Source organism: Carassius auratus, unplaced genomic scaffold, assembly GCF_003368295.1.
Source record: "Carassius auratus strain Wakin unplaced genomic scaffold, ASM336829v1 scaf_tig00215652, whole genome shotgun sequence".
Lineage (NCBI taxonomy): Eukaryota > Metazoa > Chordata > Actinopteri > Cypriniformes > Cyprinidae > Carassius > Carassius auratus.
In genome coordinates, this window is record NW_020528182.1 from 159,075 (window position 1) to 231,163 (window position 72,089).

At 36.2% G+C, this 72,089-nt stretch overlaps 1 protein-coding gene and 1 long non-coding RNA gene across 4 annotated transcripts in view; both read left to right on the plus strand.

Annotated features, from left to right (window-relative positions):
* Positions 1-893: 893 nt before the first annotated feature.
* On the plus strand, positions 894-53,448 carry LOC113095292 (AP-3 complex subunit beta-1-like). The gene is made up of 27 exons (XM_026260868.1): positions 894-1,257; positions 7,569-7,644; positions 8,000-8,074; positions 9,970-10,065; positions 10,934-11,094; positions 11,177-11,243; positions 15,840-16,022; positions 16,353-16,502; positions 18,184-18,281; positions 18,370-18,424; positions 19,226-19,297; positions 19,405-19,467; positions 19,640-19,772; positions 20,266-20,375; positions 20,470-20,646; positions 20,715-20,901; positions 23,784-23,914; positions 24,074-24,221; positions 24,299-24,458; positions 26,613-26,796; positions 26,896-26,938; positions 29,850-29,953; positions 37,279-37,507; positions 39,407-39,491; positions 42,114-42,211; positions 45,531-45,669; positions 52,854-53,448. The coding sequence occupies exons 1-27, from the start codon at positions 1,106-1,108 to the stop codon at positions 53,008-53,010; spliced, it is 3,333 nt and encodes a 1,110-aa protein (XP_026116653.1). The 5' UTR covers positions 894-1,105; the 3' UTR covers positions 53,011-53,448.
* Positions 53,449-71,301: 17,853 nt separating this feature from the next.
* LOC113095288 (uncharacterized) overlaps positions 71,302-72,089 on the plus strand; it is a 3,359-nt gene continuing 2,571 nt past the window's right edge. The window contains exons 1-4 of one of the 3 annotated variants that reach the window (XR_003288296.1): positions 71,302-71,551; positions 71,644-71,712; positions 71,838-71,872; positions 72,052-72,089. The exon at positions 72,052-72,089 is cut by the window's right edge and continues 34 nt beyond it. This is a non-coding gene — a long non-coding RNA (uncharacterized LOC113095288). The remainder of the gene's footprint in view (positions 71,552-71,643; positions 71,713-71,837; positions 71,873-72,051) is intronic. The other 2 variants (XR_003288294.1, XR_003288295.1) reach the window with 2 other exon arrangements.

Below are 72,089 nucleotides of genomic sequence, written 5' to 3' on the forward strand. Positions count from 1 at the left end.
TAAGTGTGTATTTAGAATTATTCAATTACATTAATATCATTATTTGTAAACGAATAATAATTGTGTTATTTGATATGGAGTACTTCATGTAAAATATTTTTTTTTATAAAAACAACGAAGAGTTACATTTAACTTTTGCTTTGTTTAAAAATTATTTAAAGAATAATGTAGTAAATGTTTGTTATATAATTTGTTATAAAAATGTAAAATGTTTAATAAATGTTTAATAAAACGGGATAAAAATACGATAGATTAATTAATTAAATTTTAAATTAATTTAATTAAATTAAAAAGTTGAATAAAATATTTTGAAGGGAAAATATAGTCATAGAACAAGAAAAAAGTGTGTGTGTGTGTGTGTGTGTGTAATTGAATATTAACAAGAACAGACTATAGTTTACAAACCAGAGTACAACCATTCATATCAGGGATAATACAAATATATATATATATATATATACAAAAGAGAGAGTGGGAAAAAGGCATTTTACATGAAATTGTATCTATTAAACAACTGTAGTTTTTATTGCTTTCAAGTTTCTGCTTTTGGATATTGTCTCTAAATATATTTTAATATCTATTTTAAATTCTTCAAAATTTTTATTTCACTTGATTTTTTTATTTTATTAAATATAAACAAATATAAATATAGAAATCAAATATAAACAGAACACTTCTGTCACCATCAAATGAAAAACATTTTAACATAACATCAACTTCTTCAAGGTTAACAGACATCATAGTCTTTCTTTGTAAGTAAACACTGAGTTCTTTCCAAAACATTTGGGTCTTGAGACACTCCCAAAATAAATGATTAAGTGTCCCAGGGGAAATTTTTCTTCCATATTCACTTTGAAACGCGCTGTCCCGTCACCGTGTGTGTGTGTGTGTGTTTGATCTTCGTCACGCTGCTGTCATGTGACGGTCACGTGACTCCAGCTCACTTCCGACTCTGCGTGGAAGAGGAAAAAAAGTTGCACGTCAGAAGTAAAAAAAGTTTTTTTCTTTCGATCCATTCAGCGGAAAGTAGATCGTTTAAGCACATCTGCGTTTATCGGAGGATAAATAAGGTCGCGTGCTGTTGTGATCCGTGTGAATCGAGTAAATGCTCGGGATGTCCGCCAACAGTGTGTCGTATAACGATCAGGGCTCGGTGGAGTCCGGTGTGGACGCGGCGCAGGAGAACAGCAGCATCCCCGGGAGCATCAGCAGCAGCAGCGGGGCCGCCTTCAGCCTCTTCAGCGCCGACTACAAGAAGTAAGACACCCGGAACATACGCTCACATGATCTCCATTAACATGCGTTTCAGTTTCCACAGCGGTTACTGTCAGAAAAGTGTATTCTAGCCTAGGAAGAAGATGTGTTTGTGTATGTTTGGGTGTCAGGTGATGCCCTGCTCTGTGTGATACTGTAGTATAAGTTGATGGGACACGCCTCCTTTTTATGAACTGCTGATTTGGGCTGTTAAACGATAGGTTGGAACTATTATACTTCATTTGCAAGATCAACTGCCTGTGTAATATTTGCATGGAGAGAAGATGAGCCTCAGAGTTCTTCTTGAAGACCAGTGTGAGTCTGTGAGAGAGTTTTGGGTTCGTTCACAGATCTGTCATTGTATATTTCGGGTCAGTGTAGTGTTGACACACAATTTTTCATCTTAAAATGCATATAAAATTGTATGTCTTGAGAACTTATATATGCGCTTTTCTGTCTTTTTGATTGTTTCAAAAGTTGTCGAAAAGATATTGTCTGACAATTTTATTTTTAAGAGTTCTGTTGAATTTGCAAACATGCCTTGTGTGAGAGTTTTGCTTTGTTTTTTCTACAAACCATTTATTATTATTATTAATTTAAAAGCATATTTCTCTAGAAGTTATATATATATATATATATATATTTTTTTTTTTTTAAATAAAAGCCTATATAAATGCACCCACATATTATATTTGGTATACAAATTAAATATTTCCAGTAAAAGTATGTTTATGAGTTTAAGGAGTTGCATTATTTAAATATAGCACATGCATTTATCAGAGGATAAATAAAGTTATAGTTAGATAAGTAGATACACACACAATTTTGTATGAAAATTAAATTTGATTTACATTTGAAATATTTCATGAATAGCTGGAGATATAAAATAACATGTATTTAATTAATATTTAATAGTTAATTTAATATAATATCTAACCATTTTCTTTCTCTATATACAGATATAATGTATATGCACTTATATTGGCTTCTTTAGAATGTTTTTGATTTAGAATATTTTATACATGCAAAAAATAAATTTAAAGGAAAAAATTGATGCAAAAAAGAAAATGCAAAGCTAAATTATATATAACAATATAATATATTACATTTAATTTCTAGCATATAAAAAATATATATTGCAAAAAAAATAAATAATAATAATTCCCATAATTCTTATGGTTCAGTTTTTTTTCTCTTTCTTTTTTTATCTTGTGTTGTGTTGCATTCTAATGGCGATGCTTGTTCAGCCCTCTCTCTCCTCCAGGGGTCAGTATGACTGTAATATCAGAGACATATCTGTCCTTTTGATGCAGATATCACATCAGTGTTAGTGAAACCAGACCTGGGTCACGCTGGCTTCTAAATAACATGATTATTTAAGGTGTTTCATAAGGACTGATCCTCACGTTGTATTGTCTCCAGTGTTTGTCTTCTCCAAACTCTTTGTGAAAGCTGCCGACTGCTCTGACGTCAAACCCTCATGTCCCCGTCCTCTGGGATCTTAATCCCATTTTGCTTTAAGGGATCTGTTCCAACAATTACAGTCCTGAATGACAGGAAGTCTCTTGCTCCTTCCTACATTAATGAGCCTGTTAATTGTTTAATCTAATGGGACGTAAGAGAATCATGTCATTTATTATGCGGTTAAAGACTTCTCTGCTGGTTGTTATTTATTTATTAACTGCTACTAGAGTGTATGGATTCCTTTCTGTTGTTAAGAGAGTATTGTTTGAATATTGTTTCATCTCTGATTCTTGATTTTAATTTGCTGCTTGGTGTGTGTGTGTGGCTTTAACAGAAGAGTAGTTAATGTTATTTAGGCCTAACTGAATTTTCACTCTCACATGACTGCAAGCAGAAGACTGAACTCATGAGGAAGGAGAGAGATGCATTAAAAATGAGAAGCAGGGATAACAACACTGTTGGGATAGAGTTACTCACCTTTATGTCTTGTGCCAAACTTGTACGACTTTCTTTCTTCTGTGGAAGCAACCACTGGATATATTAGATAAAAAAATATATGTTATAGTTATTTACACAGGTCTTTTTCATATTGTAACCTACATTGTAAATGTAGAACTAGATCAACATCAGTCCTTTTTTTTCATGAGAACCAGATCGAAGCAATGCTTTGTTTGCTTCTGTTCTCTTGTTCATCTCATTGATTCATTTGTGTCATTTGCAGCTCAAGTTAAGAGCTCACTGGAGGGTGATATAAGCTATATTTACATTTTTTCAGCAAATAACAATTACAGTTGTGGTCCATTCCTCATTCAAAGCTTTTATATGACTGCAGAAGTGATGCAATATGAGTTAATCATTTAGATTATATATGATTTCAGAAGACTTATATACATTTAGGCTATGAGTCATATGGACTACTTTTTATTCAAAAACCTGGTATAAACTTGATTAATCCCTTTTGTTGATAAGAACATAAGATAATTTGTTAACTTCTCCAGTTTTCAGGTTATTTCAGTGATTGTGCAGCAGTTTTGGAGTCAACAGCTCACTAGAAGAGAAGTTTATCAGTAAATCATGGCTTCATTTCGATCGGTTTCTCTTCGAAAGCTATCAAATGCTTCGACAGCACCCTAAATATATTGCACAAGTTGTATGGCCTACTTTTGCAGCTTTAAAGCCAGTGTTCACTATGAACTGTGAAAAGAGCCGAAAGTGTTGTTTTTTAGGGCTGCACAATGTGTCGTTTAAGCATCGATGTAACGATAAAAACTTCCTATTCATCGGGAAGAAGGAGGCGGGAACCGGCGCACAATCAAAAACATAATTTTAATATTCAAAGTAAATACAAAACGGCGCACCAGCCCCTCACGGCCGACTGGTGCGCATAAATAAAAGCCAAAACATAAAATAATGTCCCAGGCCTGGTCCTCTCTCGTCCTTCACTATAGTCGCTCCAGTTTTATATCCTTCCATCTCCTACGTGGGACTCGATACTGGCGGTGGGGCGCAGGTGTAGCTCATCTCCAATCACTACACCTGGCCTCACTCCTCGTTCCCACGCCTCTCGGTCCTGCCCCACTCGTCACAATCGATATCGCGATTTACGAATCCACGATAGTCGCATCGCAGGATGTGCGATGTAGGCTTTCGTACTTGATCCCTTATTCATTAACTGTATGGGCCAGCTGCTCCCTGGCCCTTGATGAATGTGAATTCGCGAAGAGCGCGCATGAGAGAGAGAGAGAGAGAGAGAGAGAGAGAGAGAGAGAGAGAGAGAGAGAGAGAGAGAGACGCAGCCGCACACTCACCGTCTTCAAACAACACGAGCACTGTCTTGCTCTCTCTCCCTCGCGCATATTAATCAGTTGATACGATGGTGTCGATGTTTAAATCATTTAAAATGAGAATGTAAGTGTGCTCACCCCATTTTTGTTTTTAAGAAAAAAATTTATTAGATTTCATATCGCAATATATATCGCAGAAAAATAAAATATCGCAATGTAATTTTTTCCCAATATCTTGCAGCCCTATTGTTTTGTGTTCCCCAGAATGAACAACAGTTGAGTGATTCTTGTTCAGTCCAACAGTTTCAATCCGGCATTAAAATGCATTAGCCTGGCTGTGTTTGCCAAATATTCTTCCCGTTCCTTCCTCCCGTTTACTATTTGGGTTTGAATTTTGCTTGAGACTTGTTTTTTTTTTGTTGCGTTGGTTGGCAGGAGGAAGTTTCATGTTATCAGGATAAGCAGAGCTGCTGAACACAGTTCTCCAGAGGTGATGAAAGCCTCGGTCTGAAGATAAGAGCCTTCACGCTTCCTCTAAAGGGAGGTGACCACAGCCATGAAGAATGACCATGTCTGGAGTAGATATGAGTCTCCTCAGCACTTTAGATGTTGCTCTTTTGACCCCAGTAGACTTCCTTTCCATTTTACCCACTTCCTTTAATCGTTCGCAATCAGCACTCAAAGGGACTCTTCGGATCGTCAAAGCATCTCTCAAGCTAATCGATAAGTGAGACGTTTCTTTAGCCAACTGACCGGATCTCAGCAGAACGTTGAAGGAAATGAAGAGAATTCAGCCTCTAGGTCATGATAAGAGTGAACCATTGTACCGTGGCTGGTCTCTCAGCGCTCGTGGATCTAATTGGTGTGTGATGGTCACACTGGACGGCTGTGCGACTGCTGCACATTAACCTGATGATCGAGTCTGGAGGATAGTGCTGTATTGTCCCTCTCTTGTCTTCTCAACAGCATCGGTGGAAAGAAAGAAACCAGTAGACGTTGGCTTTCATACCCGGTTTAATTTTCTCTTGGCTTCAGCTTCTTCGAGTTTGTCTTTTCGGTTCCGGTTTGGAGAAATGGACGATCTCATAGTCATGTTTGTGTAGATAAACAAGACTTGAGGAACTTCTTTTGATGAATGGCTTGATGCAAGGCTTTGTGTGGATCATCTCGACCTTCTCTACTGCTGTGGTTTCTAGTAATTCTGTACATGTTTAAGATGAACGGAGGATTGGGCAGCTTGCGTTTAGAGGCCGCTGGAGTGATGCGAAACGCTCTCGTCTCGGCCGAGAACCTTCAGCTCACACTGAAATCAGACTTCAGCTCAGAGGAACAGGCTCTGACCAACAAGCACAGCAGCAGTAATGAGAAGAAACCAAGCAGAGGGTAGGAGAAATGCTCAAGTAAAGGCAAAAAAAAAAAAAAAAATGTAGACAATGCATTTGTTTGGGAGATGGAAAAATGATGCATGGGTCAGTCGTCTTACTCATTCAAACATTCACATGATATGATGGTATGAGCATCCTTATATTCCAGTTCTGTTCCTTTGCTTCAATAATAGTTCATCTATATCTCTGTGACATAATGAACTATCTTCAAGTTGGCTGAAGAATGTGGCTCTCACATGATACCAATGTAAATGACAGCACTGTGCAGGACAGAGTCATCTAATGTGTCTTTGACTGTCTTCCATTAGCTTGAATTAAGATGCTTTTTCCTGAATTCTGTGTTTTTGGAGCTGCAGCAAAGGGATATTTATATTTATAAAGTATTTCCTTGAATTAGCTACTGAGATGTTAAGACGATAATAAAGAAATAAAATATAGATTTGTATGTTCACAGTTATTTACTGTCGGTTAATGTAGAGTTTATTATAATATTTATATCATATAATAATATATTTTTTTACATTTTTATAGAATTTAGTTATAATATGAATGCAAATATAAAACTTGAATTACGTATAAATATACCGTTTATTATAATATAATGTTTAAATCTAAAATAGATTCTAAAATAAAATTATAAAAAGGTGTGTGTGTGTGTGTTTGTGACCCTGGGCCACAAAACCAGAGTAACTGGGGAATATTTGTAGCAATAGCCAAAAAACAAAACAAAAAACATTGTATGGGTCAAATTTATAGATTTTTCTTTTATGCCAAAAATCATTAGGATATTAAAGTAAAGATCATGTTCTATAAAAATATTTTGTACATTTCCTAATGTATATATATTAAAACTTAATTTTTAATATGCATGGCTAAGAATTCATTTGGACAACTTTAAAGGAAATTTTATCTGTATTTAGATTTTTTGCACCCTCAGATTCCAGATTATCAAATAGCTGTATATTGGCCAAATGTTATATATAAAATATATATATATGACATGAACTTGGACCACAAAACCAGTCTAAAGGAAATTATATATATATGTATGTATGTATGTAAATATATATGACATGAATATCTCTCTCTCTCTCTCTCTCTCTCTCTCTCTCTCTCTCTCTCTCTATATATATATATATATATATAGAGAGAGAGAGAGAGAGAGAGAGAGAGAGAGAGAGAGAGAGAGAGAGAGAGAGAGAGAGAGAGAGAGAGAGAGAGAGAGAGAGAGAGAGAGAGAGATAATACATATATTAATTGATTTTTATATATTTTATATAATTTTAAATTTATTTATAATATAAATGCAAATATACAATTACATAATATAAATATATAGTTCATATACAAATCTTCAATTATGCATAAATATGTCATTCATAATAAAATAATGTTCATTCTAAAAAAAAAATATTAAAAGTTAATTATAAATATGCATGTATATATGTGTGTGTATATGTATATATGTGTGTGTGTGTATGTGGATAATACAGATATTATTTTATTACAATTTTTATTTCATTTACCATAAAAGAACTGAAGCTGTTAACGAAGAGTGAATAATGGTAAATCACTGACATGAAATTGGAGTGAATTGATAGCCCTACTTTCATTTGAAGTAAAACGATACGGTTAGTATGATGAATTTGCTGTAATGCTGAATCCTTTGATTTCTCTGCAGGAATGAAGATCTGAAAGAGATGCTGGAAAGCAGCAAAGAGTCTCTGAAGCTGGAGGCCATGAAGAGGATAGTTGGGGTACGTCATTCTGAGAGACAGTGATCTGGTATTAAAGGGACAGTTCACCCAAAAATTCAAAATGTGGGTAACCAAACATTTACTGCTCTCAGTGACTTCCATAGTATTTTTTTTCTATACTATGGAAGTAAATGGAAACCAACAACTGTTTGGTTACCAGCATTCTTCATGTTCAACAGAAGAAATTAATTCAGGTTTGGAACGACTTGAGGGAGATTAAATTATTATTTTTTTTTATTTTTGGCTGAATTATCCCTTTAAGATTCAGTCTGTGATTTTATGAACACATTCACTCAGCGTCAGTGTGTTGTTGCTTCATTCTGTCTCATTAAAATTTTTATTTCTCTCTATATAGTTGATTGCCAAGGGAAAGAACGCATCTGAACTTTTCCCAGCAGTGGTGAAGAATGTTGCAAGCAAAAACATTGAGGTAAGAGAAGATTTAGAATGTGCTGACACATTTAAATTAAAATTAAATTTATTAATTTAGCATACGCTTTTATCCAAAGCGACTTACAGTGCATTCGGGCTATCAGTTTTTACCTATCATGTGTTCCTTTGGAATCGAATCCCCAACCTTGCGCTTGATAACGCAGTGCTCTACCAATTGAGCTACAGGAACACCTTTACATACGTTTTCCTCACTCTCAGGCGTTCAGCAGCTGTGAGGACCCCTGTAGATTTTTGATCAGGCATCTGACAGGGAAGCCCCTGCTGCTGAAGAATGAATGTTTAGATGGAAAGATGATTGTCTGGACAGGATGATGGAAAGACATGAGAGGTGGTTGGGAAAAACGTCTTGACTGAAGAAGACGGCTGGTGTTTTGAGGGGCCAGTGTGTAATTGGTGGTCCAGGGGTCCAGTCACGTTCTCTCTGTCTCCCCCCACGTCTGATGCTCCGTGCTGGGCAGCTGTGTACTGAGTACTGTCTCTCTCTGGAGCTGAGAGACTTGGGGATGCTGCCATTGATCCACACACACACACACACACGCACAAGACGAGACCACAGGTGTGACCATTGATCCACTCACTGCAGGGTCATACACACATACGCAAACACACACAAGCACACACGCACGCACACACACACACTCATTTATTTAACCCTTCAGTAAGCTCCACCCCTGCTTGGTTATATTATTATAATGTTTTTGCTTTGTTATTATGTTACTTTTTTTAATAATTTTGCTATTTTCATATATAAATTATGCAGTATTATTGAAAAATATGATACCACGGACCCCCAGAAATGTTAAGGGATTTTTGTTGTGGTCTTTTTATTGATTTGTTTTATTTATTAAGTCTGTCTGTCTGTCTGTCTCTCTGTCTGTCTGTATAGATAGATAGATAGATAGATAGATAGATAGATATTTTATTTCAGTTTGTTTTAGTTATTTTAGTACATCTAAATGAAAATGTTGACAATTAGTTTAAAATAATTTTTTTAATAGTTTTTTTTATCATGTATTAACTGTTTTAGTTTTAGTTTACTGTAATAACCCTGCCTAAACCATAAATAACATAACATATAAAACTAATACAAAACATTATAAATGTTTGTTTTATATACATATAATAAATAATAATAATAATAATAATAATGTATTTTTTACTATTTTAATGTATTATTTTACACCATTTTATTTTAATTTATTACATTTAATAATCTATATATTTTATAATATGTATAGAATATTTTTTGTGTGTTTGTGGATTCCCTTGAAATTCTGGTTGAATCCTCAGAGTGCACTTTTTATGATCGGTTTAAAGCACAATAACTTGTTTTTGGGGTTATTTGTGCCCCTTATTATAAAAACCCAGCAACAACCATCTTGCATGAAAAAAGCAATCCCTCTCTCCATCAGGTTTGTTTTTCTGCTCCTCTTATAATTCTGCTTCATAAATGCCAGCGGTTCATTTAGTAGCTGTCTAATTAACATGCGCACGGCTGCTCCAATCCCTGATCAGCAGGCCGCTGTATGTAAATCTGATTAAACAGAGGGGCAGATGGGTAATGTCTCTCTTTATGAAGTGAGTGATGTTTTTCCATTTGGCTGCTAATCGCCATGGTGATGATGATGGAATGCGTCGTCGTGACTCCCTGATCGCTAACGACCTGTCGTCACCCCAAGAGCTGGACGCAATTAAACAGAGAGCCGACCTTTGACCCTTCACCTTTGAGCACAAGCAGATCAGACTGTTTCGTGATATTAAAATGGCATATGAGTTTGTTAAAGCTGGGATTGGATAATGATTCTTTATCTACTTCTTAAAGTTAACTGGACTGTTTTTAATGTGTAGTTCTTTTGTGTCTGCATGTTTCAGCTGAAGAAGCTGGTGTATGTGTACCTGGTCCGGTATGCAGAGGAACAGCAGGATCTCGCCCTCCTGTCAATCAGCACCTTTCAGCGGGCGCTCAAGGTAAGTCCCGCCCCTTTCCTCTCCCACGATGCTCTTATTGTGCTTTACATGATTTATCAAAATAAAACTGAAATTACGATATGGCATTGTGCGATTTATCAAATCACAAAGGCAGCAATTCAGTTCAATAAATGCACTGCTCTTTTTAGTCAAAATAAAGTTTGAAGAAATTGAAACCGCTATAAATATTAGTATTGTAATTTTACAGTTGTACTGTCAAAGTAATTATTATTGTCTTTTTATTTAGTGATTTTTATAGCTTTACTTTAAACTTATTTTATTTCAGCTAGTTGCCCAGAAAACATTTTAAATATTCATTTCGTTTATGTAGTTAAAGAGCAAACAAATACATTTCTAAAAACTATATATACATATATATAAAAAAAATTATAAAACGGCTTCCACCAATATGCAAGTGTAATTTTATGGTTGCAATGTAAACAAAAATATTTCTTATGATATAGTTTTTTTTATTTTCTTTACAAATTCACAATTCTTTTTATTTTACCAAAAGTCTGTAATCTATGGTAAAATATACAATATACAGTATAGTATTTTATTAATATAATATATAGTACAGTAGTTACAGTATTTTTATTTTGTAATAAAAACTGCAATATTTATAGTTATTATTATTATTATTATATAATAATAATTTTACATCCATGTTAATATATAACCACTAATTTTGCATAGCAAACTAATCACATTTTAAATGGCAAGTTTTTTCAGAAAAATTGTAAGTGTTTTTTTTTTTTTCCAAATCGTGCATCCCTTGTCTCCTCCCAGTTTTTTAAGTCCTTTTTTTTAGCCAGTGTTTTGGGTCAGCTAACGCATGTTTTTTTTAATCATATGTGTGTGTGCGCAGGATCCCAATCAGCTGATCAGAGCGAGCGCTCTCAGGGTCCTGTCCAGCATCAGAGTTCCCATCATCGTCCCCATCATGATGCTGGCCATCAAAGAAGCAGCCACCGACCTTTCACCTTACGTCAGGAAAACAGCCGCTCACGCCATTCAGAAACTCTACAGGTGACACACACATTCACACAGATGAGGTCGCTGTATGTTAACAAGCGAGTGTTATACAGAGGTCTCTGATTTTGTCTTCCAGTCTAGACCCGGATCAGAAAGAGCATCTGATCGAAGTGATTGAGAAACTCCTGAAAGACAAAAGCACGGTAAAATATCTTGATATTCACACAGACATGACCAAAATGTTGTTAGTGATTTAAAATGGTCAACAAATAATTGAGATTTAATAGAATTAAATGGTTTATTTTGCATTCAAACTGGAAACAAATACATGTTTACTAAGCCTTTTTGTTTACTTTTTTAAATAAAAAAAGAACCAATAAAGTAAATGAAAATAAAAGTAATAAAATAAAATATATATATATATATATATATATAATATTATTATTATTAAAAAAATAAAAATTTCTGCCCTGTACAATATTGCAAAAATTTGCAATGCTTATACAGATCTATCAGTGTGAAACCGGCTGGTTTTAACAATCTGACTAACTATATTTTAAAAAGTTGGTGTGTGTGTGTGTGTGTGTGTTTGTGAACATTAACTTACATTTACATCATGCAAGCACTAGATGGAGGCACAACACCACATTTATTTCTGTCTCACTTCCCTCTATTTCTGTTCCTCTCTTTATCTAAAACACTTCTGGCTGTAAAATAAACACTTTCTGAGCCCAAAACATTTCCACCAGGGCCTTGGACAAAGTCTCAGCAGCAAATGATCTTAACACATATCCGCTGGACTTGGTCGTTGTTGCCAGTCTCAAATCTGAGTTATGTACGTGGGGTTTCTGCTCATGTTTTTTAGCGCTGTCCTCATAGGCTTTTAGTGCAGAGCTGTATTTCACCCGAATATGCACTGGAAATGTTTATTGTGATATAATAGACATCTCTACGAGCTTCCCCTGTACGCTGCTAAAGGAAGCTCTATGGGATGTGTCGCCGTTGATGAAATATGAGCGTGTGTGTGTCTTCGGTCTGATGGCAAGCACAGCATCAATCACAGCCGCAGCGTCCCAGCGTCTCTCTCCGTCTCTCCTCGCTCGCTGATGACCCAGCATTCCCTGTTTCCTCTCCCGTCAGCGCGGCCCGGCCTTAATTAGAATTCATGGCAAAATGGATCCAGGGAAACGTCCTGTACCCTTCATAATTTTACAGGAAATTTATTGTTATTAGAGAAACCATTTGCTTAGTGTGATTGTTCCATTAAAGTCTTGTCAAGCAGCAGAGATAGCAGAGGTTTGTTGATGAGGTGTGTGTAAGTGAGAGCCTTGTTGATGGTGGATGGAGTTTACCTTGGAGCTCTTGTTGGGTAATATGGGATCAGATAGATGGGGAGACGCCAAAGATGAGCGGTGAATAGAGTAAATCCAAAGATAGACCTAAAATATCAAAGTAAACAAAAGAAATGAAGACTGTTTGACTGCCTTGCGTCTTCCTTAAACGTTTCTACATGATTTGGATTACTCATATTAGGTAATGTAGTCTGACTACTTTTAGATTACCGGCACTTTTAACCAAACCATTTCATCAAATAGACTTGAATGGGATTACAGTGTGCAATATTAATTAATAGTGCACAATTTATATTTATCAACATTTTATATTAATGCAAAGAAGAATTAAAAATGAAAATAAATAACAAATAAAATAAGATGTATATAAATTAGATTGAGATTATTTATGCGTGTATATAATATTGTATTTGCTATATAAATATTATATATGTATAACAAGATTTTTTTTTTTTTTTAAATGTATGGATATTATACAATAGATAAATGTAAAAGCATACATATAAGAATAACTTAAAAAAAAGTTTGTAAATTGTTTATCAGAATCTGAATTGTTTATCTGTTTTGTCTGCATTACAAACTACAAATGTTTCTCTTGAGAATATAAATAAATAAAAAAAAAAAAAAAAAATATATATATATATATATATATATATATATATATATATATTATTATTATTATTATTATTATTTTTTTTATTTTTATTTATTTATTTTTTTTTTTTTTATATATACATATACATACATACACACACACACACACACACAATGTATATACAGTGGCGAGAGTTTGGCTTGAGTTGTCCTGATAAACAATTTCCAGTAAAAAAATATATATGTGTGTGTGTGTGTGTGTGTATGTATGTATGTATGTATATATATATATATATATATATATATATATATATATATCAAATAAAACTACAATTGTATTTGTAACTGTTTTGCACCCTTTTTGTAAGTGATCAGTTAGATGTAATTTTCTTCCCTTGGAGCTGGAACTGAAGTCACATGATGATGAATGAAGCGCCTGACCTGCTCAAACTCTCTCTCTGTGTTGTTTTCACACACTCTCTCTCATATACTGTAGTTCATTAGTCTAAAGTGAGAGTGGTGTGTTATATTAGCTCGGTGGGAAGCAGAACAGGTTGTCATCTTCCAAGCATCTGTTTGTTTTGAGACCACACTGAGGTTTGTAATTACGACGCATATATAACCTGATCAGCTTAATTTGCAATTAGAAACCTCCAGCACATCTTTAGGGTTGCTGCAGGAGAAGCGGGTGAGTGATAATTGGCCAGACGCTGTAGAGGTGTGTGTGTGTGTGCAGCATGTGTTTGTGTGTGTCTCCACAGTTTTATAACTTTAGACACAGTGTAATAGTGAATGTGTACAGATGACTTTGTTCTTCTTTTCATGTTTATGCAAATGTAATATATATTTATAGCAGGTTCAGTTAGGTAGAATTACAATAAAATAACAGCCAATATTCAAACTGACACTTTCCACATGAGTACCGAAGCATAAAACTAAAATTTGTGTGTGTGTGTGTGTGTTTATATACATATATGTGTGTGTGTGTGTGTGTGTGTGTGTGTGTGTGTGTATTTATGTAGTTTATGTGTGTGCAGATAAAATGTTACATTATTGCTTTCTTGGTTTTGCTTTTCTTTGGTTTTAAATTGTGTTTGTTTATACACTTAAATTTTTGTTTATCTCAGATAAATCAATATAATTTGAATATAATGTTTCTCTAATGGATTGTTTGAGTCGCTGGTCTGTTGGTTTGTCATTCAGGTGCACAAATATTTATGGGTAGTTCGGGTTTTTTAGTGGATCATTAATTGTTGCTTGTTATTTCATAACCATTTAATTCTCTTATAAATTATTATCATCTAAAAACTTAAAATGTCTGATCTTGTGCAAATTTGTATTGTTTTTTCATGCCTGAACTATTAAATTATTGAAAATGTAATTTAATTAGTCCAAAATAACATTTACATTAACAGTCATTTATTTCACTGATACCACATTTATTATTGTTATAATTATCATTAGTTTTATAAATAATAGTATGAATCTATATATATATAAAATATTATTATAATTTTTTTATTTTTTATTTGTTTCTCATTTTCCAGATTTTTGTCCCTAAAATGCTCTTGTGTGTAAAACGGCCACTCATATTGAAAAATCATGAAATATTCAGAATTAAACTAACATTCCGAATCAGTTGATTGACCTCCCCTGGAATGTAACAACCAATCAAAATGAAGAACTCTAAACTTAAAGAGCCAGTAAGATGAAAATTCTAAGCTTCACTGTTTATAAGTCCTGTACATTAGGTTTAAATCCATCCAAGGTTAAAAAACATTGTCATTTTGTCAAAATATCATTTTAGAATTACCTCAATTCTCAGAGATCCCCGAACGGTTTGCACGAAGCTGTTCAAAAGATTCAGTTCCCTTAAACCCCACCTTTCGGTAGCAAACTGTGTTCTGATTGGTCAACCGACATAGTTTTGATTGGTTGTTGCGCACACAGCTCCATGGTAAACAATGCGTTAGCATCTGTTTGGGGTGAATTATGTCTTATTCCTCTCACCGCGAAGCAAACAGTAAAATAAAAAACTTGAACAGTCTCACTGCTTTTTCTTCTGTGTGGGTGTATTCAAGCCCCGCGCTTCAATTTGAATCTGAATAGCGCTTCAGCACGGGGGCGTGGTCACATTAGATATAACGAAGGGAGACGTGAAAAACAGACATTGCGTTGTTTTCATATGGATTAATTTATCACAGAATATCTGTTTTCGGCAGCACTTGTTTAGTTTTAAAGTAGACATGTCAAGCTTTCTATAGATATCTCTCTCATGTCTCTTCGTTGAGTATTCACGGAGTTACACTTCATTAATGACGTGTTCGTACATGACGATCAGCACAGACAGGCTGCAGACAGCACACATACTGATAAGACGCTCGGGAGAAAACAAATACATAACTTCATAATCATACTTCGCGTTGTGATTTGGAGATGCTCGTTGGTCTAAATAAAGTTGGTAATGAACCCTCTTCAAACTCTGCAGGTCAGAGTTTTGTTTCTATCAAGATGGTAGGCGGAGATTATTATGCAAAGTGTTCCTAGTGACGTACATAGAGATGGGCAAAAGATTTGAAATCTATAACGACTCGTTTCAGCGATTCAGAGTCGACTCCTTACTTTAGAAGCCAATAACTTTATAAATCGTGTTTAATTGCTTTGCACATTGTTTACACTGATGGACAGCTACATCATACACTGTAATACAGGTCATTTTTGATTTCCCATCTGTGTGGCTCTTTAACTTTACTAGTGTACCACAGAGTGAAAAAACACTTCAGACTGATGTAGAATTTCTGAAGGGGTTTCTAACGGGTGGCTAAGCTGCTGTTTGTCCTGTGTTTTTTGTAGCTTGTGGCCGGCAGCGTGGTGATGGCGTTTGAGGAGGTCTGTCCGGACCGGATCGACCTGATCCATAAGAACTATCGGAAGCTGTGTAACCTGCTGGTGGACGTGGAGGAGTGGGGTCAGGTGGTCATCATACACATGCTGACACGCTACGCTAGGACACAGTTTGTCAGCCCGTGGAAAGAAGTGAGTCACTCTCAGTGTGTTTAAGCACAGACAGTATTTAATTATTATTTCTCATTTTTTTTTAAAGCTCTGCTATCAAGATTAGTCGTTTCATTTGAACACAAAATTACTGCTTAACATTTTTTACTAATCCTATTTTCATTTTGTTTTCTTTTTCGATGCTAGCATTGAGGGTTTCAGGTAGGAAGGAGGGACTGCTGTTATGTAGACTGTAGTGATTGTTTCACAAGAGGAAGTTGCTGGTGTTCCTTTTAACCATTTTTAGAGTTGGTTTAATGATCTCTGGATTTTTGTGATGTTTTTATTCAGTAATTGTGTGTGTGATTGTAGGACGCTGTGTTTGACGAGAACAGTGAGAAAGCGTTTTATGATTCAGAGGAGGAAAGGAAAGTGGAGCAGTCCGATCTGTACATCATGGATCCAGACCACAGACTCCTGCTCAGAAACACTAAACCACTGTTACAGAGCAGAAACACAGCAGTGAGTACACACACACACACACACACACACACACACACACACACACACACACACACACACACACACACATACACAACACTCTGTTTAAAGGAATAATCTTGGAGCAAATCTGTCATAATTAAAAAATCAAGTAACTTCTGCCATTTTAAATATAGAAACAGCATTATTAATTGTTATTATTATTATTAAATCAATATTTTTAAAGTTAATATAATATGTTTAATGTTTATTAATAATTAAAATCTTTATTATTAATTTTTTTACATCATTATTACAGATACATTTAATCTATTACATTGAATATGTTTCAAGCATAAAATATAAAAGGCATAATTATATAAATACTAGTATAGCAAATATTATTAAAGTGGCCTGTATTATCAATAATAAACATTTTTTATTATTATACAACACTATTAATCATAATACTTATTGTTTCATATTCTTATATCAATATTAAAGTAAATAATGATTATAATAATTATTAATATATGTTAATTTAATATAGATTTAGCATTAAATATTAAATATAAATATAACAAATATTATAAATAGAAGGTAAGGTAAGATGGGTTTCAGCCAGTAGTTACAACCTTTCTTCTTTTTATTTGTATTAACAGACAAAAAACATAATACAAATACAAAGAGTTAATCAATATTTTGGTATATTAATCAAAACAGAACAATGATGATAAAAAAAAAAAAAAAAACTAAACAAAACAGAACAACAGAAAATACAATGAAAATAAATATGAACAATTCTCAGCCTATCGTGAACCTTTCTTTATTAATTCATATTTAATCTGTAATAATCCTTTAAGATGCTCACATATTTCCATTTCCCCACACATCTTCACTCTTCAGTTTTCTCTTTCTCTCTCTCTCTTATGCTCATTCCTGTTCAACTCTGAGCAATAGCCAAGGCCTTCAGGACGCACCTGAGTGTGTGTTTTGTGTTTAAGTGCGAGTGTGTGTTTTTGTACATCAGAATGTTAGCGGGACCAAGGCTGTATCAGACCAAACTCCATCATGTTACACACACTAGGCCTTAAAAATGTGCTCAGAAAATGTTATTCCCTCCTACATCTCACACACACAAGGAGACTCGAGTGCTCCATCAACCTGGAAGCTCAAGGTCTCTGTGTATGTGTGTTTTTTGTACTTGTGTGTGTGATATGTTTTGATTAAAACTTGTCCTGCTTTGTTCTAGACTCAGTCTGCACTCTGTCTTTATCAGCGCTCTCTCTCTCTCTCTCTCTCTCTCTCTCTCTCTCTCTCTGCTGCTTTAGCGGTTGATGTGTTGAAGTCTGCTGTCCTGTTCATATATTGGGGTCAAAGTAATTTGGGGAAGACAAAATCATTACATACATTGAAGGCTTCCTAATCTATCACCATCTATCTCTTTTTCAACCTCGCTCAAACCCTCCTCTTTCTCTTTCTCTCACTTCACATGTCACTGGGACTCTCCACCACGTCTCCCATTAATCTGTCTCTCTTTCATAAGCTACTTTTTATGTCCATTCGTCTTTTTTTTCACCTTTCTCTCCCTTTGTAAAAACATACCATGGAAAAACCATGATGATTTTGTGTTTTAGTTTCTTAGTATGCTTTTAAGTACCTTACATTTAACATTTAAAGGCATAGCTCTTTGTTAATAACATTAATCATTTCTTTTTGCCAGGTTGTGATGGCAGTATCTCAGCTCTACTGGCATTTGGCTCCTAAACATGAACTTAACATCATCACCAAGTCCCTGGTGAGGCTCCTGAGGAGCCACAGGTAACACATGCACACTATGAGATCAGGAGACGGAGATCAAATCTGTCAATCTAATTCCTGTTTTTGTGTTCATTCTCGGCGCTTTTAGGGAAGTTCAGTACGTTGTGTTGCAGAACATCGCCACCATGTCCATTCAGAGAAAGGTACAGACTCCTCAAAACATTCATCCTGCTTTTCTCCTGAAATCTGAACACGTTATGAACAATGTTAATTATTTAGAATCAGCTTTGTGTACTTCAAGTGCTTATTCTGAGGTAAACTCAGAGGTAAAATATGGAGTCACTTGCAAGTTAAGTTCTGAGGTAAAAAATCTAAGGGTAGGCCTCAGTTCTGAGGGAGTGAGGTAAAATATAGAATACATTTTCGAGATCTGAGGTAAACAATGACGTGGGAATAAGAGGTAGGTCTCAATTCTGAGAAAAATCTTGAGGTAAAATATCAAGTAAACCCATACAGTAAATTAAGAGGTACAAATCAGAGGTAGTCCACACATTTTAGAGAAATCATGAGGTAAAATATCAAGTAAATTTCAAGATAAGATCTGAGGTAAACACTGAGGTGAAATCAGAGGTAGGCCTCAATTCTGAGAAATATATCATGAGGTAAAATATGAAGTATTTAGTTAGTGTTAAGCGAGATAGTGTTAAGGTAAACCTGACTGCAAATTATATAGAGATAAAAAAAATTATTAAATGAATGTCACCTGAGATAAATACAAAAGGTAAAATCTGAGTACAGTAGGTCTAATTAAACTGAGAGATTATCTTGAAGAAACCATGTGTTAAAAAGTATGTAGGTATAAAAGTGAGGGTCATTTCTGAGGTAAATGGTAAATACTGATGTAGAATCCGAGTAGTCTTGTCTTGAGGTGAAGACTGCAGTTAAAAAACAAACATCTAAAGTATCTGAGGTAGACCTGTGGTAATGTCTGCTGTGTTTTTTAGGGGATGTTTGAGCCCTTCATGAAGAGCTTCTATGTGAGGTCTACAGATGCAACACACATCAAAACACTCAAGGTGAAGCATTGACTCACAGTACCTTCATGTGTCTTTTCCGCTTGCTTGCTGATGTTTTGTTGCTTACCTAATGTTTTTTTTTTTTTGCTTTTGTTTAAATCCTTCAGCTGGAGATTTTGACCAACCTGGCTAATGAAGCAAACATCTCCACCATACTGAGAGAATTCCAGGTAAAGCTTCATAGAGTTAAATCTAAGGGGGGAGAAAACTCTTGAGATGAATCTTAAGATGAAGTTTGAATAGTTCTATGATGCCTCAAAACCCTTTCTGGGTAGGCAGCTCATTAGGTTTAGAAACGCAGCTGAGGAATAGCAGCTTTAAGCAGTTATATGTGTGTTCCAGACATATGTGAAGAGTCAGGATAAGGCGTTCGCGGCGGCCACCATCCAAGCCATCGGCCGGTGTGCCACTAACATCTCTGAGGTGACAGACACCTGCCTCAACGGCCTGGTCCTGCTGCTGTCCAACAGAGACGGTAATCACACACATATTGAAGATCTCGTTTAGTTATTAGACACAGTGCTTGAAGTTCAATGTCTTGATCAACTCATAAATCAAAATATAAATGTTAATATTGTTAAATATAAAAATTAAATATAGATCAATAAGGATGACAGCATTTAACATACAAAGTACATAAACTGCACAGCTGATAAAAGTAGAAAACGCTTAATATGTAGTTTCTTAAATATTTAATTCTGAAATATGGTAAACTGCAGCATTTCCCTGCGAAATGGATCACAAGGAATGATTCGATTTAACTAAATCGCCTGAATGAATCAGATGACTAAAATGACTCACTAAAGCTACATTTAAGAGAAGACATCACATATAGGAGAGTGTGTATTAATTCAGCATCTCAAAAATGTAGTTAAGTTGCTGCTTAGCCACTCCTCAACACTGGTTACTACAGTAAAGACATAGTATACTGGATTATCAGTGTATTCATGCATTTCTTCTCTTTGTAGAGACTGTTGTTGCTGAAAGCGTCGTAGTCATCAAGAAACTTCTGCAGACTCAGCCATCACAGCATAGTGACATCATCAAACACATGGCCAAACTCTTCGACAACATCACTGTGAGAGACGAGAGCAATATTACACAACTGTTTTAGTGTTATAGTGTGATTTATATAGATGTAACTGTGTTTTTAATGTCTGTTGCCTCTTTAGGTCCCGATGGCAAGGGCCAGCATCCTTTGGCTGATGGGTGAATACTGTGAACACGTGCCTAAAATTGCCCCAGACGTCCTGCGAAAGATGGCCAAGACCTTCACCAACGAAGAAGACATTGTCAAACTTCAGATCGTCAACCTTGCTGCCAAACTCTACCTGACCAATTCCAAACAGGTAAAATCAAATCAGACTTGTTTTAGAAATCAGATTGTGTTTTACCTCACTTTCTTTCCGTCATACAGACTAAATTGCTGACTCAATACATTTTGAACTTGGGGAAGTACGATCAGAACTACGACATCAGAGACCGAACACGGTTTATTCGTCAGCTGATTGTCCCAAACGAGAAGAGCGGAGCCTTGAGCAAGTACGCTCGCCGCATCCTGATGGCACCCAAACCGGCTCCTGTCCTGCAGTCTGCCTTCAAAGGTAAAAACCTTGAAGCGTCATTTCAATTTCTATAGTGATTACAGTGCCCCCAACTAATAATTCACAAAGTTCTACGCTAACGTTGAAGTAAAACAATGGAAAGTGGGGGAAAATATTTTACTCGTAAGAATTTGTAGAGGTGCCAATAATCAGGGCCAACATGCATTTCTCCAATGTGTTTTTTAATTTGTGTTTCCCCACCAATTTAATTTTTTCATTTCAATTAAATGTTAGAATTTTGTGATTTGATATTTTTTTAATGAAAGATCAAATTATAAACAATGCAAATTTATTTTCACAGCCGCATTTGCTCATATTTACCAAGGGTGCCAAATATAAGTGTTTTACCAAAGTCCTTTTAAAATATGGTAAAAATCGCTGAAATTTTTTTTGATGACTTTGCCCCAAAATAAGGTTTAAAATGCCTTTTTCTTACATGTTATACTTATACTCGCCAAATCGTCTCTGCTGTCGCAAAACCTCAACTGTGCGCATGCGTCAGTGCAACCAGACGATAGGCTTAAATGTTTCCTGGCTTGACTGTTAAAAGCAGATGATTGGCTTTCCAGTGGGAGGGGCGGGACATGTACATTCAACCGCCATTTTTGATGTTACGGGTTTTCCTAATGCAGTATAGTTGTATTGAGGATTAAGGAAGTGGCATGTCTCTTATAAATAATCTCTGGTTTTACTCAAGAGTAATTAAAGTATCTGTAGTGAATATAATATGATATATGATTTTACAAGCCATTTAAATTCAGTGGTCATAAGATGTTGGGATGCCTGAAATCATTCTGTGCAAGATCCAAACCTACAACTTTTCAGTTACCACCGCAGGTCAGTCATTTCTAGGCTGCATCACTCATGTTTAAAGCTTTGTTGCATGTTAAAACCAAAAAAAAAATCCAAAGCCGTCAGTTTTCCGTCATGCTCTCTTTCTAAACGACACGACCACATCTATACGAACTCCAGAGTTCTCCTGACATCGATTTCTCTGCCGTTTCTCTTATTTCATCACATCTTTCCATTCCAGCAGGGCTTCAGAACTGAAAAACTCAACACTGTCATGGGAATTCATCCCCGCAGGCCATGACAGCAGGTCTAACCCGTAAACATCAATACAGCACGCAGAAAAACTCTGCCACTGATTCTATCAAGCGGCACACAGTTATTTTTTCCCGCCTCTGAACTGGGCTTTTTTTCTCTGGAGTAGCGGCATGGATTTGTAGGCTTCGCCTTCTGTTCCTCCCGTGCAGAATTGAATCATTGGATTCTGCATAATTTGATTACAGACAGTTGAATCTGGGCGTCCCGTCCGCCCCGCACACACCCACACGTCGATTTATTACTACCTCCTGTATGATCACGCACTGCACCTGCAATTAACCGGGAGTAATTACACCCTCGAGCAGGAAAGGGTGTTACTCATTTGCTCCTGTAGATATATGGATGGATGGATGGACGGATGGATGGATTTGGGTTTAGCGTGAAGGATGTGCTTTGTGTGATTGATGCCGGCTGTCGCTGGGGGTAATATTTGTTGCGCTGAGTATCGTTTTCGGTGCTTGGTAAAGTGTGTCCCGCCCTTAATAGGAGGTAATAAAGTTTGTAAGGGCTGATTATGCTCCGCTGTGATGAAACTCAAAGTGGCATGTCTTTGTGTGTGTTTTTTTAAGTCACGTGAAGACACAGGTTGTGACATATGATCTCTGCGGTGAAGGCGAATCGTCAGGCTTAAGCTGAAAAACTCATCAATCGTCCAAGTGGGCTGTTGCTAATCTACTGATCTCAAATCTGTGCTCCGGTTTCTTGCTTTAATACAATGATTTCATGATTGTCCCTATGGTTACTGTATAGATTAAAATAAATTAGTATACTGAAACATACAGCCATTAATCTTAATTTCATTAATGCGGTATAAATTTACCCTTTAACATTTGCGAGACACTTAACTGCTGTCATTTTTAATATTTGTGGTTTAGATCCGCTAGTGGTGTGCAGTGGTGTTTTTCGCTAATGTTCATATTCTGCAGAGCCGGAGTGATTATGCGTTCATATACCTTGGTTATTATGGGATGTAACCAGCATATTGTGAGAAGGGCACGTGGGCAGACCTGAATGCCGTGGCATTTCTGCCAGTTTAATGTCAATTACCCAGCACGTCTCCTGAAGGCCTGTGCAGACACTTATTGCTTTTTTGTTTATTATGACAAAGAAGTACAGTCATATCCAGAATTAGAGGCATAAACTAGAAGAACTTAGTTTGTTAGTTTTGCATAGCAAAACATTTTTCAAACTTTTTATGGCACTTTTATGATGCTGCTGAATATTTATTCGATTATATTGGAGTAGATTACTGTAGAATCGTATATATCTTGTGATAAATATACAATGACAATAATGCTGAATCTAATTTATTATACATTATTTATAATTATATACATGATTACATCCATAATATAATATGAAATATTATAATTAATATTATTATATTAATAATGTATTTAAAGTTAAAAAAAAAAAATATGTTTGATATTATCTGGAAAATATTTACTAAATATTTAAATTGACACTTGTTTTTTTTTTTTTTTTTTTTTTTGTAAATAGAATATAATAATTTGCGATTAATCTCACAATGCCAGTGTCTTTAGAAAAATAATCTAAAATTTTAAATTTACAAATTATTTTAAATTAAAAAAATTATTAAACTTGTACTTTTTGAATGATCTTATCTTACTTTTACCATTAAAGGGATGTTTGTGGCGTTGCATTGATAATAAAACCTTACAGGTTTTCAGCCGCCATGAAATTGCATCATATTTGAGGGCATTAACATACATTTACTCACCTGATTCTCAGTTGTCCTCTTTTGTTCGTTTTAGATCGGGACCGGTTTCAGCTTGGCACACTCTCTCATACTCTCAATACTCAGGCTAGTGGATACTTGGAGCTTTCTGATTGGCCGGCTGTCGCTCCTGACCAATCAGTGAGAAATGTGGAGGTAGTAGAACCGGTAAGACTCCCTTGTCTTTTTTTTTTTAAGATAGTGATAAAAATATCTTATATCTATAATTTTAAATGGCCTTAACGTACAGTTCACTCACAGGGCAGTGATGTTGCCAAGTCTCACATTATTATGACCTCATTTCCTCTTTGTGTTTGACTGGGGCAGGTGAAAGAGGCTGGAGCTCCTGCACTTAGAAAATCCAAACCTGCCAAATCACATGAGAAGTTCTACTCTGATTCAGAGGAAGAAGAAGAAGAAGAGGAGGAGAAAGAGGGAAGCAGTAGTGAAGACAGTAGCAACAGCAGCAGTGAAGGTAAAACATGAGCTTTGGATTGGTTTGTGTTTTGGCAAATCTGAGGCTTGTCTTGACCTGTATTTGTGTGCATTTAGAATCAGCAAGTGAGTCTGAGAGCGAGGAGAACAGCGGAGATTCAAACAGGAGCAGCTCCAGCCAATCGGAGAAGAGCTCCAGTGAATCAGACTCAGAAAAGAAGAAGAAAACTCTAAAAAACAAAAAACTACAACAGCAGAAACCGGACAGCAAAGACAGGTAATGGTCCCACACAGTGTAAAAGACCTCATTTAAATTAAGCAATCATGACCTTGCTTTGTATCCCACTGACCAATCACATTCATTCTTTCAAAAGAAATTCCCTGCAGTTTTTAAATCCTGACAAATTTAAATAAGCGGTTTTTAAAATGCATCATGGAAATCATCACATCTTCCATGAAGACATTTAACAGCACAACTGTCTTCAACACTGATAAAAAATAAGAAATGTTTCTTGAGCACCAAATCAGCGTATTAGAATGATATCTGAAGGATCATGGGACACTGAAGACTGCAGGAATGATGCTGAAAATACAGCTTTACATTACGGAAATAAATCACATTTTACAATATATTCAAATAGAAACCACTTATTTTGAATTGTAGTAAAATTTCACAATGGTACTGTTTAACTGTAGTTTTGTCAGTCTTCATTAGCAAAAGAGACTACGTTTTAAAACATTCAGAAGTCTTACCAACACCAAACTTCCCAACTGCATTGTATTTTAGAAATCATCCATTCATATTTATGTCCAACCCAGCATTCTTCATTTAAATTGATACATTAATCAATCACATAGGCATAAACCTTCATTAAAGGTCATGCATGTTTGCTAAACACCCATCGAACTCTACTGAGAAAGTAGGTGGTCTGAATTCCAGTGCTTCATACTTGCTTTACATGCTGTTGCCTATTTTGAAGTGTGTATGTGCCATAAATATATAGACAGATGGTATGTGAGATTGACTTTGGTCATCTTATCTGCATATACGGGGGTTTTGTTGAAGTGTGCACACAAATGGATGAACCGTGTACAACTTGGGTTTTATATATGTGCAGGAGGTAAATTATTTGTGTGTTCAATGTGTGTGTTTGTGTCATTGTGTATGCTGCTGCATAAAACGTGACTAATAAAATGTGGCACCAATAATATCCCCCTCCATCTGTTCATATGCACACAGTCACACACTCTCTCTCTTTCTCTCGTTCACACTCGCCAGGCCTCAACAATTAGGTTTTTATTCTCAGTAATTTAATGTTTTCACTGACCCCACCACAAAGAAGCTATGCATTTTATTTTTAGCAATGCATTTTTATGTGCCAGAATTAACATTTATATTTTTCATTGCATTTTTAGTTTGCTTAACTTTCAAAATACAGAGATATCTGTGAACGGAGTAGCTTTAATGCAACTCAGTAAAAGCTGTAAGTTCATAAATGCACATTTTGTTTTATGAATCAATGGCATCCAATGCAAATCATTTATTTCACCATTTTTTTTTTTGGAACCCATTTTTACAGATGCTTCCAAAGTTATCAAAAGTCCCTTTTGCAATTTTGCTAAAAAGAATATGTTTAGTTCACCACATAAATCTAAATGTTTACATTTGCAAGGCATAAAAACACACAAACATGATGAATTCGTCCAATCCACACACAGTTTGCTCTGTTAATTATTGTGATGTAACGTTTCTGTAGTTGACCCTGCTGCCTTTATTAGAGGCGGTAATTAAGCAGCTAATAGACACACACACTCACGCATGTGTGTGTGTATGCGATGCACTCTTTGCCTGTTTTGTTTGCTGTTCTGTCATTATTGTGAATGACTTAAGGCTCTCTCCCACATCCTCAACTACCGTGAAATGCTCTCATTAATACACACTCACAACCTGCTTTAATGCTGCCGTTGAACTGTGCACACTTCAGTTAGATAGCCTGTATGTGTGTGTGTGTGTGTGTGTTCGTGTGTGTATCACATGTTCTGAGCAAATGAAATCCAAAGGCCAAACGAATCCATCTAATCGTCTCACAATTACACAGACATTTTTTCCCTCCGCTAATTTAGCCAGCTTTTTCTCTTGTGCTCTCTCTCTCTATCAAACGACGTCCCTTTTGATATTTGAATATTGAAATGTTCTTTAGTAATGTCTAATTGTCTAACAGTTTTTCAGGTTGTCAAAAAAAGACCCAGGAGTTAAGATTTAAACGTGTTTTTACATAATTGATTGTAGTTTTCAGTGCCTAAGAAACTCTTAAAAGGAAGGTTATAAATGTAGGTGTGTTTACTGGATGTAGGTTGATTTGCAGTTATTCATTTAGTTAGTAAACTCAAATAGTTCAGTTGTTTCTGTGTCTGTGTGTGACTACAACAGGAAGCAGAAGAATGGAAATGCTGTGAAGGTTGAATCCCGATCCGAAAGTGAATCGGGCTCTGAGAGTTCCTCGTCTGAGAGTTCGTCTGAATCCGGATCAGAACTGGATTCGGATTCAGACTCGGGAACAGATCAAAAGAAAAACACAAAGCCTAAACCTGTCCAGTCTAAAGCAGTCATAAAGGTGAGAAGTACAACAGAGCACAAACACACTTCCTGAGTGTGAAGTTTTGCTGTATATTATTCTGCGTGTGTAACATCTGGCATCAATGTTTCTTTTCAGCAAGTTGAGAAGAAGGAAGTGTCTCTGCTTGATCTGGATGACTGTGAGTTGCTTACTCAGTTTTTTTTTTTATGATTTTGGTTTTATTCTTTTGTGATATATAATGAATAGCTCTTTTCCAAACTCCAGTGACCTGCCCACCATCTACATAGTGGTTTCTGAAGTAAAAAACCTATTCATTTTCTTCCTAGGGGAATTGATTTTGAATAAAAACTTTATAACAATAACAAGAACTAGAGCAATAACTAGAACTTTAAAGACACATCTACTTTGAGCTTGTTAATTAGTGGTATAGGCTTCTGTTGAAGCCATCTGTCTGCATTATTTCAACTTATTTTTAAAATAATCTTGTTTAATAGAATAATTTCTTGTGAAAAACTTCATTACCCATGATTCTGCAAATAACTTTTTACCCCCCTCCATCCTTTATGAAGCACTATGGATTATATAATAGATCAGTTTCCCTACACTCTTAAAATAATTTATATATATATATATATTGTGACGAGTCAGCTGCCTCCTCCCTGATTGTCACCGGCACCCCGTCCTAAATCGCCGCCCTTCACCAGGCTCCCGACTGGAGTGGGTGTGTGAGAGGAGGGGCGCTGGACGAGTCAGGGCTGGCGGCGTGTGATGGGGCACACCTGAAGGAAGTGGAGCCTCATTACCGCCGCTGTTTAAAAGCCCAACGCGCCTCTCCTCAGGAGACCGGTCTCTTCCCCGTGCATGCACACTGGTGTCCTCGTGGGTCCAGGAAGGGTGCGTTGAGGGACTCCCGCGCCACCAAGACGTGAGCTGCCGGACCCGCGATCCGGATGGGAACCGCACCCGTATACACGGCCGACGGGCCAGGATGCCGGGCCGTCCATCCCCTACCAGCGCCGCGGCCAACGAGAGAGACGCGGCCGCTAGGAGAAGCCGCCGCCCCTCGCGCCCCGGACCAAGGAGGGGAGCGCGTGCGGCCGCCGGACTCCGCCCCTTGCCTGGACCCTTCCTTGATGAACACTGCCCGACCTACACAAATCCCGCAGCACGACGAGGACACCAGATTCCCTGTTATTTTGGACACTTTCCCCCTTTGGCCACTTTTATTCCCTTTGTTTTATGATTTCTGTTAATAAAAGCCTCTCCGAGGCCTGACGCCACGCCCACTGTGTCTGTCTTGTGCTCCTCCCGTGACTCTGGTGGAGAATGCGGGCAGGCGGAGCCTAGACAGCGCAGTTGGGAAACGTCTGGTGACGTCACCCCCTCTCGCTTGCAAACGTTCGTGAGAACCCAGACTGGGACGGAGGAAAACTGGGGACAGCCTCCCAGCCACACAAGGGGTAAGTGACTTTTTCATTGTCATTTTACCCTGTGGTTGGTTGAGGCTGTCACTAAAACCCGGTTTCTCTGTCCCTGTTCTGGTGCGCTGCGAGAGGGAGGACCGCCCGGAGAGGAAGCCCCGCCCACTCCGACCGTTTGGAGCCTGGTTGAGGATGGTAGCACTCCCGTGTGGGTGGCGCCCTGGGGACGGGGATGTCGCTTGGGAGGGGGAATGTGACGAGTCAGCTGCCTCCTCCCTGATTGTCACCGGCACCCCGTCCTAAATCGCCGCCCTTCACCAGGCTCCCGACTGGAGTGGGTGTGTGAGAGGAGGGGCGCTGGACGAGTCAGGGCTGGCGGCGTGTGATGGGGCACACCTGAAGGAAGTGGAGCCTCATTACCGCCGCTGTTTAAAAGCCCAACGCGCCTCTCCTCAGGAGACCGGTCTCTTCCCCGTGCATGCACACTGGTGTCCTCGTGGGTCCAGGAAGGGTGCGTTGAGGGACTCCCGCGCCACCAAGACGTGAGCTGCCGGACCCGCGATCCGGATGGGAACCGCACCCGTATACACGGCCGACGGGCCAGGATGCCGGGCCGTCCATCCCCTACCAGCGCCGCGGCCAACGAGAGAGACGCGGCCGCTAGGAGAAGCCGCCGCCCCTCGCGCCCCGGACCAAGGAGGGGAGCGCGTGCGGCCGCCGGACTCCGCCCCTTGCCTGGACCCTTCCTTGATGAACACTGCCCGACCTACACAAATCCCGCAGCACGACGAGGACACCAGATTCCCTGTTATTTTGGACACTTTCCCCCTTTGGCCACTTTTATTCCCTTTGTTTTATGATTTCTGTTAATAAAAGCCTCTCCGAGGCCTGACGCCACGCCCACTGTGTCTGTCTTGTGCTCCTCCCGTGACAATATATATATATATATATATATATATATACACAGTATATGCACATGCATATTTTGCAATACCTTTAAAATACATTGTTTAAATATGTATAAACAACCATTTTAAATTGATAGTTAGTTAAATGACGGGTTTGGAACGATATGAGGGTGAGTCATTAATGACATAATTTTCATTTTTGGGTGAACTAACCCCTTTTAAGTCCCTATTTTTTGAGTTTTCATTCACAATGCTGCATGGTATTTACTCCATTCCTTCATTAAAGTACCGTATTTTCCGGACTATAAGTCACAGTTTTTTCATAGTTTGGCTGGTCCTGCGACTTATAGTCAGGTTCGACTTATTTATCAAAATTAATGACATGAACCAAGAGAAATTAACCAAGAGAAATTAACCAAGAGAAACTAACCAAGAGAAAACATTACCGTCTCCAGCCGCCAGAGGGCGCTCTATGCTGCTCCGTGCTCCTGTAGTCTACACTGAAGACATAGAGCGCCCTCTCGCGGCTGTAGACGGTAATGTTTTCTCTTGGTTCTTGGTTCTAAATAAATGCGATTTATAGTCCAGTGTGACTTACATTATATTTTTTTCCTCATCATGACGTAAATGGTTCAGAAATGGTTTGGAACAGCTTTAGATGTTTTAATATGCTCTCTAGTTAGGTTTTAGAACAGGACCAATGAAAGTATTAATACATGGGCCTGGGTTTTAATTCTGTTGTTCTTGTTCTGTTTGACAGTCTCACCTGCACCGGTCACTACACCCAAAAGCTCCATCCTGTCACCTAATCTGCTGTCTGACCTGCAAGGACTCTTGATCTCGCCCACCACATCGGCCCTACAGGTGTGTGTGTGTGTGTGCATGTGTTCATATGACTTTGTGTTGATGTTATAATAATGCTATCTAGAATACTGTGAGTTGAGTTGTTTGTATAAAATGCTTGCTAAACTAAATATGTACTTATATATTGAGGCTGTTTGGGTTTACTTAGTACAAATGTCAGGCAGACTGTACATAATCCTCTAGATACCGCTTCCTTTTTATCATTTCCCCTCCAGTCTTTTGTTTGTGTCCATCTAGAAGTCTTCTATGTTCTTTTGTTTCTTTGTGCTGTTGTATTATAGGTTGATTTTTCATTGTCTTCCCTCTTTCTTCTCCTCCTGTGTGCGTCCAGCGCGCGTGTGTGTGTGTGTGTGTGTGTGTTGTCAGCGTATGTGATTGTTGACCTTTCGCAGTATGACGGCTCCTTCCTCTCCCGTGAGAGTCCTGTGTCAGGGAGAGAGGGATGTCGAGAGAGCGAGAGGGAGGGAGAGATGTCAGTAAGAGATGAATGAAGCATGTGTGGTCATTTCTTCTCAAATACTATCTGTGTCTGCCTCTTTTAGGATTGACACATGAACTGTAATATCCCAGCGGCCCACAGACACCCCCCCGATAATAACACACACACTATACACGTTTATAGACCTGCACTGCTGTCATATTTCAACCAAAAGATTCTTAGTGGGTTCTGGACCTTGATCTTATTGTATTGTGAAAATATTACAATTTAAAATAAGTGTTTTTTTTTTTTTTTATCTGAATATGTTTTAAAATGTCATTTATTCCTATGATGTAAAGCTGAATTTTCAGCATCATTACTCTAGTCTTCAGTGTCACATGATCTTCTGTCATTTACATTATAATTATCATCAGTGTTGAAAACAGTTGTGCTGTTAAATATTTTTGTGAAAAACATGATATTTTTTTTCCAGGATTCAATGAACAGAAAGGCCAAAGCAATATATATATATTTTGTAATATATATATATTTTTACTCTCACTTGTGATCAATTTAATCCATCCCTGCTGAATAAAAGAATGCATTTCTTTAAAACAACAATAATAATAATTTAATGTTATTAGATAGTTATTTATTTTGTTGCTTACTAATCATTTTAGTAGACCTGAAGTAATTATTGTGAGTGAAGACTACCATTAAACCGGTCCAAAACATTTGGACTGATATTTTAGGAACTGGTTAATGTCAGATTAACAAAACAGACTTGCCAATTGACTGTTTGTTCTTAAAGAGCTTAAAATTGATTGGATATTATTATGACTTTACAATAATTTATCTGCCATTTTCTTCTTAAAAGAAACAAAATTGCACATTTTAGTGATTTAGTGAGTTGTGGAATTGCTCCGTATTAATTTTAAGGGATATCTAACTTTCTGATTCCATGATGTGAAAAATACGTTTTTAATTTTGTTTGTCACATTTCTGACTTTTACTGAAGTACCGCGCTCAAAATGCTAGTGAGACATGCTGGTATCATTACATTTTTTATTTCTGACCTGACATTGTTACTTTTGAAAACACTATATTATATCATATAATAATACATTTCCTGATTCGTTCTATAGTATTTTCCAGTTTCCTGTTCTATTTCTAATATAATTATATTCTAATATTGTTCAAAATGCACCAAAAAGCATGCAAAGGTCATAGCGATTTATTACTTTTGAGTATATGAGCATGCTGTTAAACTGCAGACATCTTGCTGACAGCGCTGTGGATGAACTCTGATTGCTGATAACACACGATCCTTGATATCCCTTCGTCTGAGAAAACTTTTAAACTTCCGATAGGTTCCAACCTCCATCTGTCAGAATTCCTATTCTCCTCCTGTCCATCACTGCAGGGTTGCCCCTGTGACCTGTATCGGTGCATTGAGCGGGTGTCAGCGCTGCCGCTTTGATTGACAGGCTCGTCAGGCCCGGGCCACTGCGCAGCTAGAAGCTGTTAGGCACAGGTCATTAGAATACTACCCACGAGCCTCGGCGGGCAGGCTAATCAGAGCTGAAATAAAGGGTGAGATTGAGAGAAAGAGAAAGGGCTTATTTAAAGTCAATGCTATGCATAAATACATTACAGGCCGCTATAATCTTAGTCACGGTGGATAAACCTCATCTCTCTCGCTCGCACATACATGCATTCAAACGCGGGCATTCATTATGGCGTGTCACGTCACACAGCTGGTCTTTCTCAGCAGCGTGCATGCAGATGTATGAAAATATATTCATATGACACGGCTGTGTGCGTGTGTGTGTGACTTTGGCCAGCATGGGTACAGATGAAATAACGGTGTGTGAAATAGAGAGACACTCTGATGCATTCTGGGACGGTTAGCAGCGGTATTTAGCTGATCTGGGGTCAGCGTGCAAACTATCTGCCTCGGCTCCTCGCGTTTCTAATAACATTTTGACGTGCGGATCTGCTCTGAAATACTGTTTAAGCGTGCGCCGGGGGAGCCGGCTGATAACTTTTCATTCATAATTAGCGCGGGGCGAATGGGGGCCGAACTGGGGCTTCGGAGGGAAATTGAAGTGTCAGTGTAGGGCGAACGAGGGCGAGCGCGGGCTGAGCGCGGGGTGGGGGGCGTTTGACCCCATCACAATCTGGGGGCCGCGTCATAATTTGTTCATTTGGTGCCCATCAGCCGGCCGGCGTTGCTGCGGTGACCCCGTTCTTCTCGGAGCACGCTCAGTGCCGTCCTCATTATGACTCAGCAGCAAAGACGAAACGCACGTGGAGACACCGAATCGTGCTGTCAGTCACATGTGCTTTACGTTGGACACATTTAACTTGTTTTTTGGTTGTGTGTTTGAAATACATGGTTTAGTGTTTCGCACAGGATTTTGTGAGCCTATGGTTGGGTGGACCTTTGTCTTCTTGAGGGGTCCATGGGTATGATTTATATAAATCAATTTATGTTACCCTGGACCACAAAACCAGTCAAGACCAGTGTTTTTTTGTTTTGTTTTTTGCATCGGTTACATCATCTGAAAGCTGAATAAATAAGCTTTCCATTGATATGTGGTTTGTTAGGATATGACAATATTTGACCGGGATACAACTATTTGAATATCTGTAATCTGAGGGTACAAAAAAAATCGAAATATTGAGAAAATCAAACCAAATGAATTCTTAGCAATGCACATTACTAATTGAAAATGAAGTTTTGATATATTTACGGTTGGAAATTTACCAGATATCTTCATGGAACATGATCTTTACTTAATATCCTAATGATTTTCGCCATAAAGGAAAAAATTTTCATTTTGGCCCATACAATGTATTTCTTGGTTATCGCTACAAATATAACTGTGCAACTTAAGACTGGTTTTGTGCTCCAAGGTCACATATGTGTTTATTTATTTATTTGTTTTTAAGTTAAATGCATCAGTATGATGAACTTTGAGAGCAAAATAGAGAGTGTAACCGCTTTTGAGTGACCAAACTGAACAGAATTAAACAGTATTTGCATTGATGTTGATCTAGACTTTAAAGTGGACTCAAAAAAGGGTTATTATGGTTAACTAAAACTAAAAGCGTAAAAAATCAAATAAAATAAACATTAAGTAAAATAAAATATATGTGGAAAAAAAGTTGCCAGAGCAACATTTCAAATATTTATTTAGTTTATCATGATGTACTAAATAACTGAAACTAAAACTGAAATAAAAATTAAGATAAAGCTATATAGACATATCATATAGACAACAACTAATTAACATGACAAAAATGCTGAACAAAATAACAAAACTGCATTTAAAATTAAAACAGAGAATTTTTAAATTCTAAATATTAATAAAAACTGCTAAAATCACACAGACTAAAAGCCCTAGTTGTGAAAGTGATTCACGCTGATGTGTTCAAGAAGAAAACTATTTGAATACATCTAAACTGTAAAATAAAATTAACATTCCATGATTTATCTTAATTATTTTTGTTTAGTTTTTTAATTGTTGTATACTTCTCTCAAGAGTTAAACCCTTGAGCTTTTATTTTGGTGCAATCATGTTGAGAGATCTTTGTTTCTGTGTTTAGTTGACAGTAAGTTTACTTAGCTTTTCATTACAATTTTGGTGAAATACTGTAATCTGTTCACAAAATCTTTTTTTTAAATAATGCTAATGTGAAAATAAAGTGAACCTGGTAAACCTTTCATTCCTAAATGGATTTTAAGCACATGGAGTTTGCAGTATTCATTGTGACCCGAGTTGATTTGAGATGCTAAAAGCACGGGATCATGAGCTGCTCGTGTGTAAATGAACACAGTGATGCGCTTCAATCTGAAACACCCGTCACACTGTGTACTTATTTAATTGAGTCGCAGTCTTTTGAGATTTAAAAAAGCATACTGAACCATATTTTGATTTCAATTTTAGTTCTTGTGACTGATCCGTTACCCGATTTTTTTTATTTTTAAAAAGCCACAAAACACAATGTTAGACGTTTGATCTTCTGTACACAAAAGAAACTCACTCAGATTCCTTTACTCTTATTTCACAGCCTTTAATATTAATCACGCTGACTTTTAACATCTGACAGGATCGATGCTCTTACACACCTCGCCAAATGACATTTTTCTCGTACGGACAGTCTCATAAACAAATGAATTGGATTTCAAACAGCAATAGAAAATAGATTTTTAATTCTGTCTGCTGTATGTCCTCCAGTCCTGCGTTTATCCTTCTTTTCCCTCCTCTGGTTTCTTTTTCTCTCTCTCTCTCCATCTTTATCTCGGCCAGCGGATGGGTTTGTCGACTGTCAGCAGAATTGGGTGGCAGCTGGACACAGAGGATGCTGGGATATGTGAAGGTGACTAGAGCGAGTTGTCATCCATCACTGAGGTTTCCTTTAAGCTCATCCATAATAGAGCCCCTCAATCAAGCTCCCCTTCACACGGGAGATGTGTCCAAATGTGTGTGTGTGTGGGACGCTGCGGTCAAGGTTACTCTTTTCTTTCGGTTATTTACTCTTCCACCGCCCAGCGGAGTTGACCACTTTATAGGATGTGAAGTGTGTGTGTTATATTGGTGATCATAAGCGATGTGTTGTATATTGGCTCGTCCGGTCCTTGAGGACACAGACAGGAGCGGTTATCATGAAACGGTGGCCACAGTTTCTGTGTGGTAAATCTGACGCTGTAAACATTACTGCTACTTTTATCAACACAGACCGGCTTGACACCTCCAAAAGCATGGCTGTAAATTTATGGTGTGTGTGTGTGTGTGTGTGTGTGTGTGTGTGTGTGTGTTTTTGTAGGAAGCTTAAAAAAGGATATGACACATCTGAAGGTGCTTTCAGCTGCATGTAACTGCTGCTTTTATGTAACGCTACTGTTTCAGATAAACCAACTCATTCATACTGTCAGGTTTTCAAACCAAATTTATTGTGGTTTGTCTAGTTTCGGTTGCGCCGTCCGTCATGGTGATTGTAGGTGATGTGCAGGCCCGTACAGAAGCTCTGCAAATATCCACAGAATTCGGACGCCCATCATTCACTCGTTTCTACATATACCCTACCTTTTGTTTGTTTGTTATTTATTATTTTGATAAATAATTTTATGTTTGATACATCATTTAATATTATTAATAATTGTAAAGTTTAATTTAAATAATAATTTAATATCAAATAAACATTTTGTATTTTATATTATTAACATTATATGTTACATGTAATATGATTGCATTAATAATGTAATATTTATCTGTATTATTTGATTTAACATGAATAATATAATTTATCTAAATGTTTTATAATATTAATATTATATATAAAATTCATAATTCATATTTAATGTTGGTTTATTTTTACATTTTGCCCACCATTGTTTGTTTTATTAAATATTTTGCTAAATAATATAATAATAATAATAATAATATAATATAGTAATATTAATAATTTCATATGTACCAAAATAATTTTAATGGTCATAATTTAATATCACCAATCAAAATTTTGTAATATTATTAACATTATATTTAACAGTTTTATGATTGTATTTATAATTTAATATTATTTAACTATATATTTTTATTATATTATTTAGTATTATAATATCAATTACCAAAATATAAAGTTTTATATTATTAATATTAAAATAATGTATTATGACTATATGAATAATTTGATATTTATTTATATGTAATAATATGTAATATTAATATTTAAATATAATTGGTAGAACTATTATATTAAAGTTTTCAATATTATGTCTAGTAATAAAAATATCGGTTAAATTGCATAATTGGATACTGTTTTAGCTGTTAATATGAATATATAGTTTTATTTTCAGCTCTATTTAACCAATTTTACCAAAGTTAATTCCAACTCCAAAGAAAAAAAAAAAACTTGATTTGACCTGCTGTTGTTTTGTTAGTATGTAGTAACAATGTTAAAGCATTCAGAACTGAGCAGTGAAAACATTACCGGTCCACAAACAGAGCTTTGAGGTACTTCACTATTTTTAGCTATCATAACACCTCTCATCACTATATGAAACAAAACAAAAACTCCAGTGCTGGGTTGCAGATGGAATCCATATCTTGGAGGGATTACTGGTGTTGAAGACCGAGCCACAGCCAACAAATAAATTGCAGGCAGAAATGTCATCCCTGTCCAGGTGTTCAGGAGTGCAGTGTAGAGCCAGAAAACTGCCATCAGCCACCGATCTGTTCTACTGTCACACGAGCTAGAGAGAATCCAGAGAGTCAGGAGTAATGCATTGAGACATCAGTGGTCTTTCCACACTCGTCATATTGATGGCAGCCGCTGTCACAGTATGCAATTCAGGCATGACCCTTGGCCTTTCTTTTCTTTGGGCCATTACAGTGATATTGTTGAAGCAAACTAGTGTAATAAGGGATGTACCATTAGAGACGTTTTTGCTGATATGATAGCAGATGTTTATTTTGTTATGGCCGAGAACTGCTATGATGGTCAGTATTGTACACTACCATTCTAAAGTTTGAGGTTGGAAAGATTTTTATTTTTTTAAGAAATAGCAAAGATGCATTAAACTGATCTAAGTGACAGTAAAGACTCTTATAATGAAAAGAGTCAAAAAGAAAAGGTTGTTTTAAATTGAGAGTTGTCAGACAAAATAAATTTTGATCAACATGTTTAAGAATAAAGCAACACAACCATAGTCTTAATTATTAGTTATTTACCACCACAAATTATGCAGACAAATTCACAAATTCTGCTGGTCATAATGACTAAATATATTTTGTTCTTTTCCATTTCTTACTGCATGTATTCTCTTCATCTCCATCTTTGTGTATTTCTTGCTTGTCAGTTTGACTCCATATCTTGGCATGTGCATGTCTCCCTGCAGGCGAGTTTTCCCGTGTTTGTGCCGGAAACCTCCCATGAGCTGCTCCACAGGATGACGGGTAAAGGTCTGTCAGGCCAGTACCGCTTCACCCGGCAGCCCTGTATCTATGGCAACAGCATGGTATCCCTGCAGCTGACGCTAAGCAACAGTAGTGACCAAGCCCTGGAGAACATCCACATCTCTGAGAAGAGTTCAACCGGACAAAACATCCACCGCTTTAACGCTATCGGTGAGCTTAACACGACAATAAATGGAGTTTAACAGGACTAGCTGTGAATGTGTAATGCGAAGGGGTCATAGCGTTTGAATTGTGAAATTGGCACAACTGTGAGGACATTAAAATATGAACAACCATGTTTATCAATATAAGCACTGACTTTACAACTAATACTTATTTAATATTTATTTATTTTTAATTCCTTTTAATCATAGTTTTTGTTTTTATTTTGGGTATTCTTATTGTTTTATTGGGCAGTAATTAATTTTTTATTTATTTTAATTATAGTTGTTTTTACATTGAGTGTTTATTTATTTACAGTTTATTTGCCTTGGGTATTTATGTGTTTGTTTGTTTTGTTTTAATTGTAGTATTTTTTATTTTTTTTTTACAATTAATGTTTGTTTGTTTGTTTATCATTTATTTTTGCATCACATTTATTTATTTTAAATAGTTTTTATTGTTACAATAATTGTTTAGTGATTTGTTTTGATTTATTGTTTTCTACATTTAAGTATCTATTTTAAGTATGGATGTTTTTTTACATTGTTTATTTATTTCAATTATAATTGTTGTTGTACATTATTATTATTATTATTATTATTATTATTATTTCATACTTTGCTATTAATTTTTTTTCATATATTTATTTATTTGTTTGTTTATTTATACATACATACATTGGTTATTTTGCCATCCCTGTAGTTTAATTTTTCTTTCTCTGATTGTCATGTCAACTTCAAATCAGTTAAACAGATTTTGTAAAATTCAAGAAGGTCACCCAATTCATTTGAGAGTGTTTAATAATATAGAATACAGCTGTCTTAGGCATGAATAAATATTAGTTATGATTCAGACTGCCCAGCTGAGACTTCTCCATCACACACACACACACACTTTCACATTCTCCCTCCTTCAGTCCGTATTAATGCAGCTGATATGATTTCAGCCTGTGTATCGATTAGCAGAGGTCCTCTCATCAGACACACAGCTCACAGTGGTGCAAAACACAAATACACACTCACATTCCTCTGTTTGTTTCTCTCTTTCTCTGTCACAAAACAGTTTTAGTCATTCACTAGACAGGTTTGGGTTTGATAACATTAAATTGAACCATGCTTGTGTTGTTAAAGCATCACAAAGATGAATTTCATGGCTGGAAGGGAGAAGAATAGATCACGCTTCTTTCTAGACTGTGCTGCACATTCAGAGTTCAGCACTTTTTCTCGTTTTTCCTTCCTTCCATCCATCCTTCATTCCTTCTGTCCTTTCAGTTTTTCTTACTTTCTTCCTTCTGGTCTTCCCTACATTCTTCCTTTACTTCTTTACGTTTTTTTCTTTAGTTTATCCTTCCTTCCTTTCTTCTTTCATTAAGCTTGTTCTTGCATACTTCCTTCATTCCATTATTTCTTCCTTTTAGTTTTTCTTCCTTCTGGTCTTTTCCTTTATTCATACTTTCCTTCTTCTTTCCTACTTTTCTACCTTCCCTCCTTCTTTATTTTGTACTTGCTTCCTTCATTCTGTTATTTCTTCCTTTCAATTGTCGGCCTTCTTTCTGGCCTAACATCCTTTCTTGCTTCTTTCCATCTTTACTCTCATTCTTTGTCCTTCCTATTTCTTTATTTCCTTTTTTCTTCCAGACCTCCTTGCTGTCTTTCTTCTGTCTACCTTTACTTCTCTCTCTTCAATTTCTCCGTTTGTCCTATCCTGGCTTCTATCCATCCTTCCTTTCTTCCTTATTCACTTCCTTTAGTTCAACTTTCACACTTTCAGTCCATCCTTACTTCAGCTTTCTTTCCTTCCTTCTTTGATGTTCATTTAAATGTTGTATCTTTTTCTATAGAATTAGATAGATTTTTCTGTTTTGGTTGTTCACACAGCATGCTGACACATCTTTCTCTCTCTCTTCAGAGCGTTTGGAGCCGCAGGCGTCAGTAACGGTGTCCATGGGCATAGACTTCAATGACTCCACACAAGCTGCAAACTTCCAGCTGTGGTAACTGTTCACTGCATACTGTATATCATATACAGAAAACATTGTTATATGGAGCCAGAATCTTTAAGTCCCTTACAGTTTCCATGCTTATCTCGAGTCACTATGGTTTAGTAGCACTTATGGCTGTGCAAAAAATCAAATGCGATTTTCATGCACATCTCATCAGTAAAGATGCTCCTGTAATTAGAAGTATATCTCCAGCACGTGTGTTCAGATCAGGGTTGCCAGGTTTTCACAGCAAATCCTTCCCAGTTGCATCTCAAAACTAGCCCAATCGCGTTTCCAGGAGGTTCCCCCATAAAAATTGCTTCCCGGGGTTAAAATAATTTTTTTTTGGCAGGGTTGCCTTGGTAAAATTCGCATTTTAGGGGCTAAATATCACGTTATTTGTATTGGGGTTACTTGAACCGCGGATGTGAAAAACAACCGCAGACTTGGCAACACTGGTTCAGGTGGAGCGCAGTTACTACACAGAGCCGTAGTCTACCGACAACTAACACAAAATCGTTTTCAAAATCGACAAAAGAATTGCCTGCGATTTTAACATCGATGTTGTGCAGATTGTCATTGAATTACGGCTCTGTGTAGTAAATGCCAACCAGTGTTGCCAAGTCTGCGGTTGTTTTTCATGTCCGCGGGTCGAAGCAACCCCAATACAAATAACGTGATATTTAGCCCCTAAAATGCCAATTTTGTCAAGGCAACCCTGCCAAAAAACTTTTTTTTTTTTTATCGGGGAACCTCCTGGAAATGCGACTGGGCTAGTTTTGGACTAGTTTTGAGATGCAACTGGGCAGGATTTATTGTGAAAACCTGGCAACCCTGATCTGAACGCACGTGCTACAGATATACTTCTAATTACAGGAGCGTCTTTACTGATGAGATGTGCATGAAAATCGCATTCGATTTTTTGCACAGCCCTAGTAGCACTACAAGCCTTAGATCAGGTCACTCTGACACATCTAAGAACTAGGCACAAGGAAGGTGCTCGCTTTCCTTAAAAAACAACATTCAGCAAAAACATTAATACACACTCACAATGTGTGCACGTTATGATATCGCTAGCATGTCATTATATAGATTACATTACTATTGTTCATTATCCTTACACCTGGTGAAATACGACCAAATTAATTGTTCCCCTTTTCAATACGTTTAAAAAAATGGTGAATGGTAATAATATGCATTACATTTTTTTAATAATCTAATTTAGAGTGATTACACTTCTCCACAAAGCTTGTAATTGTTTTTTCTTTTTTCGATTACGCTGGAGGCTTTTGTGATCGATACAGTGAAATAGCCAGGCGTGAATAACATCACCATAAACAGCCGAGCTGAAGAGAGAGAGGGAGTGAGCGGGCGACCGGTAGATTATGTGTGCTAATGGAGCCAATGTGAGTTCAATGACATGGAGACGAGTGGGCGCAGGTCAGGCCTGCACACGTGTCTGTGCCCCTCGATGAAAGCCGAGCTCATGGAGTTGGTTTAAGGAGGGATTCGGCCCCTCTTTATTGTGGCTACGTCAAGAGATTATGCTGTATTAGAAAGAAATCCCTCGATTTACTTTGCACGTTGATCCCTGGGACGATTATTTGGTCTCTGAATCTTTTTCAAGCCTGTTTTCCCTCATCACCTGATCTCCATGGTGCCCCTGTTATCCCGTTCCTGGATTCACTCCTTATTGGCTTCCTGTTTCCCAGCATGCCGCTCTTCACGATGGGGCTTTAATGTCAGATTTCAGTCTTTGTTGGAGTACCCGACAGTCATCTTTCCTATGGCAGGCCACAAACAGTGATGATGCTAATCAATACGAAAATGAAAATAGATATGGCTCTCATCCTTCTCTTTCCCTCTTTCTTTCTCTCCGTCTTTCGTCTCTCTCCATCGGTGGATCAGTGATGATTGATCCAGTTGGATGGTAATAACAGTTCTGTTTCTCAGCTAATTGGCTGCTTACAAAGTAAATTGGCAAACCTGAAAATCAATCACTTTATTCTTTTACTCTTTTGGAATGAGAGGAGGGACCGAAAACAAAATAGATTGTGTTTCGGTGTCTCTCGAATGTCTGATGTTTTTACTTGTTTAAAAACTCTGAAACACTGTTACAACTTCCAGGAAATGTTTTACAGCTTCATCACATCAGTATCTTGACATCCGAATTTACCCTGTTTACTTTCTTTGTACATCCTGGTCTTTCTTTTCCCACACACAATTGTAAAAATATATCTCATTACTTATCTAAAGAAGGCATTACTTGAGTAGACATAAAATGCATATATACAATTATAAATGCTATAATATTTTGTACTGTACCAAATACAGTATATGTACTATATGTACGGTTTTTAAATGTTTTTAGAAGTCTATTTCTGCTCACCAAGGCTACATTTGAGTAAAGTTACAGTAAAATCTTGTTAAAATAAATGTTTTCTATTTGAATATATTTTCAAATGTAATTTATTTCTGTAATGCAAAGCTGAATTTTCAGCATCATTACTCCAGACTTCAGTGTCACATGATACTCCAGAACTTTGACCAGCAGTGTATATTTAGAAGAGAGGAACATAGAAAAAGATGGACAGGTGTGTGGTGACCTTTTGGTGCTGTTCTTTCTTCTTTCAGCACTAAAGAAGATGAATTCAGCGTGTCCATCCAGCCTGCGGTAGGAGAGCTGCTGCTGCCCATCACAATGAGTGAAGCAGACTTCACCAAAGAGCAGGGTAATACAAACACCTCTTAGCACATACACAACACAACACTGATGCTGTAAGTACTAAGAAATAACCCCTTAAAGACCTCAAAAATACATCGTCAAAAACATCTATACACCACTCTTAAAAACCTCAAAACACAGGCCAGGGTGATTTTATATGAATGTTAGATGATGTTCATAGACAATATTAAAACACTTAGTTATTTACTGTGTCATGCAAGTCGTGAAGCAAGGATAGATAATGAAGCTAGTTCATGATAATCCTTTGAAAACTTGACGGACAAAAAAAAAAAGTTAATTAATTTTATTTATTTATTATTACTGTAAAATTCAATCTTTTGCCAATCCTAACCAGTGCATCCTAGAAAAACTCAAGTGCATGTGATCAGTTAACGTATTCACACTTCTCCAGAGCTGACCACTCTTTTTACACCACTTTGAATGTGTGCGATGTTTAGTTGATGAACAAGCTGAGTGCTGGTGACAGGCATGACCTGTTCAAAAATTCTTTACATTTAAATGTGGTTATTTAAACACACACAGTCTCATGAAATACTGTCCCTGTGAATTTAATCACTGATGCAGAAATCTCAGACAGGCAAATCTGACACACATAGTATACTTCACATGTGCAACTTAGCGTTTCCGCTGAAAGCCAACACAAGTTGTCCAAGGAGAATTAGACTGACACATCTGACCTGTTCTCCACAGGACCATGGGGGTCCTAAGCACTATTTTGTGAGGAACTGATTGATATGAACACAATTTTTTTTTTATCATCTGTGACCACAAAACCAGTCTCAAGTGTCATTTTTTTTCCAAAAAACTTTATACATAGATTCAAACGTCATCTGAAGGCTGAATAAACATGTTTCCATGGATGTATGGTTTATTAGGATCGGGCACTAATTTGGCTAAGATACAACTATTTGAAAATCTGGAATCTGAGGGTGCAAAAAAATATTCTCCAGCGATTTAAGACTGGTTTTGTTCTCCAGGGTCACATATATAGTCAACCTTGTCCTGTTTTTGTTTATTTGACTAAACAAGCATTTTAGTCAATGAAAACTTTTTTTCTTCACATTTTTGTCATGCTTTTAAATAGTTAAATAATAATAGTTTGTTTATTTTCTTCCAAAATTATAATCAAAGTTTGTTGTCATTTGAGAAATGTATTTTTACTTTTCAGGTATTGCACGCTCACCAATACAAATCAATAGAATGTGAACTCATACACATGGTTTATTTTACCTCATCTAGTGTACAGATTTATAATAGGCTATTTAATATGTAAATTAATATCAAAGACTCACATATGCACTCTCTGTTTACATTATGAAAACTGGCAAAAAAAAAATCCAATAATTCCAAATTGCAGTAATGTTTCTCTATTAAAACACTCAAATCAAATATGATCTATCAAATATCGGCCGATATATCGGCCTTGACAATATATCGGTCGACCACTAGTCTCAACCAGTCATATCAGCTTGGGGCGGAGCTATCTATTTCTCTGACCAATGACAGGCTGGGTAATGGAAACCTGTTTGAAAACAGTCATTTTTGCATTTTTGTGTTTTGTTACTGACAGAAATTTGTACTTCAGCTTTAAACTCCTGATCAAACTCCTGTTCCCCCTTCCTTTGTTTGCACAACAAACCAGCTGATGAACCAAACACAAGCACGGGAAAACCAAATAAATAGAAGCCAAGAAGAGAAAAGCTTGGTTATCGTGCATCTGGCTTGTTCAAATGTCTTTCGGGAACACACACACACACACACCTGGCCCGTTCAAATACCTTTCTCTGCTTTAGGGTCCAACATTAGGCCGACATAATGAAACAGACGCTCTGCGAAAGAAACGGCGGGTTTGATTTTTAATTTACGCTCAATGGATTCCTGCCTTGTCTTTTTAGAAAGACGCCTATACCTTCACTCAGGACGACACGCGTGCACGCACATTTTAATAAAGCGAAGAGAGTGCTTCCCGCCTCACTATTTACAGATGAGGAACAGGAAGTAAGGCTCTTTTTATAGCCAATCATTTATTCTTAATTGGTTGCTGTGGCAAAGGCTTTTAGCATGAGCCACGCTATATTCATTTACTCCACATTTTCTCTACAATAGAGCCTAATGGACAGATTTAAGACTTTAAATGAGCACTCTCAAAACCTTGCCCCCTAAACGAGAGAGAGCGCGTGTGTGTGTGTGTGTTTGTAGATATCACAGTGCACTCTCACATTCATGCTGTTTGAAAGCCACGCTGAAGTGGGCCGTAGTTTGTGCCTTTTGGAAAGAAAAGCACCCAGTCTGTCTGTGTTTTTAAGTGAAACACAACATTTTCATTTAGTCCAGTTTGGGCGCATTAAGCCATATTGTCTGCTCATGTTTCCCTGAAGAAGCTTGTTAAGGAGCAGCGGCGTTCTGCTTTTATGTGCTTGTTACTGTTCGACGAGGCTTATTCACGCCATCTCTGGCTAATGTCCTGCACGGCCTCCGTGTTTCTCCTCTCGTTTTAGTCTTAATCAAGTGGAGTGGTCCAACACGGCCCACAAATATCACATGCTCTTACTGAAAGCCGAGTTTGTGTTGACCCCCAGTAGCTTTCGGTCTGCGCACATCAGATGTTAAATATGAAAGAAAGCACACGTATACATGCTAGGTTTGTCTTTGCATGAATCAGAGGTGCCCTTTCCTAAAAGCTTTATCCAGAACAGATGTGTCTGGTGTTCTGTTCGGTTTAAGTTTGTTCATCTGTCTCCTTTGCCTCTCAAATCTTTTTACTTTTAGCTCTTTTTTTACAGTATTTTTTTACCCATTTTGTCAATTTTTTATTTATTTTTTCAGCATGACAGTCTGTATATATGTAATTTTGTTAGGGTATAACTTTATTCAACAAGGTTGCACACAGTTTTCACAAAAATATTAAGCAGCACAACTTGTTTAGACATTGATAATGAATGTTAATGGAGCAGCAGATCAGCATATTAGAATGATTTCTGAAGGATCATATGACATTGAAAACTGGAGTAATGACACATTTTTTACAAATAATATTACTGTTTTGACAGCTTTTTTGAGCACTTCTTTAATCTCAAATTTATAAACAAGCTCCTGCTGTTATATTCTGCAAATATATGCTCAAAACTTACATGTGGCTCTTCTACTTTTCAATCCAGTTTGAGCTCCCAGAACAATTGACATAAAATACTAATAAAATAAAAATAAAAAAGATGCAAATTGGTGATTTTTCAACTGTTTCTTGAATACCTCTGTAGAGGCTAGATTATTAAAAGTGTAAAACTAATGTTTATTTCTGTGCTCAGGTAAACTGGTGGGCATGAACGAGTCATCGGCAACAATTACCATGACGCCAGAAAACCTCTCCAGCCAATCAGTGAACAGAAAGGTGGTGTCAGTCGCCAACATAGGAGTTATTCCTTCCAGTCAGGAGAACATATACAGGTAAAAATAAAGCATATGTCCTGATTCTTAGAAATAAACTGGTCTTTTACATTTTCTGTTTTAAGTTGTATTTTATTGTTTTTCTTCCAGTGCCCTGTGTTTTTTATATTTTAACACCTTTTTTTCTTCTTCAGAAACTTTACTTTGTATTTATTTCTTACCTTAGTTATAAACACATATCCCTAAAAGCTGTGTTAAACTGACAGCTTACTTTTGGGAATGTCATCAAAAAAGGAAAAGTGGTTCATAAGTAAAGTAAACAATGTTTTTATTCCTAAAATGCAGTTTATAATGTTTTTAAAGGCCCTGATTAGCTTGTGTCTCCTGAACATTTTTAAAGAGCTTTATTTGCAGAGGAATTGCCAAAGGAAAAAAGCTTTCTGACTTTGGTAAGGACTATAGAAGCCAAAACTTTCCTACGTGCACACACACACACAGACACAGACACACACACACAGCCTTTTTGCTGACACACAGACAAACTTATTTGTCTCTGTCTCATGTATGCACACAAACACAGTGATGTTTGGTCTGGACTTTGGGGCAGTCTCTGATGCAGGCTAATTGAATTATAAAATATGAGCGAATATGAAAGCACCTTGAGAAGCATTAAAGTCTTCCTCACAAGGACACACCGCACCCAGGCTGAGTGGAAATCAATGCCTGCAGGTCGGTGGAAAAGGCCTATATTTCATTTAGAATACGCAATCGGGCAAATGAGAGCATGTCATCAATCACACGGCCGTTTCTTAACAGACATCCCGAAAAAACCCTCTCCTTCATCCTTCCTCTACAACCCTGAGACACTTACACTCATAAACAAATGACGGAGATGTCCAGTGCGAGTTGTTTTTGTGAAGTTTAATAGTGTATTCTTTCTGATTTTATTTGGTTTGTCATGCAGTTTAGATTTTAACTGGTTGATGTAGTCTTTAATAGGTAACAACAAATAAATATAATTAGATGTACATTTCATTTGAGGTGTTTCTCAGTGTTAGACTGTAAAATAGAAGAGATTCTCCATGTCCCACAGTTCCAACTGGTGTCTTTTCTAACCAAAAGAAAATATTTTTAGGGCTGTATATTCTTCATTGTCTTTTTTTATGTGCAACTCATACACCAACTGATTCAGTATATTTATGTTTAGTAGAATACATTTTTGTAGAGACCTTTTTCAAACCATTGTTAACTATTTATGCACAAAGTCCTGCACTTTCTGTGTTTAATGGTACCTACTGGTCTGGTAGGACTACCTGAGCTCAGTGTTTTAGTGGATTGTGGGTGTTTGTGAGGTGCAGTTCTTCTGTTTGGCAGCAGGGGGCAGCACTGCTTTAGTGGGAGACTACAAGAAATCCAGAGGAGCAGCTTCTAAATGAGACTCTGTTCCTGTCCTTCTCTAGATCACAGAAGGAAAGCATCATGTCCTCTGTTACTAAACAGAGACTGAATGAATCACAGCTATTTTCACTGTTGTTGTTGTTTTTTCACAGCAGTCATAAGTAGTCATACCAGTGGAAATATCACATAAGTTGTGTTTAATGTTAGTTGGTGGGTAAGCTCAACAACTAGTCAACTAATCAACCTTTTTATTGCACAGAAGTATCATAGGGTTTACGAAAATAACAAAAACAAATGTAAGTATTGTGCATGAGAATAGAAAAATTGCTACTTTAATAGGTAATAATAAATAAAATAACCAGCTATTTACTGTCAAAGATAGTGAATATTGCATTTATATATATAACTTTAATTTGATATTTTATTTAATTTGATATAATTATTATAGCACATATATATGATTTATAATTGTTAATACACATGCATTTATATGCACATATATAGCATAACATTTAAGTAGATATTAGATGTATTTGTGAATATATATATATAGATATATATATAGATAATATGATTATCATGATTAACATATTTGGAACAGTTATTAACATAAGATGTATTTGTAAATACATATACAAAATCTACAAAAATCTATACATATTTATATACAGTAATATGTGTTAATTTGGACTAATAGGACTAGAGAATTATTGGTAGCTGATTAATAACATAAAAGACATTTAGAACTTTGTCATTGGAGAATGTGCTGTAAGGAACAACTTGACTATGATGACAACTGGTAGCTCAACATCTCCTTAAAAATGTGGATTGAGGTTCATCAAGGGTTTGGTTCTTTGGTTTCTGTTAGTACGTTCTTCACTTCTGTTTTCAGAGACATCGCATTGAGCTCTTGAGGAGTCTTGTGATCTCTGTCTCCTGTCCTCTGCTCTACCACACTGCTTCATGTCCGTCTACATCATATTTCATGCATGCTCTTCAGTTTACGTGCTCTTTTCTCCTGTGCGTGGCCATTAGTTAGCAGCTGTGTGAGTGGAATTTGTTTCAGTGAAGAGGAGAGGAGCTTGTCCTTCATTTTGGAGAGGGACAGCTGGTCATCTGGTCACTCACATTAACCTCTATTAGTACAGAGGACTCTTAAAACAGACACACACCCTCACACACAAACATACTTGGCACCGACATTTGGCAATTGATGACTAAAACCCTCTCTGCAGATTTGAGGACACAGAGGAACGAGATACTAGGATAAGGCTTTACCATATGGTGCATCCAGTGCAAAACATTTGCTTTCCTGACTAGCTTCTGAATGCTAGATGTGTGAATAGGAAATTTAGTTATAGTGGTTAACCTTTATGGATCCGTGATGACCAGTCCCAATCCGACTGGATGAAGTAGCTTATAAATCTGAAGGAAACATGTCCCCCCAAAATAGAAAATAAATATTCTGCATAAAGAATATGAAGGCCATTTTAGGACTATTAGTTATTAGTTATATATACAACTTATATAAATGTGTGTGTTTTAATACATGTTTTGATATATAAAAAATTATATTTTTACTTATTCAGTGCCAATTTTATGGTACAATTAGATATATGTTATATGTCTATTTATATGTTTAATATAAATGTGCAATATAAAAGTACTTTTCAGCATGTTTGTCTTTTGTTATTTTAAAAATAAAGATAATGCAGCAGGCTCTACCATGGTTCGTAAATAGTCTTTGCATTGTAGTAATAATTATGAATGAATATATGAATATATATATATATATATATATATATATATATATATATATATATATATATATATATATATATGTGTGTATATATATATATATATATATATAATTTTTTTTTTTTTTTTTTGCATTATGCTAAGAAGAATTAGGGAAATTTACTTCATTGTCATGAAAAAATATTTCAGTTCAAAACAGCTTCCTTTTATTTTAAGACAAAAATATAATTTTTATGAATGTATTTTCACATATTTTTCTTTATTTCTTTATTTAGTGACATTCATCTATTTACATCAACACTTTTGCTAATCTGTGATTTGAACCCGTTTTCAGTCAAATTTGATTCAGTAAATGTGGCCTGAGCAATGTTTCTTTCACTGTTTAGCTCCATCCGTGAAAGTGAATGATAACTGTTGCGTGTGAACAGGAATCTCACTAGTCCAGTCTTTAAGGTTGAATAAAGAGGCGACAGTCATTTAATCTCGCTCTCTGTCTCTCTCCGATTAGGAGAAAGTGTTAGTGTGTGTGTGTGTGTGTGTGTGGATCGATAGCAGTCCGGCTGGCCAGCGCTGGGCTTCTGCTTTGCTTTTCTTCCCACAGCCTCAATTAATCCAGTTCAGAGGCCCAATGGTGACAGACCAGAATACCAATGACCCATTTAGAGCCTGAACCACAGCGTATACAACACACACACACACACACACACACACACTGAGTAAAGCTGCTGTGAGTGTGTGGATGTTTATTTTGTGTGAGAATGAGCGACAGACAGACAGTTAAACCCAATGAATGTCCAGTATCAGGACCTGCAGCTGTAATTGTACCGTGTTTGTTTGTGTCTATATTTGTGTATGTGAGCTTAGAGACCACTAAAATCATGTGAATGAAGTGGCTTTGGGTTTCTATCACACACATAGGATGTGCCTCAGGGCTGCGTTAAGTCCATGTGTAAATAAGACTTTTATAAACGTTAGACTCCATTAGTAGAGCTGCAGGGAGCGAGAGATCAGATGTCAGCAGCACAGATATAATGCACTACATCTGCAATGTCTGTATATGTCAACTATCTATATATGTCTGATCATATATCTATCTGTCTATCGTTTTATCATTCTGTCTATCGTGTAACATTTGTGTGTGTGATTGTCAGATGTGACGCCCTCTCCAGTTGGTTAGCAGTAGCTCTGACGGCCCTTGTGTCTCATGCTGTCATGGATAAATGCTGGTCATTGTGTGTGTGCGTGCGTGCGTGAGACAAGAGAGTTTAGGAGTAAAAGAAGGGGTCTCCTGGTGGGACGGGGGGTATGCATGCTTCTCAGTGCTAAATGGGGTCCCTGTGTGTGAGGGTGTGTGCTAAACGGTTGATTGTTGTATAATAGGCTGTGTAAATGGGAGGCAGATGGCGGTGTATCAGGCACGTGGGTCCTCCTCAGTGAGAGAGGGAAGGAGAGACCGACAGGAAGGAGGTACAAGGGCGCAGAGGTCAGACAGGGTCAGTGGAGCCGTGTGTGGTGCGTTCACTAGTGTTTCCCGTCTGTGTGTGGAATTCTCCCACAGCGCTATGGAACGGTTCATCACTGTTATTACTATAGCTCACTCTGGTGTACTTGCATCATGCCGTTATAGGACAGTGACAACACATCCAGTTACATTTTAACTGTGGGTTTTATTATGCATTTTAAAATCAGTTGTTCCTTCCTTTCCAAGATGTTTGGTCAAAAAAAGTGTTCCAGTTAAGTGAAAATAAACCTGTTCGTCCTGTACCACTGCGCAGAACTCATAGAGGCCGAATATTATCCTTAGCTTTTATATGAAAGTAAACTGTTCAGCTTTTCATGCCATTATAAATGGTCAAACTCTTTTGTTTGGAGTTTGGAGAATGTGTCATTAGCGAGCCTTTTAGAATTTTTCAAACATAACATGATTTACAAACTCACATAATCTTTATGGTGTGTGTGTGTATATGTACACATTTATGCATTTAGCAGACACTTTTATCCAAATCGACTAACAGTGCATTTAGGCTATATTTATTTATTATTTATATATATTATATTATATATAAATATATATATATATATATATATAATTTTTTTTTTTTTTTCGAACCCACAACCTCCTTTTGCGATGCTAACACAATGCTTTACCCTTGTACTTTTTTTTTTTTCTTTTTTTTTTTACTGTTTATATTTAACACAAAGATCATGTGTTTGGTTTAATAACCATTTCTTTATATATATCTTTATATATATATAATTGTTATATATATATATATATATATATATATATATATATATATATATATATATATATATATATTTTTTTTTTTTTTTTTTTTTTTTTTGGATTACTTAATTTATTTGTATGCATTTGATTTCATTGGTCCATTTCACCTTGTTCTTGCGATGAAAATATCTGATTTGCATTAAGCACTCTTCTTCTACTACTGAACATCAGTGACTATATCCACTTGCAGAAGCATGTCACTTTAAGCAAAGAGGTACTCAGAATTGTGTTTTATTGTGCATATAGCAAATCCATTGTGTCCCAAAATCTTTTTATTTTGAATATAGAACAGTGTCGCTTATCTTATTGTCTAAAGCACATTAATTGCAGTGTGTTTTGCGTTTTTTTAGCTATGCTAAATTAGTGCAGATCCCAGTGAAGGTTTGCATTGCTTGTGAACTACTAGCTTACACTTGTAACTTATATCCTGCAAATAGTCTCTTCGGATAAAAGTGACTCCTAAATGGCTGCATATGAAATGTAATGTAAAAATAAAGCACACTTAGTTTTGGATATTAATATGAAACGACAACAGAATGAATGAATTATTTTTGCTTAATCGCTTCTGTACTGGTGTGAATGGCCATTAATACTGCAACGTGGATATCACACGATAATTCCCGTGGAGCGTTTATTAATATCATAATATTGCTCAGTATGCTTTTCTCCATCTTCACTGAAGTTGATCTAGTCCTCTGCACTCTATTTAGTGCACACACCCGACACTTGCTCCCTGTCTGTGAGAGGCGACCAGGTTCGAGTCTGTGATTGACAGGAGTGTGTCCCTAGGCCCCTAATAGCTTCTTAATCAGACCAAATAATAGACTGCTGTGCCTGTTCACCACCCACACACACACACACACACACACTCACACACACACATCTCCCCCTTCACTCTCCAGTGCTCTGCTCACATAAGGGTACGGCACATATTTATGCACTTTATTGAATATAAACATACTTTACATACTTATTCATTGTTATCAACTCTTGGAAATCTGATACTCATTTTGCAATGTATCTTACTTTGCTGTAAGGACACAAACAATAATTTGTTATTATACATGTTTTATTCACTTTTTTATATATAATCTGTAAACCTATGAACACATTATATTATATTATATTATATTATATTATGAATAAGTTATGGCATATGGAATAGTATTTACCTTACACAATTAACAAAAATATTTATATTTTTATATTAATTTTATGTGTGTGTGTGTGTTTCCAAAAATACAAGTCTCATCAGTTTCTCTTGACAAATGTTCAAAAATAATACATTTTGTAAATCTTTAAAAAATGTAAATCTTTAATATATTATGACTAACTGTTGTTTGGCTATTATCATTATCACCTTCTTTTCAGATCATTAGTCATGAAATCCTCTGCAAACAGTGGAAATACATTGATTGTGGCAGGCACCTTTCATTTATTCTCTAATTTAGTTTATAAAAATCTCATTCACCGTTCGTTTTGTGTAATTAATTTCAAGTTCAACGGTTACGTCTTCAGAAGAGTCGTTTTTTGGGAGGAATTTGAACGGATGAATTGTGCACAATAATATTAAGGGTATCTGTTAAGTAGATTGTGTCCGTATTGGAATGAATTATTGGTTGTTTTAATGTTTTATATTTCTCTGTTTAGGAAACTTTTGAAGATATTTTAAGTCAATCCTGAATCCATTGTAGATTTTCCATCTGAAGCAAACTATTTATACTCCTCGCTCGCTATAAAGCTAGCATGCAGATGAAACACCAGCTAACCAGCCAATCCATTTTTCTGTGTGTGTTTCCAGGTTTGCTGGTAAGACGGTGAGTTCTGGATCTCTGGTCCTGGTGTCGGTTGCCCTGAAGGATCCTGACGCTGTGATCACCATTAACACAGAGAAAACCGTAATGAGCTCAATGCTCCTGCGACAGTTTAAGACTGCCCTGACCAACAGCGGCCCATAGAAAACAAATCACCATCATCTCACCATCACTCTTTCACAAGTTCAGTCACAGACAGGTGCTCTGGTCAAATCTAGCTCACTCTGGGTCATAATGACACTTGGGAGGATTTGTATTGTTTTGAAAAGATGACAGAAAGATGGCTTCACATCTGTTTTCATTTCAAGAGACTTTATGGTCCAAATATGCTTTGCATAATTCTCTGTTTCATTATTAATGTTCCCTGCTAATCTGTGAGGTTTGACTCTATCCAGAAAGGCCTTTGGAGCTCAATGCTGTAAGATTTCATTTCGATAAATGTTTCAGATGACTAGCATGTGCAGCTCTTTGAGTGACCAAAACATGCAAAATTACAAAACTTTGTGAAGTGCCTTTCTTAAAGTGATTTTTCCAGACAGCAGTTTCATTTGCTTAAAGTGATTAAAAACAATATGGAAACTGAGAAGTTTGTTTTTCTTATTTGTATTCGTTTTGTTTTGTGCAGTATGGAGTCACTGTGATGTCACGATCACATGACATCTGGTTTAAATGAAGAAGTTCCTCTGAACGCTGATTGAAACTGATGTAATTAAGTACTGAGATGATGTCAGAGAACTAACTAGCTACTGTCACTTGCTCTGATTGGATGAGCCAGTCAGGAGTCTCGTGTACTGTGATTTAGTTCATATTTTCTCGCAGTGTTCAGCATGAAGTATGGGGAACAGGTGTGTATTGGAGTTCTTTTGAGGAGGTTTATTTTTAGAGAGAGAAGATCCCAAATATCTTGTTAGGGTTCAGTTAACATCGTATTGATTGAAGGCTGTCCTACACACCACAAAAAAACACATTCAGTGCATTTGAAGCCTCAGTCAATGCAAGAGAAAACTGTATGCTTTCTCCTAAAAGATAATTAGGTATTTAGTTCATTAATTTATCATCTGTTTCATATGGACTTGGGTTGTTTTGTTGTGTTTGGTTTATTTTGTTTTGTGTTTTTTCTGTTTGTTTTTTTGTTTTGTTTTTATTTATTTATTTATTTATTTGTCCTAATGCAAGACTTTCTTATGCATCACATTAATTCATTCGTTCATTTTGGTTTTGTCCAAATACTTTTTGGGGGCACTATACATTTGAAATAAATAACTATACGTAAGTTTCATTTTAGAGTTAGTTCACCTAAACGTTCAGTCCAATTCATATTTACATCACTACCATTTTCCAGTCGGGGCATGAGTCCAGGACTTCTGACCGACTGAAGACCACTCTGACATTAAAACAAACTGAGCATCATGACCATGTCCAGCTAAGATATAACTGTAATGCATTAATATTAATAGCTCATAATAATCTGTGTGTTTAACACCAGTCTCATAATCTGTCAGTCCGTCGCTTGCACGTGAATCATGAAAGACACTTTAAACAAAGACTACACTTTCTGACTACAGGGGCCTTTTCGCCTCTGCTGATGTGTGTTTGAGAGTGTACATGGAGAGATTCTCAGTACATTTGCCCATTAAGTAAGAGAAATTGTAGTTTATGGCCAGTACGAGGCTTTTTTTTTCTGTCAAGCAACAAGCAACATCTTTATTGAGCATTATGGCACTTGTTTATCACACACAGAGTTGATTTGATGTGCACATAGATGTGCAGCTGGCATTTTTATGGAAGGGACGCGTGCGAGAGAGAGTTCAGCACCATCTCCTTTCATCACTGGAGGCTGTTAAGATGCACTTCAAGAGAGAAACACTCATCTCGTGTGTGCTGCTGCTGCTTCATCTCAGCCTGGTATTCATCTAGGTGTAATTTGATGGCATAACCATTCTAGATCATACTATCTATATGTGAATTATGAAGTAATTATTAACCAGTTATGAGATGCTGTGCTGTATTATAAAAGTAATTAAAGGGTGTTGATGACAACTGAGTACAAACAGCCCCTTCAGCACATTAGGGACAGATTAAAAAGAAAATTATTAAACATTAAAATTCAAAAAAATAAATAAAGCATTTAAGTGAATATTTTTTTATTTCTTTTATTTCTTATTTTTATTTTTTTTACTACTACGTACTTTGCAGGTAATGTATTTTTTATGTTATATTATGATAAGTGAGATACTACTGTTTTTATTCATATTTTGAATTAGTTTTTATTTTTGAATTTTATGTTCTATTCGTATTTTCAGTAAAAAATGAAAAGAAATATATATATATATTTTATTGGCTGTTTTAGCTATAGTAACCCTGATCCCCAAGTTCTAATTTCTTTGTACGTAATTCCTAGTATTATTCCTAGTATTATTGATTTATTTACTTATTTTATTTACCTTTTTTAGAAAATCCTTCTATATATATATATATATATATATATATATATATATATATATATATATATATATATAAAATAAATGGCAGTTTGTGAATGGCATAATATGCCAATGGTATGGATTTTGCAAGATTTGATGAATTCTATGATGTTTTGTGATATTAGTTGGTTTCTCTCCCTTTAAAACATTTCATCCTGTAAATAAATAATTTCATCAGAGAATAAAAAAAAAATTGTCTGTATTCCAAGATCTAGTGAGCTGCAAATCTAGGCCGCATTTCTGTGCATCACAGGTCTGAATGAGTGTGTTCTGAGTGAGACGTCCTGCTCATGCACAGTTTAGTTAATAAAATCAAGAGAATTACTGTCCATCAGCAACATGCAACTCCACTCGTAATGACAATTAAAAGCTGTTAAAAAAACCTCAAGTGTATGTGAGATGAGCCGTTTCACTCTGATTAATAGAGGTCACGCTTACTGTAGCTTTTGAACAGCAGGACTTCAAGATCATGCTGTAATTTTAGTTCAGAATACAGAGTTGATCACCGCGTTCTGACAAACTCATGGAATGGTGTGTTTTTCCTCAATTAAAGGAGATTTATTGAGGTTAGAAATGGGTAAAATCAGAGGATTTGAAGGCATTCGGCTGGTGCCTCTGTAATTATTTTTAAACTCTGTTGCGACGTGATTCGACTCCAATTAGGCCAATGTAAACACTGCGCTTTCAATTAAACCTGGAGATGCTGCAGGGTGCTCGGGTGGCGTGGTTGTACGTGTGTTGCCATGGCAACTGATTGCGTGAATATTCTGCGTGGGCTTTGTGATGCCGTCCTGCTTTTCAGTGTGTAACGGCTACAAACTCCACTCAGTGAGTCAGTTCCCATTCTCAGGAAAGCCAGACTCAACAGGACTGTAAAGATGCATGAAAATCCATCTTTATTTATATCACAGTGTTGTGCCTAAATTCACCCTTTATCTGCTATTATATCCACAATACAGCATGGCCTCTAAGTTTTCGTGTATTTTATACAATATAAAGCTGATTTCATTTAAGTACTATTCTTCTGTATGAAGGGTGATATGCAGTGACATATACACTATCATTGAAACATTTGGAGTTTTGAAATTGATACTTTTGTTCATCAAGAATGCATTCAACTGTTCAAAAGTGACAGTAAAGACATAATGTTGCAAAAGATTACTTTGTCAAATAAATGCTGTGCTTTTAAACATTATACATCAACAATATCACATTCAATCAACATTGATAATAATAAGAAATGTTAGAAAAGAATGAGTAATGATGCTGAAGATCAAGCTTTGCACCACAGGGAGAAATTATGTTTTTATAATATATTGAAATAGAAAACATTTTCATAATATTAAGTTTTTTGTCTCGATGTCTGATATTTGCTTCCTCAATCACACAAATTACACCATTATACTAATTATGACTTCTCACAATTAATTTTCCATTTTAGTGTTCTTTATCACCATTATTTGTGCATTTGCACTGCAGAGTAATGGTTTACAATGCAAAACTTTCACACAAACTCTCCGGTTCTCTACGGTACTGGTGGGTCTTTGCTTTCTCTGTCTCTCTCTCTCTCTCTCTCTCTCTCTCTCTGTTGTTCTGACAGCTTGATTTCGTGGTCTCTCTGTGGGCAGCTCAGGGCGACATGATGGGCTTCTTAATCTGAGCTTTTCATGCTGTCTGTCAGGGCCGGAGGAGGAGGAGCGAGAGTGTGTGTGTGTGTGTGTGTGGTAGCTTTTGGAAATGGCTGTCTGACCCAACCGTGGGGAGCAGCTCCTATTAGACAGAATCTTATCAAGTGTGTCTCTGATCTCCTGACAGTGTCTCACACACACACACACACACGTGCTGACATGCTCTGATAAGACGTTATCAGATAAGCCGTTTCTCTTCTTTTTTTCCTTCTGCTTCATCTCTCCATTCTTGCACTTGTTTTATCATCTTATCATCATGTGTTATGCTGATATTCTGTAAGAATACTGTATGAGTGTTTGAATGAGAAGCCTTGATATATAGCTTTTATAATGCACATTTCAAAATGCTTATTTTCTCATAAATAATCATATAATTTAAGTTAATATTTGTAATATTATTATTATTATTATTACAGTGGTAAGTGCACCCATTCCTAAATAATATAATAATGTAATATAATGTAAATTTGGTTTTTGAAAGTAGGATATATGAACTACCGAGAAGAAGATATTTCTGGAAAATATATATTCTTTGGAGAAAACATGCAAGTTTTAAACATGTGGGTGAGTAAATGGTGACACCGTTTTCATTTTTGGGTGAACTATCACTTTAAGAGAAACGAACAAATATTTATGTTATACATAACACCATACACTGCCATATAAAGTCAAAGAACATAACTGATTTTAGTCTTGTTTAAGGCCTTCAGTAGTATACAGCACAACATGTGGCCCAGAGCAGTATTTCAGCAGAAGAGGTGAAAATGGTCTGTTAGCAGAGGCCTGGAGGGATTTCAGATGCTGAAATAAACTAAGTGCTCCGTGACAGCAGATATTGTAAGAAAAGAAAACAAGAAACAATAAAAACACAAAGGAAAGCAGCTCTCTTGATTAATGGTGTGGTTAAAACTGCCACAGGCGTTTACAAATGCATCTGCTGTGCTTTAACAGAGACACTTAAGAGCGACTGCGGTGCTGGGAGGACGAGGACGTGTGACCTGTTCTTCATTCGGTTACGCCTGAGGTTCAGCACTGCTCGGAGGAAACAATCACACTGTGTTTGGCATCAAGGTTCACAGGCAATATAACTTGTGTCTGAAAAATGTGAATGTCAAAGCTTGAGACTTTTATGGACATGAATTAGGTATGTTCACATTTTATACAAGTTTAAAGTAAAGAGAAAAATCAATTAGGGATTTACATAATCTGTCTAAATATAGACATGACATTAATAAAACCCACTTCTCTCAAAATAAATAAAAATCATCTATACATTTGATTTTATCTTATAAATGAATAACCTCCCTCATGCAGTTATTTGTAGCACTGCGGCATTTCTAAACTTTTTTTATTTGCTTTGTTGTTTTTCATGAGATGTCTAATAGAAGGATAAATATTCACTGATGCAAAATCTGCAATTGTTAAACCCGGCAATGTCACTGATTTGAAGCAAGCCTGTTTTTGCACTTTTTAAATGACAAAGATTAATTGTGTCTTGCTATTGCATTTCTTTTACTGTTCATTCTTTGTAAAGCTTTCTATTTGATTCTATTGAACTTTTATTTGACAAGGAATCTTGAAAAGAAAACTGCTTTCAACATCGATAATAAAATGTTTCAAATCAGCATATTAGAATGATAGAAGACTGCAGGAAAATGCTGAAAATTCAGCTTTGCATCACAGGAATAAATTACATTGTAAAATATATTCAAACAGAAAATAGCTATTTTAAATCGTAATAATATTTCACAATATTTTTGATCAAATAAATGCATCTTTAGTGAGCATAAGAGATTTTAGAAGAACAACTTAAAAAATAAAAATAACATTGAAAACTTTAAACAGCAGTGTATTTCTCTCTCTATGTTTCTTGTGCTATACAATACATGTGTTATACAAGGAGCTTGACTTAAATGTGAGAACAAATAGTCTATTTAGAGTAGATCTTGCCAAGTAAAGTGGTTTAAAGTAAAGTTTGCAAGTCTAAGCATCTCAGTGAGTCTAATAGAAACCATTTACACACCTGCGGCTTTATCACATCTTTAACAGACAACAATAACACTCTTCTCGTCTATGCACTTTCATGCATCTAAATTTCTCATCTCATTTAACATCCGATTTAGGTAGTTATGCAACATTTAAACAGCTTGACTTGTTAAATTCCAGCAGTAACCTATACATTCCTCTTTGTGATTATGTGGAAGTGAATGGAGAGTAATGGATGGTTTGCAGGGAGTGAGTGTCTCAGGCTCACCAAATACACATTTTCTCTTCAAACAATCACTCTGTGTCTCCGAGGAGCCCCGAGCGCAGTAATTGATATGATTAGCCGTAAGTGGCTGCTCCACAGCTATGTTCTGTCTGTTTTATTGTAATTAGATTTTTTTTGGGTCGTCTTTGAGGAGCTGAACTTAAACGACTGCATGTTCTCCCTCTGAAGTATTCAATCAGACGCTCATTAGACGAGAAAGACAGATTCATCTTTTCTGATTTTTCAGCTGATTTTTCTCCGATCTTTCTCTCTTCCTCATCATCTTGTTTTCCTCTTTTCCTTCGTTCATATAGATGATTCGTCTGTGGAGTTAAACAGCTAATCGTAATTTCTGCCTGCTGTTGAAGTACTAACAGAAAAAAAAACAGTTTTTTTCACACACTGATGTCAAATAATTCTTCTCAACATCTACTCAGGTTTTCTTCTGTTTTCTGATAAATTAATGTGTATTTTATTTTATTTTTTACTTGAATGGAATGGAATGGAAATGCAAGGCTAAAGACTGTTTCCAAACAGGTTTCCGCTGTCTGCAATCGTTTGAAGTGACTCGTGCTAAGTGAGGTGTTCACTGTTCAATGCACAAATATTTGAAGGTAATTATAGCTCGACCTTGAGGAGGATTATTACCGTTGCAATAACTTTAGACACCACTTTAAATGTTTACAATGGATCAATGTGCTTGCGGAATATTCAGGTGCTTGTGTATTTGCATTTGAGCCGGTATTAGTTATATTTGTGCATTTCTTGATGGAAAGTGAAAGGTTTCAAGCTCAGTCTTGTATTTTGGTCAGGGTCAAAGGTCACCTTGTATCGGTCATCTAAAGTATATGTGGTTTTGAAGATCTGTTAACTAAAAAAAATACCTCCGTTGCAACCTTGAGCGAGATTTCAAGTTGTTTTAAAGGGATAATTCATCCGAAAATGAACATTCCTGCAAAATGTACTCATCTTGTTTCATTTCAAACTTGTATGACTTTCTTTCTTCTGTTTATACTTTCACTGCATTTCAAAATATGCAAAATCCGTGTTTGACAGAAGAAAGAATGCAGGTTTGGAACAATGTGAGGTGAGTATGACGACTAAATTGTTCATTTTTTTAGCTGAACTATTCCTTTAAATGTACTGTAAGTAGTTTTTAGGAAGAAACCACCGAGCAACAGCCTGGCAAAGCTCCACTAAATGTAAAAATATAGTTTAGTCAAAAAAAAAAAAAAAAAGGAATTAAGCACAAAACAGCCGTCTGACTGCAATTGTGTATGTCATCTTATTTGATTTAATATACAATAAAAAAAGCTGTTATGTCATATCATGAATCTTTAATGAAATCTCATAATTTTTAGTTCTAATAATTGCATTCGCCTGATTCAGCTCTGAGCAAAGGAGGGAGGGAGTTTGTGTAATTGGCTGATAATGGGTTTTATAGAATGTGTTGTCATAAAAGAGGGTGTTTTCATTTCATATTAAACTCTCACTGAAAGCCGTCGTCCCTTTCATTGTGCTTCCACATTAAGGTTTAAGTACCCTCTTTGCAGGTGTTTCCTGAATTCAGGTTACACACACACACACACACACACACACAGGCTTTGATTGGGTGTTTGCGCAGTAAATGCTGTAGATGTAATGGTAGTTGCTCAGTGTGAAGGCTATAGTGTCTTAATTAGCCCCGATTGCTCAGTGAAAGCCCTCAAGTGCCTGAATTAGCCATAAAAAAACACTCAGTGCATTAACATGTCTTATAGAAAAATTGGAAATAGAAAAACAAAAATCCAGTGTATTAATCACCACTGTTGCATATTCAGTTTGAGTTTATTACAAGACTTATAATTATATATGTGTGTGTGTGTGTGTGTGTGTGTGTATATATATATATATATATATATATATATATATTTGTGTGTATATACAGTACATTTTTGTTCTATTGCTACATATATACCCCAGTGACCTAAGACTGGTTTTGTGCTCCAGGGGCACGTGTGTGTGTGTGTGTGTGTGTGTGTGTATATATATATATATATATATATATATATATATATATATATATATATATATATATATATATATATATATATATATATAATACATGTAAATAACATGTATATAATGCATAATACGCAAATAATTTATTTATATTTATATTTTACGTTTATATTTAAATATTATGTTTTTATCTATTTATATGCATAAAACACTTGTGAATTAGGATACAGATAATACATAAATACTGCATTGAATACATACATTCATTTAAGTTTGCAATTATGTGCAAATATGTATTTCAATAAATTGTATATTAGTATATATGAATATGAATATCTCATATAATATCTCCTATATATATTTTAATATGATAATATATTTTACTATTTATATTAAACGGTGAACATATACAGTGTGTGTGTGTGTGTGTGTGTGTCTGTTTGTGACTTGTGATGTTTTTTAAAGAAGCCTCTTATGCTCATCAAGGCTGCATTTATTTGATCAAAAATACAGAAAAAAAAACATAATCTTACAAAATGTTATTACAATATAAAATAATGGTTTCCATTTTAATATCTTTTAAAATATAATCAATTTCTGTGATGCAAAGCTGAATTTCCATCAGCCATTACTCCAGTATAAAGAGTCACATGATCTTTAAGAAATCATTCTAATATGTTATTGAATTATAAATGTTGGCAACAGTTATGTTTATGTATATATTATGTTTATGTTATTATTCTTTGATTAATAAAATGTTAAAAAGAACAGAATTTACTTAAAATATAAATCTTTTCTAACAGCTTAAATCTTTGCTTTCACTTATTAAGTTTAATGGACCCCTTGCTAAATATAAGTTTTAATTTGTAAAAAAAAAAAAAAAAGAAAGAATAACAATTCACTGACTTTTGAACTGTAATGTATATTGTTAGAAAAGATTTCTATTTTAAATAAATGTTCTTCTTTTTAAATTCTATTCAACAGAGCTGAAAAAAAAAAAATTAAGCAGCACAACAGTTTCCAGCACTGATTTCTGAAGGATCATGTGACACTGAAGACTGGAGTAAAGATGCTGAAAATACAGCTTTGATCACAGGAATAAATTACATTTTAATGTATATTTTTTTAAATCATTATAATATTACAGAAGATGAGCAGAAGAAACTCCTGTAAAAAAAAGAAAAAACCATTAAAAATCTTTCTGAGCCCAAAGTTTAGACTGGTAGTGTATATATAATGTTATATATACTTCACGAATAGTTATAATATTGGGAAAAATATATATTTTTTAATTATTTACTAATTAATTTTTAATTACAATAAATATATGAAATATATTTTACTTTTTGCATAAACTAATAGTTAATGAAGGTCTTCAGCTACTTCTAGTACTTGCATACACAAATGCAGTGCTCCCAGTAAGTTAATATGAATGAATGAGTTGTTGACAGAGGGGGCCGGGCTCCAGGGTTTGATTGGTCTATTCAACTGTAATTTTACTCTTTAAAGGTCTGGCTAAATCCACCTCCAGACAAAGCAGAGTAGCATTAGAGACACAAAAGCTTCACAAAGACCCCGAGTACTCCTCATTAAACAGCATGCAGCTCTCCACGCTAATGCTAATAAAGACCACCTCCACCCTCTTATCAGCGAGAGCTTTCCTCTTCCCATCTCATCCTCTTTAAATCCGCCCTGATCCTTCTCTTAGAGAGATGGCACTCTTGCGGGAGGCATGGAAATGCCCATTTAGGTTTTGTCCACGGTTTGGCTTTTTAAATGAATTCCTCTTTTACAAACAATCAGAACGCCCCATCAACCTGCAAATCAAGAGCCTCTGTGTAAAAGCCTGACTTACGAGATGTTTAAAATGGAGAGATGCGGCCACCAAAATGCATCTCTTTCAATCTAATAAATCACCACACAAAATGTCCTAACACATAAATGCATTTGAAATTAAGCTCATAATAGAGACCTTGCAGTGGAAAAACACACACACACACATGCATTATTCCCCCATTTCCAGTATTTAATGGTGGAAGTCAATGTTTTAAAAAAATAAATAAAGCAAAATAACATTTTCCCAAAATGTGAGTGCATGTAGGCCCATAAAACGGGCGCATGTCTGATTGATCTCTTAAAAGTCCAGTCATTTCCATTCGTACTCACATGAAAAATGAATTAAAAGCAAATTCGCGAGCAGGTGCGAGTCACAGCCGCCATTGATAGGTGAATCTCAGTAAACAGCATGAGAGAAGTGTTGGAGATGAGATCCTGCTGCCGGAACGCTTTACAAAACCAGGCCGGCCTCCTCCTCACAATATGTATTACAAATTGGCTATTTGTATTGAGACTCTTCAGGGGCCAGAGGCACCGAGGGCACATATTCCCTCTGGACGGAGGGTCTATACAGGGGTCTTTTTAGCACCGTGTGGGGATGATGGGATGAGAAACAGAGAGAAGGGGCCTGGGTATGATGGAAAATTATGTCACGGGAGTGTGCGCGGTGTCATTAATGCCACCCTCCATTTTTCCTGACTCTCTCAGGGGCCCCGCGCACTCTCATCAGAATGCTAATTTACCATTTAAGAATCCTCCCCCGCGCGCCCATTCTCAATGGACTTTCTGCGAGGAGAAAAGACAAAACGCACATGCAACTTGGCCGCACAGATGCGGAGAGTCACCGGGCGCTGCAGAGCCACTCCTCGCCAATGTGCCTTCAACCCCAATTAATTAACCCACGGGACTCGAAGCGAGCAGGTACCCATCCGCAGCGAGGCTCCCATTTTTAAATGCGCATCTCATTTCTCAATTGGCTGCTCTGGCCACTTTTATTAAGAGAGGGGATTCATCCAAGATTTAGGCTCTGTTCTAAAAACTGGAGAGTTGACTACATAGGGAGCAATTTTAAAATAGTATCTTTCTGAAAATGTTAAATGCAACATCATGTTCATCCTTTACAGAAAAGGAAATCCAACACTTTTTTTTAATTCACTCTGAAAATGAAATAATACATTAAGTTGCACATTGAATTAAATGTGAAATAAAATACTATATGTATCATATATGTAATGCTATTTGCATAAAACTGTAAATTAGGATCTAGCTACACTACTTTTTTATTTTAATACACTAATTTGTTATTACAAAAGTATACGAGTAAAAACATATTTGCATGCATAAAGTTGTGTTTGAAAATTGTTATTAAAATGCATCAAGTAACATTTAATTAATTTGTATCTTTTTTTCTTGTAAAGAATTTTACCAATTATTTTACTGCAAAAAAATAGCTTACATTTATTTAATACATAAATGCAAAATAATTAGGTGCAGAATACATTGCAACAGTTTTTATACTGTTCAAGATAAGACAAAGTCAGAAATTATTGTTTATAAATAAAATGCATTCTAATCTAATAAAACAAAGACTTTTGATTGGATTAATAATTGAGTTCGTTTTTTTACTTATTTGATTATTAACTCAACATTCAAACACCAGACTGTTAAATAAATTGACTTTGGTTTTGTCTACATATGTTTTGTCAATATATTTTGAGGGTTTTGAGTTTGCATTTCACCTTTTTTTATTATTATTAATTCATCTTAAACATCTCTTTTAACGCTATAAAGGACCTGTGGTTGCAGGTTTGTTGCTGGTGGCAAAACTACATACATTTATCTCTATTTGGTTTTGCAAAAATCTTAAAATCACAGAAAGCATAAAATAAGATTGTTGATATAATGAAATGGTTAAATGTATAGTGGGAGCTACCTTTAACTTTTACTTGCTATTTTGGTTCTTTTACAATGCTCATGTGAAATAAATCATAAATATGGGGTTTGATGTTGTAACCATAAATGTTTGTTATTAGTCACAAACTTGACATGATATGAAGGCAGCACTATAAGAAGGCAGTTTGCCAGATTTGGAAACAGGACCTAATCCTCCTCTAGATCCTGCGTGAGAATTACACTGAGAGGCAGCTCATGGAAAATCATGGATGCAACACTTAAAAGCATTTCCTTTGTTTGGCCCCCTGCGCTCCCTTGACAGATCCCGGATGAAGGATGTAAATAGAGAGTGATGGTGCTCTAATTGTGGGCAGTTGTCATATGGAGCTATTTGAATAGAGATTACGGGCGCCACTTCACACAGATCCACTCCCGTTCAGAGCAGTAAAGAGATGAGAGATCAGGAAAAACTGAGGGATTACACAAATGGACTACACTTACCCAATTAACACTCTAACAGGAGACAGAACACACTGCTTAACATCTCAATGGCACTGTTTTGGGCTGCTCGACCCACCTCGTGCCGCATATCTAATGCCAGATTAACCATAATAGCAGATATTTTTAATCCATGCGAAGAGGGGAAATCCCCCCATGTGACTCCTTCTGGCGAAATTAGGCATCAGGGTGTTTAAATTGATTGCTAGGATGCACATTGTTGGCCAACATGACTGACACATTTGTTCACATATACAAATACATTTTGAATATGTTCACTCGTTATTTAGCTTTGTTGCTAAAGCTTTGTTTGTGGCGGTTTCTTCAGACATCATTAAAACAAACCTTTGTGTATATTTGAAAGTGATTTCAAAATGTGAAATTAACTTCTTTTTTTAAGATTTTGAAATATGAGGTGTTTAAAATAAATGCACTTGCTTGAACTCAATTTCCCTTCCTTCTCTCTACAGCACAGACCTATGGAAACAAAACAAAAAAAGGCCATTTACAACATGCAAGGGTAGTGTGAAGACTATATCTAGGTTTGTGTGTGTGTGTGTGTGTAAATAGCTTCACTAATCATTGCTTTTGAAAAGCGCTGATTTATGGCCATTGTTGAATGCGGGCCATGATGAGAGGGCCGGTGGTAAGTGCATTTGGATGTCTATGTGTGATGGTGGCGTAAACAGGCACTTTATTTATTGCCGTGCTGGGGCCCTCTGTGCGGAAGAACGCCTCCCCAAATTGAAATATAGCGTGAGTTTACCCTGCTGATTAGGGCTCGAGCGCTGCAGCCGCCCAAGGCTATCATCAAACAGAGAACCGCGCGAGCTGACAGCTAATTGTAGCGGGATTAATGTTCGCGGAGTGACAACAAATAACCCCGAGTGTCAGTGAGAGAGACTGGTGCCGCACAATGGATGTGGTGTGGGGCCACGTGGGACCCTAATGCGGTGTAATCCATGATAATCCTATAAAGGTGTTGGTAGCCCTTTAGGGATTATATGTGTCCTACTGAGAGACACTTTGTTTAGGATTCAAAAAATGAATTATTTGGTAACCATCCATTAGGCCTTTAATATAATGAGCATTTGGATAAAGGATCTGTCTACAGGAAAATATGCCTATTGTAGCAAAAAAACTAATGCATTTAAATTGATTGCAAGAATGAAAATAGCTAGCCAAATTTATATACCACTTAGCTCTACTTGTTTTGAACATGCTGATTTGTCGGGCAGCATTCTTGTTGGATGTAATGGAGAAAACGTTCTGTTTCTGATAGCATATAAACTGAATTACATTTGCATAGTCTTTCATGACATTACTTCTTTACAATGCATTATTTTCGCTCCATTCTTGTGGACCAATGCAAATGCAATAGCCCCCTTAGTGTCTTAAGGATGCTACCATAGATAAATAATTTACTATCGCAACTAATTTCATTGTACCTGAAATGAATTCAAAAAATTGGTGCATACATGTGTTTGGGAACCGAATAAGTTATTTTATAATTAGGTATGCTCTCCTAGTCGTATTCTCTCTCTCTCTCTCTCTCTATCACATACACACACTCATGCAGTGTTTTCATTGTTATAATACCCTTGTTTCAATCACTTTTTTAATTGTCACAGTAATTTCTCTCATTTCAACCTGATTATATGAGGTTTTCAGAATGCAAAGTTCATTTTCATCATCACAATTATACTCAAAGTGGTCAAAAAGTGTAATGAACTTACTTCAGGTTGTAACTTTTCTCTTACTTACCAATTTAAGGTAGCAATTAAATTCAAATTTAAGGTAGGAAAATTAACAGTTTTCTTGCTGCACAGAACTCTAGAAGATAGGTCATTCAGTGAAAATGATATACGTGTTTCCATATCTAAATATACTGTCAGGTTTTGTACAGTATTTGTGGAAAGATCTGCATAAAGTGTATTTCTAATAAACACATAACTGTAGCACTGTCACCTTTATGTATACTGGAAAAAATGGCGTAGAAACAAATTTCACTCACAAATTGCTATCTTATGTCAATTTATATATATATATATATATATATATATATATATTTATATTTTTTTTTTTTTACATTTGGCTGGATGAACCCTATTTACTACAATTCAATATACAATTATTGATCTTTACATATAAGTACATACATTTCAGTAACCAGAAGTCGTGTTCTCCTGAGGAAGTAACCGGTACGTTCGTACGTTCATTCACAAAACATGTCATTGTTTAACAAAATATTACTTTTATATCGCAGGTATATAAAACGATTAATATAAAAAAATATGTTAAATATTAGATTTGAGCAAAATACAATTTGGCTGTGCGAGAAGACCTGAAATATTTCAGTTGGTATGTAATGAATCTAAAATATATGAAAGTTTAATTTTTAACATTACATTATGGAAAATAATGAACTTTTATAACAATATCCTAATTTTTGGAGAAGGACCTGTATATTTCTGTGGTTGCACATCAGATTTTTCTTTTATAGATATGTTTAAAGTTAGTAGCCAATAATGAACTTTGTGTGATATTAAACTCCTGATGTAACCCCCCCTCCTCTCTCTCTCTCAGAGAGAGCATTGTAAGCGTCTCTACAGCAGCTCATCCAAGCGTTGCCATATAAACTTCCAATAAAACGGAGCCGCGTGATGACCTTTACCGTAATTCATCACGGAGCGCACCGGTGACTGAGGGGGGGCCGTCACAGACCGATAATCTGATTACCACAACATCTGTAACATCAATAATGTCCGATGAGATTGTTTTGCGCAACCAAACATGCAGAGGCCATAAAAGAGAGAGAGAGAGAGAGAGAGAGAGAGAGAGAGAGAGAGAGTAGGCTACGAGTCATCATCTCTTTGACATTTTACTTGCATTTCCGATCAGGTGAGCGTGCAAGATTAGAGAATGTCCACGTGGCTGCGTCAGGACGTTTGACGATGACTGCCATATGCCATATTGGACAAGTGCCATCATAACTTTGCCAATTATTGCATTTCTCCGAATACTCAACTGTCATGTGTGATTAAACGGAGTTGGTTCGGCTGAAGCGAGCTTAAACTGACACTGTCGTGCCCCCGATTACCCTAAATCACTTTTTATGCTCTTGCATTTGTCTCACCTGCTTTATAATGAGTTTAAATCGTAGGTGAAAGACCCAGTTCGTCTACGCGGTTTTAAAATGCGCGGGAAACACTTAGAACTGGATATAAATGTTTTGCCTAACCAGAGGAAGCATCGCGCTCGCAATCCAATCGCGTGATCCATTAAACTCATTTATTAAACGCAATTTGCCTTGTGTCATTGACTTGAGCAAGGCCTCGGAGTTGAGAACGGTGAGACACACACGAGACCACCGGGCGGGACAGCGGGGAAACACGGATCTGACACGCGGAATTAGGAGGCAATTAAGAGGAGGTGGTTCCCGGTAAACGGTGGACACCTATGGACAGCGCTGGGCGAGTAATGTCAGCTTAATAGCTATATTCTGATCGCTCTTTAATGGCGCTATCACCCGCTGAAGCACTGGATGGGTGTTCTGGTCAAGGTGGTGACCAGTTATGTTTTATATATGTTACGGGAAGAATGTTTGGTTCATAACTTAAAGAAGACCTTGCCGGAACGTTTTGAGATTGTTTCCTGTTACCTGGGTAAAAGCCACTATAAAACCATAAAAAGATCACTCAAAGAGAGAGAAAGGGAGAGGGAGATCAGTTAGGCTACATTATGAAGGTATATTGTAAAAAGGTTGATAGGGTGCTGGTTTGGGCCTGCAGGACGCCGTTCCCAGAGATGCATGATTAGTTGTGGTTTGTGTTAATATGTGCACGTTTTTGTGTACTGCTTTAAATCATCTTTGTTTGTGTTTTGCAACCCCCAATTTGCTGTCGTTTGTGACGGCTGTTTTCTTGCCCCTGTTTTCCCTATTAGGCATATTTAAGGCCATGCAGGCGCGCGCAGGCAGAAGAGGCACTATGTTCAAGGTTGAGTTACTTTTGGGACTTTTTTTGTGTGAGCTATTTGTCTCAGCAGTCAGTACTGTTAATGTAACATTAGGTGTTTGATGTTTCATCATTTCAACCAATATTGCGTGAGATAACGAATGTAAAATGAAACCGCTAGGAACACGTTTGAATTCCCTCAGAAGGTGCGGGGGAAAAATCCACGCGCCATGCCTATTAGCCTGGGTAATTTATTTTGTGTATGTCAGAAAACAAGAAGGCCAGAAAAAGAATATGGGGCTTTCTTTTCCATTACCAAACATTACAATCTTATTTCCATCACTGCACCGTTAAGTAATTTGCGAAAAGCCAACAGAGTCTGGCGCGCCACGCGCGTGGCGTGTGTTTAAACCCATTACTTTACCTTTTAATCAAACCTCGAGCTCGTGTCAAAACGCACCGATTTCTCCATGCATCTCTCGGAGCTCGTTCCAGTTCACCGGATGACCTTGAAAATGTTTGCTCTCCTAAACGTGTGTCTCTCTCTCTCTCTCTCTCTCTCTCTCTCACACACACACACACACACTCAGACAAACTCATGCACTATTTTCATTGTTGTAATATCCTTGTTTCAATCACTTTTTAAATTGTCACAGTATTTTCTCTCGCATTTCAGGTCAAAAAGTGTAAGCAACTTGTTTACTGGTTGCAACCTTTTTCTTACCAATTTCAGGCAGCAATTAAACTCAAATTTAAGATAAGAAAATTACCTGTTCCTTTTTTTTTTTTTTTTTTTTTTGTGCAGTAACAAAATTCATACATAGAGAAGATAGGTCATTCAGTGAAATGATATATTTGTTTCTATATCTAAATATACTGTCAGGTTTTGTACAGTATTTATGGAATAATCTGCTGTCTTTCTAATAAACACATAACTATACAGTGTCACCTTTATGTATACTGCAAGAAATGGTGCAAAAACAAATTTCACTCACAAATTGCTAAAAAAAAATATATATATTATTTACAAAGAAACGGAAAGAAACACATTGAAAACATGTCAATTTGAAACAGGCTAAAAACTGAAATTAGCTACTGTTTCCAATATTTTATTCCCATTTTTTTTTCATTTGGCTAAATGAACTGTATTTACAAACAATTATCTATTTTTACATATAAGTAGACTATATACATTTCAACGTGTTTGCAAACGTTTTAGTAACCGGAAGTCGCGTTCTTCTGAGGAAGTTAACCAGTAGGCCTACTCGAGCGCTTTTCGTTTAGGATGCATGTCTTATTACGTAGCTACATCAACAAAACATACACCCCGTCGTTGTTTAACACAATAATACTTTTAGATCACAGGTAGGCTATATAAAACGATTTTTATCAAAATTATTGAAAATAGTTGATTGGCGCGGGCATCAGCAAAAATACTGACAGGAATTTCTTTTTAAAAAGTGGTTATTTTTTTGAGAACTTATAAACTTAACTTATAAAATGAATATACCGAAAAAGATTAAACACTTTAAAGATCAATCACATTTATTAGAGCACAACCCACCCAGCACCAGACGTCATTTGGACGTCGTTTTCTGGTCTAAATCAAGTCGGCCCGTCATGGCCATCTTTTAGACCAAAAAGCGACGTTGAAAATTGGTCTTCATTTGGTCCGTCGGATTTGGTCCAAATTAAGCCCAAAAAGCGACGTTGAAAATTGGTCTTCGTTTGGTCCGTCGGATTTGGTCCAAATTAAGCCCAAAAAGCGACATTTAACGTCTTTTTTTTTTTTTTTTTTTTTTTTTTTTTTTTAATTTAGCCCAAAAATACATGTAAATGGGCTTTAGTCCAAATTTAGCAGAAAAAAAAAACTTTTATTTCGCACCACAAAGCCATTAACATGAACTAGTGAAGAAATTAGACATCATGTCTGATCGCACTGTTAAATATATTTAAATATATTTTGAAAACACTTGATGGTCACGCGCTGTACTGGAGTCACCATGGAAACGGGGCTCAGCTCAACCGTTAAGCAGCTGAACAGACGCTGTCTCTCATGGTTGTTTTCACTAATTTCAGGTAAGTTTAATCCCTAAATTACACAAATGTTACATAAAAGTGTCCCTGAAACTTTCTTTCATGTAAATGACATGCTTTCGTTGAAAATGTAGTTTATAGAAATGGTCAGTGTCTTCATAAAAAGTCCGTTAGCATCTCAACTGTAATGCTAACTACAAGAGGTAACTTTATGTGCATTTTTCACAATATATTTGGCCTACATCAGCATGAATCTGTAATTTTCTTATATATGTGTGTGTTTATATAATATTTTCATAATGTGTGTGTGTGTTTGTTTGCATGTTAGTTATTTTGATGTCCACACTGTAAGAGTATTAATCGGTTAGTAAACCTAAAACTTTAAATTCTGTTATTATTCTTTTAATTTTTTTGTATAATCTGTAAATTTTCTTTTCTGCATTTCACCTCTGCTATAGTTTATTTATAATAAACATGGCATTGTATAATAAATATTGTTGGCTTAGACAGATTAACAGAATGACAGATTGTTTATGTTCTAGATTCTTCCATGCTGATGGCCGTGCCTGTATCCAGCTGA

Coding starts and splice junctions, on each gene's coding strand:
- LOC113095292 (XM_026260868.1), top strand. CDS start 1,106: ATGCTCGGGATGTCCGCCAACAGTGTGTCGTATAACGATCAGGGCTCG. Junction 19,773..20,265: donor GCTGCTGTCCAACAGAGACG/GTAATCACACAC, acceptor TTCTCTTTGTAG/AGACTGTTGTTGCTGAAAGC. Junction 20,902..23,783: donor CCTGCAGTCTGCCTTCAAAG/GTAAAAACCTTG, acceptor TGTTCGTTTTAG/ATCGGGACCGGTTTCAGCTT.